Raw genomic sequence first — 72,089 nt, forward strand, 5'->3', positions numbered from 1 at the left:
GTGAGCTGTAGCTCACGAAAGCTTATGCTCAAATAAATTGGTTTGTCTCTAAGGTGCCACTAGTGCTCCTTTTCTTTTTAAGTAGCATTACAGAAAGTAGAGTGGGAAAAGTTATCTTTGTCTATCCCCTGCCAATGCAGGATTGCTCCCTCGATATAGTTCTTTACCTAGCCCCAACTGTTATTAACTCAGTCTTCCACCACCTCATTTGGGACATTATTCCACAATCTAATAAATCTCACCCAACTGACTAAAGTTTTCTTTATTCATTTATATCCTAGCTTTTCCCCCTGACAAATTCCTCTCTGTATACAGTGTACTCTTGAAACACTTGTAGTGAGCAGACTTGTGGAGAATGATGATAACTTCCTTTGTCATTGCTTGGAGCCAGGATACACATATCAAAAGTAGTCTAACTGGCCCACATCAATAAGTCATATGTTTACTGGACTTTTCCAAATGGCCCTCAGTTCACTGGCATCTTTATTTTACTGGACTGTAGTTTTATCAATGCCATATATGAAGAAAGTTCCATCTCCCTGATCCACGATGTAAGGCTTCTACATACATCTTAGGTATCTATCTTACGTACTTATATGCCCCCCCCATTACCATAGTATCTCAGCACCTCTCAAACCTTAACATATTTATTCTCACAATATCCTTCTAAGGTAGAGAAGGGCTATGATCCCCATTTTACAAAGGGGGAACTGAGGCACAGAGACACTAAGGCTTGTCTATATAGTGGGCTAATGCACTCTACGAAGGTGCGAGTTCTAAAGCACACTCAGGTGGTGTGCATTAGTTGGCCCACGCCGACTCTGCTGGTGGTCTTTAACATAGTACTGTTACTAAAACAACACACCAGGGAACCTTTAGTGCATGTCAGGGCTGGGCTGTAGGTAGCCTGTGTGCACTGGTCAGCTGCTAAGTTGCTGGCAGAAGGCAAATAGCAGGATCACGAGCAAGCTGGGTCTGAATGCCAGGAAGTCAGGGTCAGGCACCAAATTATGGGTAGCAAGCAGATTGTAGAGTCAGGGTCGAGCTGGGTGGAAGGTCATGGTCAAGCACCAAGTGGCAGTGAACAGCAGAGTTGGGGTCAAGCCAGGTTAGGATATCAGAGAGTCAGGATCAGATGCCAGGTTATAGACAGCAAGCAAATGGCAGAGTCAAGGACAAATCAGGGTCAGAAGCAAGGGTCTAGGGTCTACAGCAAGCAGGATCTGGAGCAGAAGCAAGCAGGCAGTCTGCATTGTTGCTCAGGCAGCTCACCATGTGGCTTCCTGATTTAAATACTAGTATCAGCCAGTGAGTGGGCTGTGCAGGGCCACCATTCAGGCGCTGCTTGGCAGTACATCCTGCAGAGCCTAACTCCACAAGGTCCTCCAGTGGAAACCCAGCCTAACCTTCCAGTGGTGATACGGATGCATCGGCAGCCCAGAATTTTCAAGGTTCTGGTCCCACAGGTTCTGACACCACCACCAACTGAACAAGGAATACACAATACATTAGTGTGCTTTAGAAATTATTCCCCCCTAAAGCCCATTACCTTACCACGTATATAAGCCTGTAGTTATTTAGGATCCAAAGCTCCATTATTAAAAATGATTTAGGCATTTATGAGACCTAAGCTCCTAAATCATTTTTGCAAATTGGACTTAGGAAGGATATAGTGGAGCATAGAATTAGCCCTTGGCCTCCTAAGTCCCAGACTAGCACCCTAAGCAGAGAGCCATCCTTCCTCATTCAGCCTCAAATTGCACTGCCTTTCTTTCCATTTCCTTTTCATTGCCAAAATGGACAGTCACAGTCACTCTTTTTGCTGGATTGTCAAACTGTGGACTTCTCACTCTTGACACTTTCCCTTTACCAACATATGCTAACAGAATTTTACCAGGTAGAATATAGTTATGACTGTTCTATCGCGTTTTGTGCCTTTTCATTCAGAGCAAGTCAGCAGTATTATCCCAGTCAGATGACTTGGCCACAACTTTTGTCATTTGACTAAAATATATCTTTTTCAGCAGATAATCTCTTCAGCCAGCCTGTGGTCCTCATGCTATTTATCTCTTTCTTCATAGGACTCTCGCATGTTGGAAAGAGAAAATGCCCTCTGAGGGGCCTGAAAACACATGGAATACTTTCTCATTGTTAAAAAAGCCATTTCAATTTGCATTCACAGCTGTGGTCTTCCTAGAACCTCTGCTCCCAGTCATGTAGTATCTCAATATGGGTTCATTCCCTTTCACTTGCATTGCAAGAAAACAAGGAGGCAGAAATGTCCATTCAGTCAATATGGTGCCACACTGGACAAATCTGACTGCACATAGAGTAATGTTCTCGTCCCATCTTTTCCCTCTGTACTTCCCATTGTGTTTTCTCTCCCTTTTGTGTTCCCCATTTTGGTTCTTTTTTCCCTTCTCTTCTTCAATCTGTTCTTTCTCCCTCAGCGTTTCTATCATCTGTCCCTGGACTTAAAAATGCCACACTGAGAACTTCCCTGTAGTCTCCCAGTGCTGCCGGACAAGAGCCATGATGGGCAGCGAGTTGATTCAGGCGTCTGTCTGTCAGTTCTGTGAGGCAGGGTCAGTCAGATTCCAGCTGTTTGGATATTACTTAGGGCTAGATCCTCAGCTCATGGACATCAGCATCACTCCATTGACTGCCATGAAGCTATGCCATTTTACAGCAGTTAAGAATCTGGCCCTTAATTTTAGCACTTTCCATTCTGCAGTCTTCAGAGTGGGCCCAGATGAGTAGATCATGTTTGGGAAGGCAGGTGTTTCATTTTGTCAGGCAATGCTGCACTGAACACAGTATCTGTGCTAAATATACAGGCCAAGTTCTTGACAAATCCATGTTGGATATTACTTATGACCTGTTATCCTCTAGGTGCTTACAAATTGATTGTTTAATAATTTGTTCCAGTATCTTGATCAGGTACTGAAGTTAGGCTGACTGGTCTATAATTCCCTGGGTCCTCTTTCTTTCCCTTTTTAAAGATAGGTACTATGTTTGCCCTTCTCCAGCGTTCTAACACTGCCCCATCCTCTATGATTTCTCAAAGATAATGGTTCAGAGATTGCTTCTTTAAATACCCTAGGACATTATGACATATGTCAGCCACATTGCTAAAGGCACTACAGGAAGGTGTTAACATACTATGCTGAGGAGAGTGATATAAATACCTATATAGAATAGATATTCATAAAAGCTTTTGATGGTGAACTTGTTATTTTTTGACCAAAAAAAAAAGTATGTGAAAAATTTAAACCAGATCTGATGATTATCATAGACATGCACATGGAGTGGCGAGCTAAAGTTGTTGGGGTTCCTATACTATGCATTGCCATTCTTTCCTACAGCTTTTCTTTGGTTTGTGGGGTTGGTATTTTTAAACTTAACCTTCCTGGTTTTCCAATCATTTTTAATGGTTTCCATCCCCTGGCAAAGTCAAGGGATGTGCAAACTTAATTATGTCTTCATGAAAAGCTATATAGTGCTCCACTCAAGGCAACATATATCTGGGTGAATGGTGGCCCTTGCACAATCATATTCCTTGCACTTAAATGAATACCAAGACTCCTCCAAGATACAGTCTCTGGGAAGTGCTAGAGGCAGGGGTAGGCCATGTCCTTGGCTCCTCCCTGCACCAGCCTTCTGGGATTGCCAGCCACAGATGGGAGCGCATATTGCATCCTCGGGGTGTATATTAGGAGTTGTACTTCTCTGGAATACTGAGCCACTCTGGGAGGCCTTGGTACCTGCCTGAAACGTAATGCCTCCAAACAGGTGGTGTAGCTTTGCCAGTGTGTAAAACACACCCCAGTGTGTAAAAACGCAATCCTACGTCAACTGATAAATCTCAAGCACGCCTTATGTTTTGAGTGTATCAGACTCTCTTGTTTAAACTTATTGAGACCCCTCATCTCAGTTTCTTCTCTTTCTGGCAGTGACCTGTGCTGAACCTCCTGGGAAACTTGTTTCCTTTCTTTCCAACCTGAATCATGATATTTTCGAGGATAAATGTTTCTGGGAATTATGTGCATGCATCAGCTGCAGAACTATCCCCTTATAAAGTGCACAGATTCTAGGATGGCAAAGCCATGATTCTATAGGCTTGTAATAGATCTTTTTTCTCTAACCATGAAGCAAATAGCTAAGTAATTTTCAAAAATAAGGATTAGAGATTCACATTCATAAAACTAGCACCAGCAGATGCGCTAGCTAGTATACATTTTAAAAGCCTATCAAGCTTTGTGCTTCTTGGCATGACCTGGTCACCAACTGAGCACAAGAAGAAATTTCCCCCTGTGGTATAGTATTGCACATTAATATCGGTTATGGGTTTTTTCTGTTCCTCTGAAGCATCTGGCACTGGTCACTGTGTAAGATATATAAGGCAGGATGCTGGAATAGATGGACTATTGGTCTGTTCCATTAGAGCAGTTCTTATTTTCCTATGAGCCTTACATGGACTTTTTAATCCTCATGTTTTTATAGTGCACAACAGACCTGGGCAGTAAAGTCATACATTTCCTGAATTTATCTTCATTGGATTGCCTTTTGCATCTAGGGCCATAAAATTGCTTATCCACTGAATGTATGTCAGATGTCTTGAGGCACTGGAGGGGTTAATGTAATGTGTAGCCAACATAAGATACATTTAATTATCTCTGAAATTGCTTCTGCGAAACAGCCACATAACTGTCACAACTCAATTTACTACAGATCCTGAAAATAACAACAGGTTTCAGAGTAGCAGCCGTGTCCGATGAAGTGAGCTGTAGCTCACAAAAGCTTATGCTCTAATAAATTTGTTGGTCTCTCAGGTGCCACAAGTACTCCTTTTCTTTTGAAAATAACAAATGTCATTTGTTTCGAATCAACATAATGTTGGGTCAGACTGACTCACATTCCCCCAGTTTGCTTGGAACTTAATCTAAATCTGAACTGTCTGTCTCCAGTCAGATCCACTTGGCACATTTTCATATGTGATATCAAACATAAGTCTCTTGGAAAATATTTCAAAGTCACAAAATTATGATACTCATTTTTACCCTATAAGGTGGCATTGGCCTTTTAAGAGGGAAGAGCCCAGTGCATCTGTGACTCATCAGTTACCTCTGAACTGGGTTTTAAAGGAAGATACTTGGTCTATATAAAAAGGGGGAGGAGATCAGGTGAGTCAGACATCTGGAAGAGGCTTGCTGAATTAGAGCTGCCTGAGAGCACTAACTGAAAGATTCAAGGAGGGACAGGTGAGAACTAGCAGAGCCAAGAGGGTTCTGGGGGAAGTCTGAAGACAAGACAGCATCAAGAAGGGTTTGTTGGCTGACTTCTCTAAGCCATCAAAGCAGGGCCAGAGGACTGAAGGCCAGAGAGCAACAAAGGGAGTTGCCTGCTGATGTCTAAGATGGAGAGCCGAAACCAAAGCTGGAGAGGGTTGTAGGCAGGGGAGCAGCAGAGAGGCCAATCTGTTGAACTCTCCATACCAGAGAGCTGGACCCAGAAGAACAATTAATGGACCAGGAGGAGTAAGGGATGTTCCCCTGGTGAGGATGCTCCCAGAAGAGAGGTGTGTGGGTTCCTGATAGGAAGCGAGGCTTTGCTCTCCCGCTGGAAGGGGAGTGCCTGTCCTGGCAGAGAGTCAGAGAAGGACTGACAAGAAGCCTAGGTGCAGCAGAAGATGCTGGAGTGGGGTATGTAGGGTGTCATATATTGGGATTTTAAAGACTATGTATGCATTGGGATGTGAGAAGGGCTATGTTTTGGACTTCTGTGCATTGTTTAAACTATGTTTTGGTAATAATGGGGTCTATATTAGCTATTACCACTCAAGAGAGAGATCTTGGAGTCATTGTGGATAGTTCTCGAAAAACATTGGCTCAATGTGCAGCGGTAGTCAAAAAAGCTAACAGAATGTTAGGAACCATTAGAAAAGGAATAGATAATAAGACAGAAAATGTTGTAATACACCCACACTTTGAATACTGCATGCAGTTCTGGTCAGCCCATCTCAAATAATATAAATTAGAAATAGAAAAGGTACAAAGAAGGACAACAAAAATGATTAAGAGTATAGAACAGATTCCATATGAGGAGAAATTAAAAAGACTGGGAGTGTTCTGCTTAGAAAAGAGACAACTAAGGGGGAATATGACAGAGGCTATAAAATCATGACTGGTGTGGAGAAAGTGAATAAAGACGTGTTATTTACCCCTTCACAAAACACACGAACCAGAGGTCACCCAATGAAATTATTAGGCAACAGGTTTAAAACAAACAAAAGGAAGTATTTCTTCACACAATTCACAGTCAACCTGTGGAACTTGTTGCCAGAGAATGTTGTGAAGGCCAAAAGTATAATAGGATTCAAAAAATAATTAGATAAATTAATGGAGGATAAGTCCATCAATGGCTATTAGCTAAGACGATCAGGAATACAACTCCATATTCTGGATGTCCATAGCCTCTGGCTGCCAGAAGTTGGGAGTGGATGATAGGGAATGGATCACATGGTATTTGCTTGTTCGGTTCATTCCCCCTGAAGCATCTGGCATTGGCCACTGTCAGAAGACAGAATACTGGGCTAGATGGACCATTGGTCTGACCCAGTATGACCATTTTTATGTGTTAATGAGCCATGCTGATGGACTAGAGGATAAGTTTTCATAGAGTTACTGGGGACTTTGAAGGGGGGAAACAGAGGCAGATACACAGGTTGTGCTGCCGTCTGCCATGGGACAGCATGCCAGGCCTGGGTTCCTTATCACAGATGGTGGAGACTGTGGGTGAGTGATCAGCCCCTGGGAAGAGGGGATTTGCAAGTGACTGGAAGAGGGAAAATGAGGCTAAGGTCTGCTTTCAGGGCCACCTTGAAACCACAAGGGGACACCCTGGAGGCAGCCACCATTTGACACTCGCTACATACCAATGAGATTTAACATTTGCATTACGGTGTTCTGACTTGGGCTGATAATACAGGTGTTCTCACATTAGTCTTCAGTAGAACAATCTAACTCAAACTTCATCCCGATCAAACTTTAGTCCTTAAAGTTTTATACCGCATGTTTGAAAGGGCAGTCAGATTAATGATTTTGCATGGACGAACACTAATGTCTGTGACAGCATCTCATTTTGTCCTGGACTGCAGTACAATATGTTACACATACTCTGTAAAAACTGACAAGCTTTTTTCAGTGTTTTGACTTCCATTTAATTAAACCTAGGTTTGATTTATGAGCTATCATTCCAGCCATGGATCATCACAGATTCTCGCTTTGAGGCACGCCAACCTATTCAGCAGAGAGGTCAGCTTGTTACAGAAACTCTTGTTTTAAAAAATATATTGTGCAGGACTGTGAGAAGTTGCAATCGGCTCAGGTGAAGGGAAGGGAAAAGTGGATCTCATCTCTCCCTAGTGGCTTCTTCAGTCAGTTTGAAAGAGTTTAATGTTTTCCCAGTCAAAAGCTGAAGTGCCTCTTCTGGGTGACTGTGGATGAGCTCTAGCCAGCCATTTTCTGAGGGAAAATTAGGAAAACCATAAAGAATTCCTGACAGCAAGACTTTGGAAAGGGGTCACACATACAATGGAGGGCTTGAACAGCTGATGGATATGGGAGGTCTCTACTGGATAATAGATGAAGATATTTCTCTCCTCAGCAAATTCTCCTTTCACCATGATTGGTAATAAATCTTCAAATTGTGCAGGGTATTTTTCCTGGCTTGACTAACTTGCAAGTCTCTGAGGTGCTTCTTTTTAAAGGTTATGAAGGAAAAATACATTTTAAATGTTTAGTTAGAGAAAGTGAGGCCTATTCCCCTACTTATTGAACTTCCTAATTAAGCAGGTATGTTTCTAGTACACTACCAGGTCCTTTAATCTGAACAGCGCATATATTGGGATGTCTCCTGAGCAGCTGGCTTGTGGAAGGTCTCTCTAAAAACGTTCCCATCTTGTTGGTGAGATATGCACTCTTTCATTTTTGATAGTGAAACTTCTGAAGTTGCCAACAAAGGGAGATTGCAGCTCTCATAAATCTTAACAAGGTTGCCATGCACATAATAGAATCTATAGCTTTAAAAAGCAGTTACCACTATAATAATAAGAATGCCAGTAATATGAGACTTCAGTGTGCCGGATACTAGTGTGTCCTCTCTCCTGGTGTGATTGCATGCACATAGGAACATAAGAACAGCCATATTGGATCAAACCAAAGGCCCACCTCACCCAGTATCCTGACTTCAGAGGGAATGAACAGAACAGGTAATCATCAAGTGATCCATCCCCTGCGCCCATTCCCAGCTTCTGGCAAACAGAGGCTAAGGACACCATCCCTGGCCATTCTGGCTAATAGCCATTGATGGACCTATCCTCCATGAACTTATCTAGTTCTTTTTTGAACCCTGTTATAGTCTTGGCCTTCACAACATCCTCCGGCAAAGAGTTCCACAGGTTGACCGTGTGTTGTGTGAAGAAATACTTCCTTTTGTTTGTTTTAAACCTGTTGCCTATTAATTTCATTTGGTGACCCCTTGTTCACGTGTTATGAGAAGGAGTAAATAACACTTCCTTATTTACTTTCTCCATACCATTCATGATTTTATAGACCTCTATCATATCCCCCCTTAGTCATCTCTTTTCCAAGCTGAAAAGTCCCAATCTTATTAATCTCTCCTCATATAGAATCTATTCCATACCCCTAATAATTTGTGTTTCCCTTTTCTGTATCTTTTCCAGTTCCAATACATCTTTTTTGAGAGAGAGTGACTACATCTGCATGCACTATTCAAGATGTGGATGAACCAGGGACTTATATAGAGGCAATATGATATTTTGTGTCTTATTATCTATCCCTTTCCTAATGATTCCCAACAATTAGGCATGCACATGTATGTGTAATTTCACTTGGATACATGTAATTATGAATGAATCAGACAGATATTGTTAAAAAATTATTAAACTATATTACGAAATATCAACTTCTGCCCATAAACTTTTGCATGATTAATGAATCATTCAACTGATATAAAAACAAAGAAAAGAAAACTTGAGTTGCCTTTTCCAATTACTGCTTTTGAATTGAACAAAAATATTTCTGCAAAAGGCACAATGTGCTTTTGGTAATTAAAAATTAGTTTAAGATTAAAAATACAATCCTAGAATATTTGCTGAAGTTTTTGCAGCTGGCATGAAAAACCTATAATCTAGAGATTTTTAAAAAGCATTTAATGTCATAACTCATTCTACAGCACAAATAGAGCATCCTATCTGCAAAAGCTACCCATGTTAAAGCTAACAGAGAGATCTATATACAGAGTATATAGTTTATTGTTGTCTGAATATGGACTGCATCTTACCACTTAAAGCAGGATCAGATCTTCATGTCTACTAGAGTCCTGAATCAAACATAGGAAGAGAGATTTTCTAGGTGTAAGAAAGAAGTTTTTTGCTGACCATATTCACTGATCTCCTTTTTTAGCAGATCTTACACCATGTGCAGTTTTGTTCAGATCAAAAAACAAGAAACTTACCTTTCATTCAGTCTCACTCCCTAAACAGAGGCCTAAGTCCTCTCATCAGACTGGCATGGCAGTAAGGAAGAATCTGTACCATGTTTCCAAGCTCTACACAAGGATATACCATGCCCGAATGACACATCCCCACTGGGACATATACATTTCCAAAAGGGGAAAGTGGCTTGGTCCCAAAGAGGCATTTTCACTACTATAAATTTGGCTTCTAAAGATCTGACAGTTGTGGAAATGATGCTGGGAGGCAAAAGTTATTGCAGGAACAAGGGCCAAATCTTTGGACAAAAGTGCTGTGGAGCTCCACAGTAGCCGAGAAGCATGCAATTTTTGTTTCCCTCCCTGGGGGTTCACTGCAGCCTCCTTGGTGAAGAAGAGATGGTACATAAGCAGGTCCACCCCCTCTGCCTCTAGTCTTCCCCTACTTTCTGGAGCACAAGTTGTAATAGATGTATCCAAATCCAATTTCTGAACCACAGCAGTCCCCCTGGGTCAGTGACCACAGAGGATGGAGTGTGATTTGTCCCCAGGTAAATAGAATAAGCAATTCACAGTCATTTCCAAGCAGATGAATGGAAACAGAAAATGTTTTTGAGATTGGGCAGGAAATCTCACACAAGAGCCTCCTCTTGTGATTTCCAAGCCAAAGAGATGTGTATACATTTTGTAAGTTCGGCTATTTATTCATTTTTTGATGCTTACTCATAATGAACCTCTGAACTTCTTGAGATTCAACTGCTTCTAGTTCCAGGTTTGGGGCAGGAATTCTTTGCTTTTTAAATCAGAGAGTTGTGGGTGACTCCAAAAGTGGATTATGGAGCCTTTAGTCTCTGACACCAATTCAAATCCTGCCAAGGATTGACCAAAAGTCATGGCAAACATGGCATATGTGAAATGAATTGGTGGCTTCAGTCCATTTTCCTGATGTATAATTCTCTGCTACATAAAACTCCATGAAAACTGTGAAGAAGAATACCAATTAGTGACACCTTCAGTAGAGAGACCAAGGAATGACAGGGAATGGAGACTGAGCTATCCTCTTACCCTAATGGTGGTCCCTCCACATCAGGGTTTAAGCACATTTGGCAGGGTAGCGTGGGAATACCAGCACTCCCCCTTCCTGCGCTGTACTTGTTCTAAGTGGACCAAACTTTGAGGAATATGAAAAAGCTGCAAATCAAATTGAATTCAACTGGATTTCAGTGGATTTGTCTGTGGACAAAGGACTTGAGTCACCATCCACAGACTTTCGTGAGTGCTAAATTCATTCTTTTGAAATGAAAGGATGATATACCCCAACATTCCTTTTCTTCTTTGGCCCCCGTTGGAGCACAATTCCTCTAAAACAGCAGCTCAGATTGTTTCTCTTGCAGGCTGTATGCCAAAGTCTGCTCTGACAGACGAGCACGCTAAGGTATACTATTTAATATTCTATCCCAAACAGCTGCTAAGGTAAATAACAATACAAAAAATGTGAGCTTTGCCATCTCTTTTTCATGATGCGTCATAAATGTCGTATGAAATTTTTTTGCTGGTGCACATATTATTTTGTGCTGACAGGTAAACCATTATATATGCAACCTCTAGTCCCGAAGCCCTTATTAATGGCATCAAAATATTCTAAATGCAATATGTTCTCATTATAGAGCTAAAAATGTTATTAGCTTTCCTGTCTGCTCTCTATAACTAACTTACCAAATATTTTGCAAGTGCCTGTAGTAATTACAGCACAGCATTTCCTTTCATAACATAATTATGATTCCCAAATGTGCTAGCCATTATTTATTCAACAGCTTAAAATAATTTGACCAGAATATTAAAAAGGTACTCTATGAAAGATTTGCTGCCTTTACTAGATATCAAAGGCACAGGCTTAGGTGTAATCTACTTCAGCTATATGCACTTTTCACAATAATCCAGTAACCATATGTCAAAAAAGTAGTTATCAGTGAAAGCCAAATGCCTGTTTTCTTCTCCTCTTTATGACGAGATTACATTAACCAAAACCCTAAAAGATTTCAGAGGACCAGAATCTCATATACCAAAAGAGATTGGGTCAGGAGGTAAAGGGACATCATTTTTGTGTCATATTGAGGATTTAAAAGGCAGATCTAATGTCGGATTTCTCTACACAAATAGAAGGATACAGTGGCATCATAACGTAAAATGCATTAAGCTGTCAAAATGAAGCGCCTGTCTTCAATCATGCAAAGTCCCTTAGGACCATAATGTTAAATAATGCATCAAGAAACTTCCTGTCCAAAAAAAAAAAAAAGAAAGAAAGAAAAGTTACCTTTGGAAAAGAGAGAAAAAGTAATTGATTATTAAAATATAAGCTACTGGAAAGATGTCAAATGAAATAAATAAGCCTTTCACTTTTTTACTGTGACAGGGGAGACAGAGGCTGCATACAAGGTCCTTGGTGAGGACTCTGCTAGAGGCTAAGAAGTCATGAAAACCAGTATCTTGGACCAGTTGAGGGTCTTGGAGGAAAGACACTGGCAGCAGTTTTAATGAGACTTTTTAAAAAAAATCCCCACTAGGTCTGAGGCAATGCCCTTAATTTGGTGCTTGATGGGTTGTCATCTCATTAACTCAAACCCAAGACCCCAATAATAGGGAACTAAAGGACTTTATAATATTTGAGCTGTACATATAAAGCCTATTGGGGAGGATGCAAACACAGGTATGCTGGTCCCAGACATCCAGGCTGTGTGGCAGCCAGAGGACTATCTGGGCTGTCAGAGCAATGACCATGGCCACAGTTACATCCTGAACCTGAAGGACAATCTGTTAAAAAGCAGAGAACCGATGTGGCAAATAATGAAGGGAACTGGATACGTCACAAGGGAAGCCATAAAGACACTCTCCTAAACTAGAAATGGAACCATCACTCCTGTTTTTCATAGGGGGCAATTTGGGCCCATGAAGAAATTTTGTCCCCGTATAAAGTGTGACTATGGGGAGATCTGTGGGCTAGGACAGAGAGTCCCGAGTTCACAAACCATGTACTGTAGCCATGCAATTAGGAGAGAAAACAATGTCTGAGCTAAAGCATTATGGGTCTGTCCGGAGAGAGCTTATTCAAAGCTCCACTACCACCGACAGCAGAATCTGTCCAGGCTCCCTATGTCCCTGGAGCTATATTGCTCAGCTATAACCCTCCTGTGAGCAAGGGGCCATGTGAGCTAATGCTGAGGATTTGTCCGACTCATTACCCAGAACTGTATGGTATAAGGTGCCACAATACCATGGGGAATGACTAGGAGCACTTTCCGGCCTTCCTGGGCTCTACAGAATGCCAAGGGGCACCTTGGACCAATTCTATGCATCTTTTGGAACTGGGCTCCACCTGGACTGCACTGAGGAACAGAAAGGTGAGCATGCTTGTGGGTGTTGCTCTGGAGAAGGAAGGAATGCAACAGGATGTTGGGGCTCAACCCAACCTGTAATCAAGTGTTTGCATAACTGTAGCATAAAGCTGTTAAACTCATTATTAATGTTAGCGGAGATACGAGTGGTGGCGGGTAGAAGAAACAAGGGAGCTAGGACAGAAAGGGCTAGAAGAAAACACTAGAGACAGCCAAGATCAGGGAGGAAGCTTAGGGTAAGCTTTATGTTGCACTATTATTTGAGTTACCAGTGACGCCAAACCCCAGAAAAGTGAGAGTCTGGACACTAATGATCTGTGTGTTCTATTGAGGAGAGGCATTTAGCTAAATGATTCCATTTAAAATCAATCAGAAATATGCAGCTAAATTCACCTGCACTACTTTCAAAATGTATCTCCCGATAGAGAGCGAGAGAAGGGAAAAGTCTGTCTATTACCAAGAGGTGCTCCAATGAAAACTGTTCTATTCTGCTACTGACCATGGATTTTTATTTGATGTGTTTGCACTTTTGAATATAGGGTTTCCAGTCTAATATTTATGAGAACAAACAGACTGAAACCCTGCAAGTGAATCAAGTTAGATAAAGGGATGAAGGTTTATTTGGTGAAACAGCAATTATTATGTTGGTTAGGGCCAGACGTCCCACTTTTAAAGGGACAGTCTCCTATTTAAGCCCTCCTGCAGGTGTCCCAACTTTCTCTTAAAAACTGGCAAATTGTCCCATATTTTCTGTCTACTCTGTATCCCCTCCAGCGGGGCACGTCCCACTCCCAGCACTGTGCGGAGAACCAGCCCCTGGCCAGAGCACTCAGATCACCAATAGCCTGGCCTGGAGGAGCTGGCTAGGAGGAGCCAAGCCCGGCATGTGCCAAAGCCCCACATAGTGCTGGCACAGAGAAGACTCTCCGCCCCCTCAACTAAGCTCTGGAGTGGTAGGGGACAGAGAAGAAGCAATTTCCAGCCTGTTCTCACCCCAGCAATGCAGGCTCCACAGCAGCCCCCGGACAAAGACTTAACATCCTCTTCACACGCCCCACCCTGGGTCCTGCCCCCAGGGAGTGCGGGGCTGCTCTGTCCCCTAGGCACCCTCCTGTGCTGAGCCACCTCCCTGGCTGGTTCACTGAAGCCCCTGCAGTCAGGTTACCTGGGCCCTGGTGCACAACGCATCCTTATAGCTTAATCCCTTCCTGTCCACGCTGTAGCCAGGGGACAGGAGGTGGCTGGGTTATGTCCATGGCCAGCAGCAGCCTGGAGGTGTTAGCTGCCTTTCGACACTGTGCGGGCAGGAAAGGACCATCTGCTTCCAGCCCCAGGGGAGAGGGGTGCAGGGGTGGGGGTGGGGAGGAGATGAGTTCTGCAAAGACACAGGCCAGGTCATCCCTCCCACTTCCCCCCACAGCTGGAAGCAGCTCCCGTCCCTTCCCTCCCACACAGTGCCAAAAGGCTGCTGCTGGCCACATTGTGGTGTGAATCCTGGAAGAAATCTGGCAAGGGGGAGAGGGGCAGGTGACCTTGTGTGCCCCACAACATGTTGCCTTGGAAAGACATAGTGCCAGGTACCAGGAGAGGCGGGTTCATGGAGGGCGGAGAGCACCGGCCAGGGGAGGGTCGGGTTGGTCGGTCACCCCCCTGTGTAAAAGAGGTGTACTGGAGTGTGTGTGTGTGTCACCCCTCCCCGTGTGAGCCCTAAAGCCTTAAAGATAAGAAGGTAAATAAAAAGAATCCAACTGTGCAGGATTTATTTTTAACCGGAGTTCAGTCAACTGTATGTTAATTGGAAGGTTTGTACTGCATAGTTCTGATGGATTGCCGTTGAACTCACTTGAATACGAGTAATTTTACCAGGTGTCCCATATTCGGCATAGGGAAATATGGTCCCCCTCATGGTGGTGAAAACAAGGCTCGAATTGTGACTGAGCTTTTCTGGTCTGAATCATAAAACTTCAGCTGAATCAGGTTTATCAAAAGTTAAGCTGATGAAAATAAAGGGTTGGTGCTCTGACTATTTGTTATTTAGAGTCATAAAAATATGTGCCCATTGCCTGAGCACAGACTGCTTAATCAGTTGTCCATTCAGCCATTTACATAGTCCAGTCTTTACACTGGACTATTTACACAGCCATGCGTAGAAATGTACATACAAAATGATGGGGGTCTAAATTAGCTGTAACTACTCAAGATAGAGATTCTGGAGTCATTGTGGACAGCTTTTTAGACTGCCGCTGCACACTGAGCAGACCTTTTCAGAGAACTAACAGAATGTGAGGAACCATTAGGAAAGCAATAGCGAATAAGACGTTGCATATCATAATGCCACTATATAAATCCATGGTACACCCACACCTTGAACGCTGCATGCAGTTCTGGTCGCCCCATCTCAAAAAACAATATTAGAAATGGCAAAGGTACAGAAAATTATTAAGGCTACGGAACAGCTTCCATGTGAGGAGAGATTAAAGGAATGAGACTCTTGAGCTTGGAAAAGAGACAAGTGAGGGTGGATATACTAGAGATCTATAAAAGTGAGGAAGCGAATAAGGAAGTTTTGATTGCGCCTTCATATAAGACAAGAATCAGGGATCACCCAATGAAATTAATAAGCAGCAGGTTGTAACAAACAATAAAAAGGAAGTACTTCTTCACACAATGTATAGTCAACCCATGGAACTCATTGCCAGGAGATGCTGTGAAGGCCAAGACTATAATTGGGTTCAAAAATAATTATATATGTTCATGAAGGACAGGTCCATCAATGGCTATTAGCCAACCCCATGCTCTGGGTGTCCCTAAGCCTCTGACTGCCAGATGCTGGGACCGGATGAATTGCTCATTAAATTGCCCTATTCTGTTCATTCCCTTTGAAGCATCTGGCATTGACTACCATCAGAAGACAGGATACTGGGTTAAATGGACCATTGGTCTGACCGAGTATGCCCTTCTTGTGTTCTTCTAGAAAACCAATTACTAATTCCACCCTCCAGTATTCAATAGGCCAGTCCGTGCAGTATTTTCTTTCTCCTTTCTTTCTAAATGTAATATCCATGAGCAGTGTCAATTGTCAGTACTCAGATCTTAAATTCTCTATTTCTTAAGAGATCAGATATAGCACAGCCTGGCCCTGTCCAGCTTCTCCACACGACTGTGCAATGTTCTTCAACCGTAACCAGAAAGAGAGCTGTAGAGTTGACCCTATGCCCATTCAACCGCTGACTTCTTCACCAAAATGTTCAGGCAGACAGTGGCACTACTGCAGGGAGGGCACAGGAGGCACTGTCCCACGAAGAAAACAAAGAAACTCAAAGTGAGAATTTATCTTCATCCCAGTGAGCTAAGTTGGGTTGCCCATAGGGGACTCCAAAGCAGAAGCATCAGAACTTCAAAGGGTCACCTGCACCCCATTGAACAGCTTCAGCAGCCAACCAAAGGGCCCTTTCAGATGTGTCCTGAACTGATGAGTGCACAGGCAGTGAAGAAGCAAGCAGTAAGAGAAAGGGCTCATTTACACAGCCAGTTCAAAGGCTGCACATTTACACAGCTAGTAAGTGAGCGATTACAGTATCACACCTAAAATTTTGACTGAGAACTACCACTACAACAAGGTTCTCAACTATTACTAGTAGTGAAAAGATTTTGTCTGTAGACTCCTCTCCATGAAGAACTAGACTGAGTCCCCTGAGCCATTTCACACAGGCCATAGAACCACCACTGGATGATGATGACTGCCAGGTCTCCTCTGCAACAAGAAGTTTTTCTTAAAACTTGCCACCAGTGCAAGACGGGTGATTGGAGCAATGGTTGGAGGACTTGTGCAGACAGGGGGAAATATCTACTGTAGTCACTGCTCTAAACAGTAACCACCAGGGCTGAGCTCAGGACACTGAGCTGGAGCGGGGAGGGGGTGAAACGCTCTACATTTCATAACCATCCTCATAGCCCTTCGCCTGTTACAGCTTTGAAACATGATGGGGGTGTTTGCTTGGTGGCATAGCAAAGCTGAACAAATCTGCAGGGAATGAACCAGCAGGGTTCCAAGTCTATTAATGAAACATAACTATAGATTCTTGGTATTTCTGAACTGATCTCACGATGGTATGCAGTGTAAAGGCAAAAACAGACATAACAGAAATCATTTTAAGAGGCAACCATTGCATGCTAAATACATATTAAGCTTGCAAGTTTTCCATATGCACTATAACCTCATTTAGCTTGCAGCCCACATCTGAGCTAAGATGATAACATAGGGAAAATGATAACGCTTATTTTTTTATCAAATTGGAACTGCATAGCATGAATAACTTAACCATCACTTTTTTTTATTTTACAGCTTCCTTCATAGAAAAAAAGCAGTAAGTCCTGTTCAAGAGGCAATTTGAGATTATGTATTTCAGACTTCTGTTATCCTCTTAGTAGCTAACTATGAGCTGAAATTAAATTACACTACTTGGTCAGTTGGACATCATAAAGCCTAAAATCTGTGCATGTATTTTCATCTACTTGCTTACCAAATCATATAGCAATATGTGATCACATTAGCATTTTTCTCATATTTAGATTTTAATTACATTTATATGAAATTTGTGGTGAGTGATGAATTACAAATTGTCAAAGCCGATCTGATATCCTATAAATATACATAGGGTTCATTTGTGCCTCTAAGGCTCTGGCCTCTGTTGGGAGCAGAGGGAGATTCATTTGTTCAGCAGGCAATCTGGATGCATTGTTCTGCAGCAAGGCTCAATACCTCCTACAGTTGCCTAGGGCATACGGGAGAACACTCGCTGCTACACTTTCCTAGCTGCTCAGTGCAAGATCTGTGGTCAATAAGCCCTTCACCCTCCACTATCATATCGCTGATGAGTCACATGATTGCTTCTGTGCCACAGAAACCTCACAGTGTGACACCATAGCGTTAGCTCACATCATCACCTGTGAAGGACACAAAGGGAGCCTCCGTCTCCTCTGCCACAGAGGATGTGAAGTCATGTCTGCATTTTCCTAGCCCATAAATCACTTCATAAACCCAGGATGCCTTCATTCAATCCCAGAACATGCCGTTCTCACTGCAAACAAGTATTCTCTTATTTTCCAGAGAAGATCATTCCATGGCTGAAACAGTCTCATACGACAACAAGAAGAGGAGGACCTGAAATCTAACACCATCCATTCCATGTGGTAGCATTTTACTCCTGCATGCTACACGTATAAATGACCACACAAGATTTAAGGCAGTGGAGAATCAGGCCCAGAGTCTGGTGATTTGTACACTGAAAATCTCCTGGGTGTCAGAGGGCAATGGTGAGCTCAGTGCTACTGCTCTGGAGAGTAGTGCCAGCAATAGGAAGAGCAAACCTTTAAAGGCTGTTCTAAGGCAGAAGGAGAGGTGATCTTAAAATGTTCAGATGAATTTTGGCTAAGAACCTGGACTTCAAGCTTCTGGAGGTTTTTCTCATCACTGGGATCCACCTGGAAAGAATATAAAACAACTCCTCTTCATACAGGAAAAATATGTATGTCACAGCCACGTCAATCAGTTTATAACTTGTGTAACATTGAGAGATAATTATCAAGAAATAGCGACATAGCAGTTTCAGACTTCAGCTTATTTCAAGGTCAGGGTCCTATTGATCAATAATGTTTGTGAAATCAAGACAGGTTTTAAAGGGCCCGTATCAGTTCTGTCAGCAACATTAACTCTTTGTGTAGTTTATTTTCCAAAGAAAATCATTCTTTGTGGCATATTATGTGTCTTTTTGTCAGGTAGTTAACTATACTGGTGCTAGTTAATTATGATCTGAACTTTATACTGACAGATCTGGCAACAGACTGATGATATTCCATAAGTCAGATTTGCCTGGCCATTCTGAAAGAAATATGATTTGTCTTGAGTTGACAGCTGTCTTCATCAAGGTGCCAACTGCTGACATGGAAAATAAGGACTTGGGCATTTTAAAAAAAAAAAAAACTTACTTGAATATGCTTTTCAGGCAGCAGTAAAGAATTTAGAGTTCCCATTCCTCAAGGCCACAATTTAACGTGGCAACAAAAACTGGAAGAAAGACAGATGATTCTTACAAATCCTAACCATCAACAATTTGTTCTTTCCTAATACAATATTTGTATGAACTTATAAACCCCATGATTATGGTATCCAGGAGCTATAATGCCATAGATACTTCACAAAACAAGTAGCACAAAAACACGGTGAAAAGCAATTATAGAAAAATGTCTATGCAGCAGAGATTAGCAATAGAATTTTGAGCAGCATTACCTGGTTGTCATTGGGGTTGTTTTTTTAAATGAAAGCTAGAGCCATACAGATTAGAGAATAATGTCACAGAAGGGGCTGATAAAATTGAAAAGATCCATCAGATTAATCACAGGGTTTAAAGGACCGTGTCCATTTATAAGAAACAAAAGCTTTGAGCCACAAGGTATTGAAACTGACATATTTCTTTTTTTGTTTTTTACTGTCAACCTTGTAAATGAAATTCATTGGAAATTTCATAAAGCCTAATAGGACTTTGCATCAAACATTTTAATGACATCTAATTGAAAAATTGTCAGCCATTCATGCAAGCAACATGATCCAGGCCCAGTGTTCCAACATATTCATTAACATCAATATTCCTCCTTACCCTTTGTAGCATGCATATCACTTTTTGATTAAAGTATGTGTACAGGAAAAGTCTAGTCCTAGGAGAGAAGTTGTGCTATTTGAAATACTGCATCAATATTTATCATAGTTTTTGAAAAAGGATTTTTTTAATCTTAACACACCTGTCTTTGTGAAATAAGATTAAATACATATATAAATAAAAGATCTAAGGGACTGAATTTTGTGTACCCACAATTCCCATTGACTCAATGAGAGTGAATGGGAAAGACCTGAGGGATTGGGCCCACAATACCTTAATTCAAAGAAATTCAATTAAATGCATTCCCATGACCTTGTGCTGTTCACTGATTACTCACTTTTAAAGGTGCTTACAAGAGATCTGCTTTATTTCATACCTGGTTCCAATTGCCTGTGTTTTACAGCAAGAGCTTCAGTGCAGAAGGCCCAGACTTTCTGTCTGGAAAGCTCAGCCCTTAAAGTCACAATCCTTAATACAGGTTTCAGAGTAGCAGCCGTGTTAGGCTGTATTCGCAAAAAGAAAAGCAGTACTTTTGGCACCTTAGAGACTAACCAATTTATTTGAGCATGAGCTTTCGTGAGCTACAGCTCACTTCATCGAGCTCACGAAAGCTCATGCTCAAATCAATTGGTTAGTCTCTAAGGTGCCACCAGTCCTCCTTTTCTTTTTGCGAATACAGACTAACACGGCTGTTCCTCTGAAACCTGTAAAGAAGGAAGGAAACTCCTATGTTCTCTACCATTTTTTGCCAATGGGATTTGGCAGTAAATTTGTGCTTAAAAAAATTCCGGTATGTGTCTCATAAAGGGGTCTGACTGTGTAGACTGGGAGGTGGATAAGGTGATGTTGCTCTCCCAGTATCTACCCACATTTTGTGTCATCAAAATGAAATACTGTTCATAACAGATTGTGTAGTTATTCACTGGTCAATCATACCTTTCCTTTCTTATGTGAAAGGGTTGTAATGTGCATTGTCATTCAGAGTCAATATTCAATTAAAGTGTGTGGGGCAACTGACACCACTGTCAGAGCTATTGTTTCAGATTGTCTTCAGACAGCTTTGCTCTGGTGCACATTCAGGTCATACTCTGAAAGGATTCTTTACAACCAGAAGATCTAGACACTTAGGACTTGTCTACATGAACAATTAGACCATGGCAAGCTGGGGTGTGACTCTGCCCCTCACTAGTCTGCCGCAGTCCAACTGCCCACATGGACCCTGCTGATATGTGTTAACTGTTCATTTGAGCAAGTCACATTTCAAAGAGGATAAGATCAAAGTGTTCCAACGAGCTAACACCAGTGAGCAAGTACGCAGGGACAGTTAGACGACAGCAGTGTGAGGTAGACTCACACCCTAGCTTGCTATGATCTAGTTGTTCATGCAGACAAGCCCTTAGACCAGATCTACACTACAGACTTTTGTCAGGATAGCGATGTCAGTCAGGGGTAAGAAGAGGTGTGATCCCAGAGTGACATACTGTGCCAGCAAAAGCCCCTGGAGTAAATGTGATTATACCAGTAGAGCTGCCCTTTTTCAGGTATAGCGTATTTCATTCTGGGGTGCTGTATAATCTATATGGAAAAGGCAGTTTTGCCAGTACAAGCTGTGGCCACGCTAGGAGCACTTTGCTAGTGTAGTATACCAGTACAGCTATATCATCAAAGCACTCCTTTTGTAGATGTGGTCTTAGCTTTTTGCCCTAAAACCAGTCTGAGCCCAAAACCTCACGCTGCCCCAACCTAGGTGTACAAGTTGGTCACACTCCTTACCCTAATCCACTATCATTAACTGGCTCCACCCCGATACTGACCCTAGTGGGAAAAAAGGTTATGGTACTCTTTCAGACTTCTCACACAACCGAAGCTTTGCCCATCTCTTTTCCCAAAGTAAGATGGCATTCACAGTAGATTGTGCAGTTTTTACAATGTATATCCCACTGATATATTTCTTTTGTTTGCTCACCGATCAGCAATGAAATAGTTATCAATGTGCCCTTTGTCAGGTGCCATTATTAGGCCTCAGAATTAACTACTGAGATGAATGGGAGTAGTTCAGAGCTATTGTTTCGGGCATTCTGCAGATTAATGGATACATCAGTGCATTGGGTTACATTTCATTCTATCTTGAAGGATATCTTCATGTAACCCTTCTGCCAGGCCAAGTTGATAGCAGCAAGGGCCGGATTCAGTACACAGGGGTTCCCTCTCATCAAAGCAAATGCAAAACTGGCTCAAGTCCCCACCCAGTGACCTGGGAAAATCTTACACACCCCCTGGGCGCCTCAAAGAGGCAATACTTCCCCTCTCGCGAGCACAGAGTCTCAGAGAATCTTTAATAACATGAGGTAAATGACATCAGCATTAAATTGGGGAAACACCACAACTTGTGTTCATTAACCAAACCATGAGCAAAGATCCACCCCAGCAAATTGGGCCACATCCTTTCCCTCGGGTTCTTGAGTCCCAGAACCCAAACGTCTCTTGAGTCCAGCAATCCACAAATCACCCAAAGTCCAAAAAGTCCAGCCCCAGAGTTCAAAAGTTCATCTGCATAGTGTTACTTCCCAGTCTGGCTAAAATGTGCCTGTGTGTGGGGGAAAGAGGTAAGGGGCACCTTACGTGTCCTGAAGCTGACTGCCCCACAGGGCTCTGCTCCGCTCCGCCGTCTCACGAACGGCTCCGCTCCACCACAACCGGCTCCGCTCTGCACAGTTTGCCATCTCACGAACACTCCACTCCACCGTCTCACGAACAGCTCTGCTCTGCACAGCTCGCCTCGCCGTCTCACGAACACTCCACCGTCTCACGAACAGCTCCGCTCTGCACAGCTCACCTCGCCGTCTCACGAACACTCCACTGTCTCACGAACGGCTCCGCTCTGCACAGCTCACGAACACTCCGCCAGCCTATCCACGAACAGCACCACTGCACTCTACATCTTCCAGCTCCCCACTACTTGACACAGTGCTCAGTGATTCCAGCTCTCAGTGATTTCAGCTCATAGAAGTGGGAGCCTTAGTGCTGGTGCACCATAAGGCCAAAGTGAATTCAGCACAGTACCTGTAGCAAGACTCTTAATAGACCCAAAATTAGCTCTGACATTCCACAGTGGAGGGGGAGGGGGAGGGGGAGAGAGGTGCAATTGGTATTTCAGGCCCTCACAAAGGGGTCCACACCACCAGGTACTAATACCTGTCTCAAGCCTCTCTCAATTCACAGAGTTTTGGAACACATGTCCCTTGCCTAGCGAGTGCTACTTAGTTGATGGTGAGTCCCTCCATCATAACAAAAGGCCAAGTACAGTTCCAAGCACAGTTCCCATAATCAGGGTAATAACAATTTATTCTTCCCGCCCCAATAACAGAGACACTGGGGATCCCACAACAGCCAAAGTGACCATTTGGGCAGTTATGGCCTCATTCTAGGCGGGGTGGGTGTGCCTATGCAAATGAGATCAGCCCCTGAAGTTCTTTTCCACAACTTGCCACACCTCACCACCAGATGTCAGGGTGGAGCTCATCCTGACTTTGCTTACATCCACAACCATAGCAATTAGAGACTTAATTGGTTTAAATGAAAGTTTAGGTCCAAGGGTACAAGATGACAGCCACAACAGAAAAGTAGCAGCTCCCCAATGCACCACAAATCAGATAACCAACACAGATTTCCAGCATGCCCACCCCTTGTCTGACCAAAGAGCAAGAGAAAGATTGTGAATCAGTCCAGGTCTGTCTGTTCCCATGCAAGGAACATAACACTTATATTGGAGAACCTCACCATTATAATAGTCTGGAAATCTCCGTTCACCTGCCATCAGTAACCCACTGAATGAAGTGGGCACCTTGAATCTAACACCATTCAGCAATCAATTTAGGGAAAGTCTAAGACTATGCAAATAAACAGGCAAAATTTTCTGTCCCTGGAAAGAGAGAGAGAGAAACATGGAGACCCCTTCCCCCTGCAGGCAAAGAGAAAGGTTATTAACAGCACAGTCCAGTGTGGATAAGTTCACACTGAATCTAGCAGCTCCTAACATTAACACAAATACTCACAATAACCCCCCAGGGAAAATGACATGATCTAATGAAGACTGACAGCTTTGAAGTTTGAGGCTAACTTGAGCTTTTAGGGTACCCTCCCAGAACAAGCCATAACAAAATTCTCCATTGCAGCAAAACTTAGAAGGAGTTAGTGGAGCATGTCAAGAGGCAGACACTGTTATTCAACCTACAAAAGCCAACTGCATGCACCATCAAGGCAGTCTTTTTTTTTTTCTAAGGGAAAAACATCTACACTAAAAACAGTGGTAGAAGTGGGCTCACGCTATGAGGTCAGAAGAGTAGATGTTTGCACAGAAAGCATAGCTTCTATAAGTGCTATTGTTGCTTTTGCCTCATCTTCCCTCTCTGCATAATAACTCCAGCCTGCAAAGATGAAATCATATGCCCAATATTCTCTGTGCTGCTTATACTTGTGCCCAAGATTTTCAAAAATAGGAGGATGACTTTAAAAGTCATTTAGGTGCCTAACTATGGATTTAGGCTGCAATTTTCTGCCTTGAATTTATCAGTGGGATATGGGCATCTAACTCCTTGGGGTCTTATGAAAATCCCAGCCTTAGGCTCCTAATTTTAGGCTTCTATTTTTGAAAATATTCATCTGTATTTTTAGTAGTATTCTGAATTTGAGTGAGTGAAGATTCAGTGCCAATCACTCTTTTTAAAAAAAAAAAAAAAAAGACAATCCCCCAAGCACACACAAGTGATAAAAGGCTTAAGTCACAGTGTAAACATTTTCATTCATTCCACATTGATTCTCTTTAGCCATATATCAGTTCAAGGTGAGCCTGCCTGTGACAGGATCCAATGATTTTGCTAGAGGACATATGCCAGAGATGAGACGCTGAGATGAAAAACCGTGTTTAGTGAATGTTAGAGCCTTGTTTGGATCTCCCCTTGGATCATGGATAAAATGTGAATCCTTTGTGCCTCCACACAATCTGCCACCTTGGAAAGTGTCGTCATTTAAAGAAAAAGATAAAATTCCTTCAGAATAACAAGTGCTTTGAAATGGAGGAAAAGGAGAACTGGTGTGGGCGAGCATCTGATTTGGGGTTCAATTCAGAAGCAGCTTGCTAAAGAGAAGATGCACATTGTGTACCTTCTCACGGAGCCTTCAGTTCCATTCTCTCTTGTTTTGGGATCCTGTGAATAGAGGTCACAATAAATACATCGGTGGGGGTGGGGTGAAGGTGAGAGCGAGGAAGGGAACAAGAATGGCGGGAAATGTGGGAAGAAGCAGACAAAGGGGGGAAAAAGAAGACAAAAGCATAGGAAAGTTGAGGGCGAGTAATGGTTGGAAAATTCAGCCCTCAAACATGCACAGATTCGCTGTCTTCACCCCGCCCTTCCAACCCCATGACTCCTAGAGGAGCGAAGTAGTCTCTGTAAGCCCAGACAAGCCAGACTGGGTTTTATCCAGAGCAGGAGGGATTCTCATATAAGGCATATGCTGGAAATTCCTCCAGATTAAGGGGACATGATATTCCCCTCTGACCTCAGAGCCTAATTCCTGTGGTACAACTACAAGAAGGGCCTTCCATCAGAATGGGGAAGTATGTAGAGATGCTCACTCCCTGCCTTTAAACAACCCAGTATATACGCACTCGATCTGGGACCCCTCTATTTACAGAAGCAGAGGGCATCAATAGGGCCCACTTGCTTATTCAGATAAACAGGTTCGCACCCCAGAGTTTAGCTGCAGGATTGTGTAGGAGTACTGCAAAAATGTCCCACTCCCCTGGTGGCTCAGTAACGTATTCAGGTAGTGTGGGACCTTAAGCTACAGCTCCCTTTTAACAGGACATGGTCAAGTTAAACACCCATACATACAGAGTAACTGATTTTAAGGGTAGGCAGGACAATTATGATCATTTAATCTGACCTGCATGCCACAGGCCAGAGAATTTCACCAAGTGATTCCTATGCCATATCAAGCACATAATTTATGGATGAGCTAGATCACATCTCTTAAAAAGACATCCAATCTCAATTTATACTTAAACCCACACAATATATACTTAAACCCACACCATTTTTTCCACTGAATAATACCCAAAATGGATTTAAAAAGTTTTGCCATTCCTAAATTAATTTAGACAAATGAAGGCATGGAGTTGGAAAAGAATTCCAAAAACTGCAAAGTAGATAATCCTTTCTTAACTAATCATTAAAATCAAATTTACATTTTATCATTAATGTTGATAGTTTCTTTTTTGCATTTCCCTCATCTTAGAAAAAAAAACTAGTTAGTTTCACCTGCTGGTGAAAAGCTAGTACAATACAAGGCTTGCAAACATTGCCGGGGAACATTTAAATCCAACCAAGACTCTAGTCTTATTGGATTTTTCAAAAAATATTCATAAAATAATTTTTATTGCTCTTGGCTTTTAACCCTGAGTTTGGAGCTGAAATTGACCAGACAGTGTCCCTTTAGTATAAATTGTATGGGTGATATAAAGAAGGAGATTGATAAAACTATCAGAAAGATGCATTGGCCTGCACTGCAATAGCAACAATTCAGCAGAGTGAATGTGCTTTTTCAGACCCATCCCTGACAATGCAATTTTCTCACAGTAATGTCAGCCTGACTATTTAACTCTCCCACTGACATTTAGCCAATCCTGTAAGGATGTTGCCAACAGCTAAATGAACAGGCTTCTCTTGTTCACTGTACATTAATCAGTCAATCAATTAAAGTTTATAGGAAAGAATGTTAAACAAGGCAAACTAAGTCCATTTTTTTATCATTATATGATATCGCTGGCCTTATTACAACACAGCTATTGTTTAAAAGCATTAAGAAATGTCAGATTATGATTTTTAAAAAAATAATTGATTACAAAACAGTGCCAAAATGACCATGGCTGTGTGATTTTTTTTTAAATTTTCTGTATATCTGTCATCCCCACTCTGCAGTTACGAAATAGAAAGTGCATCCCATAACAACAAGCATTCCCCAATAATTTAATCACACACAAAAAACCTTTTGTATCTGAATCAAATACAGACACATACACTTGAAATTCCTAAAATGTTACAGTTTTCTCCACTGCACATCCATGTGAGCCCTTATTTCTGGCTGTTTGTTTCAATTGTAGAACATGCTTAATGGAAAGCAATGTTATTTTATTATAAAGAAAATATTTCTTCTTGCAAATAGTAGAAGAAGAGTGATCAGTACAATTCAGGCCATTCATGACTTTTTCAGCATATGTTACTTACATCAGATTTCACCATAGACCAATTATTGGTTTTATAATTACTTTGGTTTGCATGCCTCAATACATTGATATACGAAACAGATTGCAGTGATTGGATTGGATTGATGTTTTTCCCCACAGTGGTATTCTAATTTATTATAGTGCTGCTGATTTGGGTAACACTTTGTTCTGTACAGAGAGTGAACATCACCCCAAGCTGTTGTCTATGCTCAGCAACAGCACAATCTGCTACTTCTTTGCAGCGTATTGAAGGATTCTCACTGCTTTCAAGGATCACAGGAATATGGAATTACAAACTATACCCAAATATAAATTAATCACAACAGTAAATAATGACATAAAATGATCACTTAAGTACCATACTTACAGTGTAACTAATCTGTGGGCATGTAGCATCTTCACTGCTGTCATATTGGGGCAATGGCAGGAATGGAATTAACATCCTCCACCTCCAAAAGTACAGGCACTTTCCCCACTAGAGGTAAAGTAGAACTCCCTTAGTTCTAGTATGGCCTAAGTAATGCATATGAGCAATTTGGAGCCTTTCCACTACTGTTCATGGTAAAAACACACTAATCAATTCATCACATTGAATTCAGTTGGATTCATGAGTTCTGATGGCAGATGGATATTATTATTAATGTTAAAGAATACTGTCAAGATAATATTTTCTTAAATATTTCCTTACATGTGTCATTAATACCACCTCAGATTATTAACATTAAAATATTTTACAAACTAAATTCACTTTTCACTGTTTATGATATTTGTTTATTTTTTGCAATTAATTTAGTTTGGTCAACAAAAAGACTGCTCAGTTTCTTCCTGATTCTCATGCATTCAAACAGTGATATTGTCTCTGGGTTTTCCATACTAAAAGGATATGTTTAAATTAACAAAGAACTGTATTCACTGACAATTTTTAAAATCATAATAACATTTAGTAGTAATCCATGGCTTATTTCTAAAATGTTGAGTTCCTCAATATGGTTAGTGCAATTAAAGGGTTACATTTTCAGCTGGTGTAATTCTGCATAGCTCCATTGAAGAAAATTAAGAAAGTGGAGTTATGCCGATTTACATCATCTGAAGATGTAGCCCTTCAGGTGCATTAACCATACTGAGGAACTCAACATTTAATCGTAATCCCAATTTCTAAAGTGTTGTTATGATTTTAAAAATCAGCTGAGGATCTAGTTCCCATAAAACGTATACACCCTGTGCATAGAAGATAGATTTTTCTGTTCAATAGTGATAAATAAAAGACTGGCAATCACTGAGACTACACAGTTCCTAGCATTCAGCTAGAAGACATTTCCCGCACCTGGGATTGACTGGAAAATTGCTAGCACCCAACAGATGGCCAAATTTTGGATTACCAGTTAGACAAAGTAAGGAACAATGTCCTTTAGTCCTATCTGAAAGGAAGACACTTTCAAATTTCTGTTGAATAGAGTCCACAGTAATTAAAATCTTCTGCAACAGAACAACAAGATATGGAAATTAACAAAAAGAATCAGCTGTGTCAATCCAATGTGGAGTTCTCAAAGAGAATTGACATTCAAAGATTTGAGTTTTTACTTAAATATTTATTCAATTTTTAGGTCTCGCAGTCAATTAAATTCTACTTGTCTTAAATCTAGAAGTGAATAACTTCATTTAATTAGAAAGGATTGTCTACTTCCAGTTTTTGGAATTCTTTTCCAACTCCATGTCTTCATTTGTCTAAATTAATTTAGGAGGACAAAATATTTTCATCCAGAACAGAAAATCTCAGAGTAAATGTCTGTATAGGGCAAATCTTTCCCTGGCACCAAACATTTAATTTCATCAGAGCAAGAACAATAAGCAATCTGATCTCGCTGTGAAGCTTTGAGGCTGAAGAAAGTGTTACTAACAGTAACAAAGGTGTTCCTGACTTGTCAGTGAATGTCAAATAATGTCTAATTTGTAGGTAAGAACTAGAGGCTAGATTCCTCCATCTTTACTCATATCGAGTAATAATTTACTCTGCAAATGATTGACATAGGACTACTTAATGAGAAGGGTACTTCTCAGTGTAAGAAAAGATTGCAGAATCTGTCCCTAAACAATATGGCAAATTTCAGGAACCTCTGAACTCATCGTGGCCCAAATATTTAACAAAAATAACAAAAGCTCCTATAAGTGGGTCCCGCAGCATTTCAATGCTATTTCACTGATTCAGCAAGGTCCTTAAGTATGTGCAGAGATTTATGCACATGAGTAGTCCCATTTTGCTGAGTGGGACTAGTCACATACTGAAAAGTTGGGTTTCTTCCTGAACTGGGTCCTAAATTTCTATTTTCAAAGTTATTAAACTTGTATCATTTCAAGATGAACTTCCAAACCTATTTATCTTCCTACCCCTTCATACACAAACTAGAGATTTACTGAACAAAATTCCACTTACACTGGCATAGAGCTGTGGAACATCAGCATGATCTCCACAGTGACTCCATGACTTTTAGCTGTGGAGCGGCCATTTCATTTTTATTTAATAAAAGTGCTGTATAAATAGGTCAGTTTCCTGCAGAGGATTCTGGAACCTTTTGGTATTTCAATGGCCTGAAAACCTTATGGATATTTTCAGCTGATCACTAAACTTTTCCTATGATATTTCAAAACAAGTTGTGCTTGATTTTTTTCCAGCCATCCATCTGCTTCTGCATGTCCCTCTGAAGAGCAACCCACCCGGCCACAAAACACTTTCTATCAACTTAAACTCACTTTTCTTTTTCTAATAATGGGAGAGGAGTCATTTATTTATTTATTTATTTGTTGTTCTCTTTGCAAAACCACACCGACGTCCACTGTCTACAGGCATTATCTCTGGTGCACAATCTCAGATACATGGCAAAAGTATTGCATCACTAATGATAAAAAACACGAATGTTCTCAAGACTATTCATGTTCTACACTTAAGCAGGTAGTAATCATATTTTAAGTTTCCACTAAAGAAGCAAAGCCATATAATTTGCTAAATGTATACTAAACACAATAGTATCTAAGTGTGGAAGTCAGTGTTTTAATATAATTGCCCATTTAGATTAAAAGGCTCTTATAAAAATCTTTTTTCTGTGAAAGCTGAAAAACAGTCATAATTACAGAGCAGTAACACATGACAGATAATGTTCCAATTTTAGAAAATTAGCTCTTTCTTGGGTTTCCATTGAAACTCTCTTTGTCTGACTATAGTATCAGACTGAGGGTATTGTTTGTCTATTCAGGACAGAGAGGCACTGTGCTCAAGTAGAATTGTTGTATTAGTTAGCATTTGCTATTCAAACGGCAATACAGACCAATAAAACAGCCTTCTTTGTTCAACTAGGCGGGTCTGCTCCAAGCCAATTGAGCTCCGTGGCAGTCTAGTGGGCTTTGGATCAGGCCTCTGATGATTCATATTCAGCCTGATACTGTTCCCACTGAAGTCAATAGCAAAGCTTTCACTGAGGCACATCGGAGAAAAATAAGGCTCATTAAGCTCATGTCCCACTATCATAAGACAAAGTGCTGTTTCTGTAGCATAGTTTTACAGACACATCGACATAATCCCCCTAGAACAAGCATCAGACCCTGTATTGTTTCAAAGTTATTTCTTCAAATGGCTTATTTTTTGCATTCAATTCAATACCAAAACTTAACATTCATGCGTTTCCTTCACACAAATAATTTCACACTGTAGTCCAAAAAATGTATTATATATTTTGTTGGGTTTAAACTGGAAGATATTCAGTGTTAGTGCTTTCTAATGCATACAGACACACAAATCATGCTGTATAGCTTTTCAAGAAAAAATAATAGTTGCATACCAGGAACTTAAGATTTAATTTCTGATATCATCAAAAAGTTTCTTTGGTACAATTAGAAAAATCCTTCCTTTGAACAGAATCTAGTTCAATGAATAACTAAACGAACAGTGAGTAGTAAATGTAACAAAAACAACAACACATATAGCTAAATAGTTTAAAGTCAAGCAGAGATTTCTTACAAAATTACATCTCAGTGAAAATAGCCACTTAATAAGCCAACAATAGCTTTGAGTGCAGCAATTTCTATAAAGGGTTTGGTTATTTTTTTTTTTTTGCTATATTATATGTTACAAGTCATTTCACTTTTCTTATTTTATGGATCATCTATTGCTAATTCAAAAGGACAGTTTTGATTGATGGAATGACTGTTGTGATGCTAAGGAGAAAAGACCTAAAGAATAGAAACCTGGATGTCTCAGAATATTAGTGATAGAATCTGGAGCCTTTCATCTCTTTGTTGCCAGTTCAGATTTGATCCAGTTCAGTAATGAATAGTGACCAGAAGCTGTTACTATCTGTTCAGTAGCCTATTGAAATAAGATGGTGTCCTCAGTTTGGTTCCATAGGATGTGTCCATATCACAATTGCTGGCAGTCTTGTTAGAGAAGCTCAGGATGGAAGGGCTCAATTCTGCAAGGTTTTGAGGACTCCTGTGAGGCGCCAAGCAACTTTGTCTCCCACTCAGTGGGAGATGAGGGCCCTTAGCAACTCACAGGAAGACACTCTAGGAGCAAGTCCTCAGTAGGCCTGGAACCTAGCTGGCCTCTTGCTCCTAGATGTGTCCCTCCAGTTTAGAGTTGAAGCACGCTGACAGCATAGTGAGGAATGTTACACTGCGCCTGCTCGTACTTTAGCTGTTCTATAGCTGGAGAGAGGTTATCATTCTCCAGGGCTCCCACACCTTCCCAATGAAATTTTTAAAAAGGTTACAAATAGGGTTGGGGTTTTTGCTTCTTGAACAATTAATAATCCATCTTATTACATTTTTATTCCAAAATCCTATAAACAAGCAGGCAAATGTATGGTGTCTCATTCCTAAAACCCCTCTGGACTTAATTACGTACACGTAATTGGGGGCAGGGGAGAATAAATGAATTAAGAAAAATACAGCTTGTCCTCTTGAATCTCACTAGTAATTAACTTTAACATGCATCTTGCTTTAAAAATATTGTTATCCCTGACACAAGCCAAATAAGGTGAAGTTTATCTAAGGGTCTAAGCCTTCTAAACTGCATAAGTAACAGTGTAGTGAAGTGTATATAATCATAAATCAGAGAGCTGTATAACCAGGGAACAGAGAAAAAGGGTGGGCCAATGGTTAGGGAACTCACAAGATCTGGATTCAGTTCCCTGCTCCAGCAGAGACATCTATTGTGAGCTTGGGCAAGTCCCGTTGTATTTCTGTGCCTCAGTTCCCCATCTGTAAATGAGGAATAATAGCACTTCCCTACCTCGCAGGAACAGCGTGATGATAAATACATTAAAGACTGTGAGGCATTCAGATACTTCAGTAATGAGCCAAGTATAAGCACCTTAGATCAATAGTTTTTACCAGTTTGATTGCTATGCTGTGACAGCAGCATTCATCAGAAATGGACATTCCCTACATAAGTTCAGACTGTGCTGTGGCAAAACATTATCATTTTTTCCCTTGTAAACCAATATAATTTACATTTCACAGGCTAAAAATCAGTCAGAAGTATCTCTTTGTCCCATCTCAGTTGTGGTTTGTCTCAGCCCTTACCTTCATACTTTTCTTGTTACCAGAAATATTGCTGTAAACCAACATGTGCTCCCCTCTGTAGCTGTTTAGAGGGAATGCGTAATAAAACTGTCAAGTACAGTGGTCTAGTTTAACATATTTTCCTGGTGTCCTGCTGGGCTAGATAGGTTTCTGACCCAGAAATTCTGCTGTCAGGTTCTTAAGTGACATTTCATGATTGGCTACAACTGCACCCCACAATACTGATCTGCTGCCAGAAATGTAAGCAATTGCCTTCCTATCTGACTCAACAACAGAGTGGAAAGGTACATGAGAGCTAACAGGAAATGCCTGATACAGCTTAGGCTGACAGATGGAGATAGCTGTGACTCATTAGGGAACCTCTGGTTCCATATTTGCCACAGCAACCTTAGGAGATACATATCTAGCACAAGTACTGACATGCTGACACTGCTATTTTGCACCTTAAATTGCGGCATGCAGAAACAAGATTCTGCTATTGCCACTGAATGGTTAACTGATACGAGGTTTTGCTTTTAGCCAGTTTAAACGGCAACAGATAAAACCAGAGAACATGTTCACTAATGTCTAAACATCCTGGTGTGACAAAAGAAACCCAATTTATGCTATCTGGACCACCCACTAATACTGATAAGGATCTAATGACATTTAACAACTAATTCAATTTCCTATTTGGCTTTTGACCATTGCTTTAGTTTATTTAGTTGCTTTTTAAATGACTGCTGAGTGAGCGAAACTCTTTTTACATGTCTCACCAAGAATTCTGCTCCTCTTGTCAATTCCTATAGGCAGGACACATAATTTAAACTACAGCACAGGAGCTGGGTGAGATAAAAACTGCAAAGCAGTCCCATTGCCATGCTATTTGAGTGCATGCTGGGGTTCTGGTTTAGGTACCACTGTAATTCCTGACCAGTGAGTCACACTGGATACAATTCTCAGCTGGTGCATTATCAGCAGAATTCAATTAACTGTAATGGAGCTACACCATTTAAACTAGCTAAGGATCTAGCCCAGTATCTAGCAAATTTGTATTCCAAATCAATGCCCTTGCTCAGCAACTGGGGAAGGGGGAGGCTGTTTCCAAAATGTGCACCATGCCCTAAAAAATGTACTTTGGAATAAAGAATCTTGAACTGTAAAGTTATGTCAGTCGTTTCTGAAACATGCAATGTCTATGCCTTCAGTGTTCATATCTACTACATCTGCATACTGTCCTAACATCTTCGTGTATGTGCTGTAGGAAGTATTTAAGCTGTTATTTTTAATAGGCTTATTCCTAGATGAACTCCTCATTTGGACACTTGTGAGAACTCTGAAGTGGTTTAACATAGAAGCAACTTATAAGGCACAGAAAACCATCAATGCTAGTAGTTATGAAATTTTCCAAATCAACAGTGGAGAAACAAAGTCAATGATATAAAAATATTAGCTCAAACAGAATGACAGATCCTCACACAGATACCAATTGCTTTCAAAATATACCTTGTCAGGACTAAAATGAGCCAAGAAGGATTCAAAAATTTTTTTTAACTGCTTCACTCTACAATATAATCAGATTAAGGGACTACTGTATGATTCCTTACAACTTAATCCATATTGGACATTTCTTTCATTACACAGAAACTGCCATAGCAGATCACACTATAGGTCCATCTGTTCCAATATCCAGCCAGGCCCATATGTGATACTTCTCTGGGATGCTTCTGACATGTCTTCCTTAATGCACCTAACCAATTTGACAATGCAATACATTGTGTGAATGGATAAAAATTCCTTCCTGACTCCACTTCAGGCAATAAGCTTATGAAGTACGGAATTTAATTACTGACAAGCAATATTATACCTTCTGATTCAAAGGAACCAAGCCTAATTATGTGGAAGAAGGAGCTCTGGCTCCATGAAGCACTTCCCACTGTATTGGGATCTAGCCAGACTCTGTTGCTGGAGCTCCATAGGTTTGAGTCTCTTCTGGTTTTGGAGAGCAATGGGACAAAGTAAGGGGGGCAAGTTAGCGGGAGTCAGTAAACATTTTTGTAGTATGTGCCCCAGCTACGGCTATGGATATCTGACATCTGAGTGGCTGCTTCAATAAACACTATTTATTTATTTATTTATTGTGGTAGCACCTGGGAGCCCCAGTCGTGGACCAGGGTCTTTTTGTGCTAGGCACTGCACAAACACAAAACAAAAAGACAGTCCCTGCCCCCAAAAGTTTATAATCACTCTCCTCCCTTTTCTTAATCTATTTAAACAATGAACAATACACTTCTTTTCCACTCTGTTTTTAATTCCCCTTTTTCCCGGATTCTGTAGAGAAGAAAGGGAAGTTAAGTCTGTCTCAGGAGCAGTGTCTCTTTAAGAGCTGGCCAAGATGGGAACCTTCTCCAGGGTATAAATCAGAATGTATGAGCAGGAGCTCAGTCGGGTAGAGGGGAGTGTGTGGAGTAGCTGTCAATGTTGTGTCAGGTGATGCATGTGGCTGAAAGTACATCCTGCATTTTGGAAGGTGTGGATCTGGACTGCTGGGAGCAGAACAGGCTGTGGTGGGTGGAAGCTTACAGCAGGCTCTCACTGCTGTGTTGTGTAATGTTTTACAAACTCTCTGTGCCTTAATAAGAACACAGGAAGAACTGATCAGCCTAAATTACAGGCACCAATCTCTGTCGATGTACCCTGTGGGTTTGATTTATTTTTCACTTTAGAGTATTTGTTTTAATTTCACTGCAGAACCATTTCCATGCCGAGGTTCCTCTTCAAAGAATCTGCGTGGTGAAAGAGCCAGTGCATTGGCACAGGGCTTCCATGCAGATGGCCCTTCTGAGTCCGGTGGGGTCTGAACTCCTGTTACTTTCACAGGGGAGAGGAGCAGAGAACTCTGCCACATACCCTCAGAAAGAACTCAAAGGAAATGGCATGATTATAACTTGACATGTTTTTTTCTCCCCCTTTCACAAACCCAACTTTCACAAATTTTCTCTTGGGATGTAATGACTGCGCATGAAAGAGGATTTCATGATTTGGCCCCAGATGCACAGAAAAAGTTTTGTACAGACCCAAAAGCTAAGATATATTTCATACCAAAGCCAGACTTGTAATTAGTTCTAGCAGAAATAAAGTCCAGGGACTTAATAATTCAGTATCAGTCAAACTGATTTATCTTTTTAAAATATACTAAGAGATCATCTGATGATTACTTACCTCCAAAATACAGATGTGCATGTAGCATATTTTTAACTGAGTAAATTATTTTTTTACTTTGTCCTGAAAATCGATAGTCCTCAATTACCTGGTCTTCTGTGAGATTAAGTAGAACATAAATCTGACCTGGCTGCGCAAACATTCATTTTTAATATCCTATTGTAATGCATATATTATATGTGACAGTAATCACAGCATTCTAATATTCCCCTGTCCTGGCTTACGCTTTAAATGCAAATGTCAACTTTTCAAGTGTTTATATCTTAGACACTATAAGAATGAGGCATCTGGAAACAGATTTTCTCAGAAAGCTTGTGTCCGCATCTGGACTGTATAGAATGTCATGAAAATCCACTCAGCTGTTTATATTTAATACATAAAAGTAAGGAAATGTGCTTGCTGTCTGGGATTTCTTTTTTGTGTTGTCCAAGAAACTCCCTTGGCGATCACTGAATTTAAAACATTACTTGATAATGTAAAGAATGATATGTATGGCAAAGCATAACTCTGAATCCCTTACATTTTAAAAAATACAGTATATTTCAAAGAGTGTGAAATAGTGCAGTAACACTATTGAAAACTGTAATGTTTTGTGTCAGTAGTGTAGAACACTATAGTATTTGTAATACATCTGTGTGTTTGCAGTTCTAAGGAGTCATAATGGATCAGCATAGTTTTTTACTTAAATTTAAAGTTACTTTGGATGAATTTAGACTGTGTTGAGAAGTTTCATGTTTATTTAGGTGACATTATTATTGTTGTTGTTTGACTGTCAACATTATTTTAAATAGAAATGGGTCCAAATCAAAACCCTGGATGAAAAGAATCTTAAATTCTGGAATAGTGCAGAGCTGAATCCAAATCCAAATTCTATCTCTAGTTTTAAATAATTGAAGCCTTCTTTAACTGTCTGGATTGCTTGACATAGAATAGGATGGAGGATGAAGTTAAAGAAGTATGGGCTGGATGAATGCACTATAAATGGGTAGAAAGTTGGCTAGATTGTCGGGCTCAACGGGTAGTGATCAATGGCTCTATGTCTAGTTGGCAGCCGGTGTCAAGTGGAGTGCCCCAGGGGTCGGTCCTGGAGCCGGTTTTGTTCAATATCTTCATAAATGATCTGGAGGATGGTGTGGATTGCACTCTCAGCAAATTTGCAGATGATACTAAACTGGGAGGAATGGTAGATACGCTGGAGGGCAGGGATAGGATACAGAGGGACCTAGACAAATTGGAGGATTGGGCCAAAAGAAATCTGATGAGGTTCAATAAGGATAAGTGCAGGGTCCTGCACATAGGACGGAAGAACCCAATGCACAGCTACAGACTAGGGACTGAATGGCTAGGCAGCAGTTCTGCGGAAAAGGACCTAGGGGTGACAGTGGACGAGAAGCTGGATATGAGTCAGCAGTGTGCCCTTGTTGCCAAGGCCAATGGCATTTTGGGATGCATAAGTAGGGGCATAGCGAGCAGATCGAGGGACGTGATCGTCCCCCTCTATTCGACATTGGTGAGGCCTCATCTGGAGTACTGTGTCCAGTTTTGGGCCCCACGCTACAAGAAGGATGTGGATAAATTGGAGAGAGTCCAGCGAAGGGCAACAAAAATGATTAGGGGTCTGGAACACATGACTTATGAGGAGAGGCTGAGGGAACTGGGATTGTTTAGTCTGCAGAAGAGAAGAATGAGGGGGGATTTGATAGCTGCTTTCAACTACCTGAGAGGTGGTTCCAGAGAGGATGGTTCTAGACTATTCTCAGTGGTAGAAGAGGACAGGACAAGGAGTAATGGTCTCAAGTTGCAGTGGGGGAGGTTTAGGTTGGATATTAGGAAAAACTTTTTTCACTAGGAGGGTGGTGAAACACTGGAATGCGTTACCTAGGGAGGTGGTAGAATCTCCTTCCTTAGAAGTTTTTAAGGTCAGGCTTGACAAAGCCCTGGCTGGGATGATTTAATTGGGGATTGGTCCTGCTTTGAGCAGGGGGTTGGACTAGATGACCTCCTGAGGTCCCTTCCAACCCTGATATTCTATGATTCTATGATTTTACTGAAAGGTAGATCTATAGTGCTCCTACAGTATAATATCTAAGCAAATTATCTTGACGGATACATTTAGTTACCAGTAGACACAAAATAATGGACAAACATAGACCAAATATTTCTGACTTTTTGGTCAAAGAAAATGGATAATGTTTTTACCTTTATAAAGCAAATGGATCTGAAAGTGCTTTGCAAACTTTACAGTCTTTGTAAAATATTAGAGAAAAGGTAGCACGATATATTTTCACTGATATGATGGGGTGGGAAAATGAGAAATGAGATGATAGAGGAGAGGATCTTAACACCAGATAAAAAAGAAATTCGGCACTTAGATACCAAGGTGATAGGCGCTGTAGAAAGACCTTAGATAGATGACAGGTTTCAGAGGAACAGCCGTGTTAGTCTGTATTCGCAAAAAGAAAAGGAGTACTTGTGGCACCTTAGAGACTAACCAATTTATTTGAGCATAAGCTTTCGTGAGCTACAGCTCACTTCATCTGATGAAGTGAGCTGTAGCTCACGAAAGCTCATGCTCAAATAAATTGGTTAGTCTCTAAGGTGCCACAAGTACTCCTTTTCTTCTTAGATAGATGGGGATACTCTCTTGAATGGGGCAGGAGAGAGGAAGCATGAGATGAAGTTTTAAAGGGTTAACATCTTTTGGATGTATATAAAGATGGAGAAGAATGTTATGCACGTGGTATGAACTAAATTTAAGGTCAAAGGGAAGGTGGCTGGACATCAGAGTGGCTGAGAGAGGAGACAATTAGATTATACAAGAAACACACTGTATAATTATGCAGCTTGGTAAATCCTCACACTCAGGGCATGTCTTCCCAGAGATGGACCCATCCCATAAAGATTCAGAATACTTCTCTAGCAAGCACTGTTATTTCATAATATTGCTGAGGTACATCAATTAGATTCTGTCAGCATTCTCATTAATAAGCCCTATATTTCCAATGACGTGTAACTCCAGTGTAAGAACTCCAAGTGGGTTGGTACTTGGCATCTTAGTAGTTCTCAAACTGGGAGGGCATATTTTTATGCATTTATTACCATTATTTAGTTCCCTTGTCAACTCGTAAATGTGAGTTTATTAAAAAAACCAACAGCGTGGGTTCAAAATCTATACCAGGAACTATTTGGAAACTTGTTTTTCAACAGTCAGTCTTCAGCTTAAACCAATTTAACAACCCACATTTTTAGCATTTTGTGTTAGAGATTATGGTTTTGCTTTTAAGGATTTATGGAGCTTTTAAGGATGTACTAAGGGAAGAAGGTTTGCGGTAACTGCAAACAAGTTAGGCCGCTTGGAAGAACAATATAGAAGGAGCTTCCAAGAATAATGTATGTATTTTCTGTATAGAAAATAGCTGCTTTAAAATAAATTATTATTGCAAATGTGAACCCAGAGAAATATGGAAAAAATACAATTAAGGCACAAATCTCCCCTATCTGGGCAAAACTAAGCCCAATTAGATGACATGAGGGGCTTTTTGAAATGAGGATTTTTAACCCAATGGAAGCTAACAGATCCTGCCATAACTTCAGAATGGGTTTCAGACCATCCTTGCACCAGTCCATCTCCATGTAACAGTGTAATGTTTACAGCAAACAATCCCTGTAAGATGCTCATCTGGCAATTATGTATGCATAAGCAGCTTTCTTAGTCTTTTGGTAAGCCATTCTCCTTTACAACCTATTTTACTGCCTTTCTCCAGAACTGACATAAGAACAGATATATAACTCTTCAGTTCTGCAGTGCCCAGCATTAGATGTGTTTTAAAGGAAGTCTTATGCCTTTTAGAGGAAGTCTAGGCTCTTATGCCTATATGTGTCACAGTTTCTTCAGTCCTTCTTTCTCCTCTCTTATTGCTCAGTCTCCTCTCCATGAGACTCCTACTTCTCTTTCCTCTTAGATTCTCTTATTTGAAAAAGAACATCTTTATTGCCATAACTCCTAGCCCCATTATTGCAGCTGCAGAGGGCTCACCCTAAGCAAAGATGTCCAGATGTGATTTCCTATGGTTCCTATGTCCCTACAACAGACTCCGGCAATGCTTTATGCTTATCAGGCTCTTCGTTGTTCTAGAAGAAGGTTACATAAAATAGTTATACACATGCTAAACAAGTAGAAGGTGCCAAGTAAAGTACCTTAACATTCATGTAAAAATTAATTCATAGTATCTGGGTCAGTATGTAACTATGGAAGTATCTTAGAAACCCTGTGCAGTATTTTCACTTAGCATATAAATTATATGCAATTTCTATAAAAGAAATCATAGGTCAAATTTTCAGAAGTTCATGCATCCACAGGACACAACATACAACAGCTTATGCACAGCATATCAGGATATTTGGCTGCCAGCACTGCGCACACACAAATGTGTGTGACTGAAAATGTGACCCTTTTAGCTAACTTCTTCTAGAAGAGACCAGCGGGTACATCTAACCCATTGTTCTTTTGCCTGCCTATTCACTGGCCATCTGACACACATGAGTATTTTGTTTAAGAATTGCATCTCATTCATTATGCTAGTAAATATACTGTAAAGCGCCTTATAAAATGTTAGAGGGCAAACTTATTCCTAGCTATATTTCCCTTTGTTTTGTCATACTGCAGTAAAAGAAAAACGAATGGTCTCTGTATAATCGTTCTAATGTCCTGAATGGAGACAAACACATTTGTTAGCACTTAAAGAAAGATCAGGAATAGAAAACACAAAGGATGACAAAATATCTATATTCTGTTTTTAATTATCTCCACAAAATGTTGCATGCCATAGTCAAACCATACAAAAACAACCCAGAGACTATGGGCTGAGAAGGTTCTGACATTTTAGTCAGTAATTACTATGCATCTCGAAAGCTCGATATACCAGAGCCATAGAGAATAAATCTTATGGATCAATAAACTGAGAGTTCAAAACCAGGTTTCTGGTTCTTGGAAGGGAAAAAAAAACTAGTTTAAAGAAATTTATTCACGGCATTTATTCTAAAATTCCTAACTTCTTTGGAGTGCAAATAGCTATGCTTCAAAGAGCATGAAAAAGCTTGGTATACCTCATGGGAAACGGAATATTGCTAGAGCCCATGTAAACAGGAGTTACACTGAAAAGGATATCTTGCCTATTGGCTTACCACCCAATAGCACTCAGAGAGCCCATCATCCAGGGAGAGAAAGATTCTTGTACAGAGCTGAAGAGTGGCATGGAGTGAATCCTCTCTCTCCTGCTACATATTCTGAATAAGATAAAGCCACAGCACCACCATAAAATGAACCAGTTCCTTTATTCCAGAATTCCACTGCCCAGTGTAGAAGTGCTGGCCAAGCTGCGTGGTTAACATTATCTGGCAGTATTAATGCGTTAAATCAGATCCAGTTATTCAAATGTAAATCTCAGATGCAGAATCTTGCTTTCAGTGCAAACTATACATGTATACAGAGTGGAGAATAGTGCTGCCAAGATGAAGGGCTTGTTAGGGTTTCTGCACTGTTCAGACTTATGCCCCTAGATCTGTTACATGACTTCCAACATTAGCTAAAATATGTAGATATTGACTCCCTCTACTCAAGAAAATTAGCTGTGTCAGTTTACAAGAAGCAATATTGCAAATGGTTTTATTGTATTGGTCGGTGCCAAACAATTTGAATAGGACAATGTTTTTAAAACAGTTTCTGCAAAATATTTTTGAGACCAACCATAAGAAATGCTCTCTCCATTCATACCGCCTGGCACTGACTTGCCAGATCAATTTTCAGATCAGTTTTTAAAAACTGTTTCAGAAATAGAGTGATTTTCTTAAAGATTGAGGCCCAGATTTTCAAAAGTAACTATGGCCCCATCTGCACTAGGAGCACTTTACCAGTACAGCAATCCCAGTATACTATAATGGCAAAGCATTCCCAGTGTGGAAGTAGCTGTACTGGCTATTCACAGGTATAATAAAACCATGAATGAAACAAGCTATCCCGGTAAAAGTGCAGACTTATTGGTATAGGGGGATGCACACTGGGGCCTTTTCCTGGCACAGCTTTGTCAGTCAGGGATCACACCTCATCACACCCTGACTAACGTAGTATAACAGCTGAGGTGTGGAGTGCAGATCTGACCTATGTCCCAATACTCGCTAGTCCTTCACTTCATTAATACAATTAGGAATGAACATAAGTTTATCTGAAATAGTAACAATAAAATTCTACTTTTAACATTTCCACAGTCCCTAAATCATTAATTTTAGTGAATGAATATAGGCCTTTATATAGGCCCCAGTGAAATCCTGCCCATCTCACAGCAGTTCCTGCTTCATTGTGTGAATGTAAATGAATAACAATCTGATTTCCATTACTGTATATTGATGCAAGGACACAGAGCACTGTAAATTACATAAATACATTATGCCGGAATTGCTAAATAAATTATCCTTTTGAAAGGAAACCTAGATGTATGATCTGCAACAATATGAAGCCCTTCAAAAATGCTGCCTCTTGCAACTTGTTTTTCATTTTCAAAGACCAGTCAGTCCCTGACCCACAAATTTCAATCCCCATCATTTTATCATTCCAGTGGGGAATGGCATGTTAGCTGTCTGGTAAAGTGTTTGCTCAAAATGGGATTAATTAGGAATTGACTCCTCTTTTATTATTGAGTCTCTTACTTCTTATTTTTTCCATTAAGCAAATTTAATTTTGACTGGCCAAAGCCTCAGTATCTGCCATTCTTTTACAACATTACAGTTTAATGGCCAAAATGTTCAGACTAAAGTAAAGCACCTAAAGCCAAATTTAGCCACCCATATAAAAGGGCTAAGTGGGTCTCTTTTTTCCCTGACTTTATTTCTTTTCTCCACCCAAGATGCTGTTGCCTCCAGTATTAATTAATGCCACTTGTAGTCTCAGTTAATAGGGTTACTTGAAATCAACATAAGGTGCTCTCTACAAGGTAGATGAGTACCTACATTCTGATCCAGAAGCAGTAGCATTAGACCAGAGAGCCTCTCTGACTGGGCATGTTCGTAGAGTCTTTCAAAAGAATTCCTCCGCTCTTGAAATTTATTCTTTCTTACAAGACATTCTTTCACTAGCCCTGGGCAAGCTATTTGACATTGGTCTGAACTAAGTAAGGGCTGCAAAAGCAATTACAGTGGAATTTGCTTTTAATTAACCTCTCTTTCTCATAGTGATCAGTTAGCTACCATAAAATGATTAGTATCTTATTTCCAAACCTGTCATTCATTGTTCTGCTATTTGGTTATTCGCATCAAATGGTTTCACCCATTCCGCCACCAAGAACTTGAGTACTAATTGCCTTGCCATACAGACTTTCTGGCCGATGTATAAGGATTGGGACCCAGGACTCTCATTAATGTTAACAGATCTTTAAGTTAAATTTTTACCAATATGTCAAGCAATGAAATGCAGATGATTACTTTGCTGTCTAATTGGTCACTTATGTCATAGCAGTGTTATAACTGTAGTCATGTCAGCTTCCATCTGCTTTCTCCAGGTTCTGTGATAGCAGCTAAAAACACTTCTGGCCATCAAGAGTGAGATATTTGCATACAATTCAAATGTGGGTAACCATTTTTTTTAAATCAGTTCCTCTTAGTATATAAATGTAAGTCGGTCCACCATAAGGCAGTTAGATATGCAATTTAATATACAACTATATTCACACACAATGAACCAAAAGACTAACATTTAAAATCACTTCATTACAATATCACTTTTGTAGTTAGCAAGAGAATGAATGCATTTTGAATAACCATTTTCTTTCCCTTTCCCTTAATTTCTTTTTATATTGATTTCAGCATGAAAAGAGGAACTAGTAAATCAGACAGTCATTTCAGTCTATGAAAGGTCCAGCAAATCATGCAACTTTTATATCTCTATGTTTTTGAACATAAGCTTAAGAGCCTAAAAACTGAGTGCATGTGCTATTAATTTGAAAACAGGCAGTTCACATAACTGTTTAAGGACCTCAAAAGCAGACTCAGACATGCAGACCCAGGTGCACTGCATGAGAGAACTACAGACATCACTACTATGTTCAAAACACAAGGAGATAATGTGCAAAAACAAATGTCAAGATTTTGAACTAATGTAGACTGTTACTAGAAATGTAAGCATTTGGTTTACATTAAGTCCATTTTAAGGCATGCTTATATAACTAGAGAAGACAGAAACAAAGGCATAGAATTAATGTGCCTATTTTACATAAATATGAAATGGAAAACCATATTTTAATGTACACTATAGTTATCAGTATTGCTGGCTCCTTGAGTGTGGCTCAAATGTACTCTCTGCATATGGAATATTTAAAAAATAGCTTCCTGCTTGATGGTAGCATTGTAAGCTGGAGCTTCAGATGTAATAAATAGTGTGGCTTAAAACAGTTTTAAACACTGCAGGGCAAAGCCATGTCTGTTGTAAGCTGCATAATTCCATTGACTTCAATAGAGCTGTGACCAAGTAACTCAGGTCTGATCTTGGCCTTTTGTCTCATTTACTTATTGTTCAGAATAGGAAAGAAAACTTAATGAAGAAAGGACATCAAGAAAAGTGATTTCCATGGTCTCTTAATGATCTGTAATAATAAGGTTCTTATTTCCACAGCTCATTGCTCTGATACATTGTCCTTTCTGGGTAACAGCCAGTTCCTGGTTATAAGGATCAGCCAGGAACTAGCATGGCAGTTTGTTAAATGCATTGAGAACAAGTTCCTCTATGGAAGGTCCATTTTGTTTGATGATCTTATTCATTTTAAAGAAGGTTGAGCAGTTTTTGTTCTATTCTTAATTGGCTCAGCAAAGTGGAGATGTTGCTGAGCAAAATGTCATTAGCTAGAGATATCTGGCCAGATCTTTTAAAATCACAGTCAATACTGTCTAGCCTGTTAAAAGGATAAAATCTCTGAGTTATTGGCACAGCAACCAGAACCCAAACAACAAAAGCACACATGATGATATATGTGATTGAAATGTGCTTATGCATGGGACAAAGCAAGATCTTGCATGTTAGCTCAGCGGCTTGCTCCTACTAAAACAAAACAAAAAAAAACCCATTTTTGAAGGGTTAAGCTTAAATTCAAAGCCCCTTGAAAATCCAAACACATTCTATCAAGCAGCTTCATGAGGAGACAGCTGATGCCCCTAGAAGACAGCTTCGGTAAAACCACCAATGAAATGTAATCAAGAGAACATTTACAAACTACGGTGTTTTGGAAAGCAGATGGAAATGGAATGCTAACATTTAAAAGACATTCCGCTCCTGGAGGTTTAAGGGACTAAACGAGTGAGTCACAGTGCTGTTTTGTTGCAACACATCATACATACATACATAAGCATGTGCTGTCATCACTAGAAAATCCAAACTGTCTTGTGCTTTCAAGTTTTCAGTCAAAGATTTCACAAAGTTCCATCAGCCACATAGTGATCAGAAATGGAAGGCTCTGCATTGCATAAAAGAATATCAACTTCCTAAAGACCATTTGGATGCTGAAGGGTGAGAATGTTAGGACCCAGCTACTGGAATTTCTCGCTAAAGGCTTATGCCCCTCAAACTAGGACCTGAAACTGCAAAATGTGTGGTGGGAACAGAAGCTTGGGTAGAATCTCATTGAAATCCTGAAGACATATTAATGTTACAAGCAATAAAGAGAAGAGATTTTTAAAAATAGAATGACTATGCTAAGGAAGATTAGAGAGGTATCAAAATAAAGAACTCAATAATAGTGGGAAATTTCAATTATCCCCATATTGACTGGGTACATATCACCACAGGATGAAGTGCAAAGACAAAATTTCTCAATACTTTAAATGACTGCTTCTTGGAGCAGCTGATACAGAAAACCACAAGGGTAGAGGCAACTCCTAATCTAGTCCTGAGTGGAGTGCAGGATCTGGTCCAAGAGGTAACTATAACAGGACCGCTTGGAAATAGTGACCATAATATAATAACATTTAACATTCCTGTGGTGGGAAGAACACCTCAGCAGCCCAACACTGTGGCATTTAATTTCAGAAAGGGGAACTATGCAAAAATGAGGAGGTTAGTAAACAGAAATTAAAAGGTACAGTGACAAGAGTGAAATCCCTGCAAGCTGCATGGACACTTTTCAAAGACACCATAATAGAGGCTCAACTTAAATGTAGACCCCAAATTAAAAAACACAGTAAAAGAACTAAAAAAGAGCCACCGTGGCTTAACAACCATGTAAAAGAAGCAGTGAGAGATAAAAAGGCATCTATTAAAAAGAGGAAGTCAAATCCTAGTGAGGTAAATAGAAAGGAGCATAAACACTGCCAAATTAAATGTAAAAATGTAATAAGAAAGCCAAAAAGGAGTTTGAAAAACAGCTAGCCAAAAGCTCACAAGGTAATAACAAAATGTTTTTTAAGTACATCAGAAGCAGGAAGCCTGCTAAACAACCAGTGGAGCTCCTGGACGATCAAGATACAAAAGGAGCACTTAAAGACGATCAAGTCATCGCAGAGAAACTAAATAAATTCTTTGCTTCAGTCTTCACGGCTGAGGATGTTAGGGAGATTCCCAAACCTGAGCCATCTTTTGTAGGTGACATATCTGAGGAATTGTCACAGATTGAAGTGTCACTAGAGGAGGTTTTAGAATTAATTGAGAAACTTAACAGTAAACAAGTCACCAGGACCAGATTGCATTCACCAAAGAGTTCTGAAAGAACTCAAATGTGAAATTGTGGAACTATTAACTATGGTTTGTAACCTGTCCTTTAAATCAGCTACCATACCCAATGACTGGAAGATAGCTAATGTAACGCCAATATTTAAGAAGGACTCTAAAGGTGATCCTGGCAATTACAGACCAGTAAGTCTAACATCAGTACCAGGCAAACTAGTTGAAACAATAGTATAGAATAAAATTGTCAGACACATAGAAGAACATAAATTGTTGCGCAAAAGTCAACATGGCTTCTGTAAAGGGAGATCATGTCTTACTAATCTATTAGAGTTCTTTGAGGGGGTCAACAAACATGTGGACAAGGGGGATCCAGTGGACATAGTGTACTTAGATTTCCAGAAAGCCTTTGACAAGGTCCCTCACCAAAGGCTCTTACGTAAATTAAGTTGTCATGGGATAAGAGGGAAGATCCTTTCATGGATTGAGAACTGGTTAAAAGACAGGGAACAAAGGGTATGAATAAATGGTAAATTTTCAGAATGGAGAGGGGTAACTAGTGGTGTTCCCCAAGGGTCAGTCCTAGGACCAGTCCTATTCATTTATGCATAAATGATCTGGAGAAAGGGGTAAACAGTGAGGTGGTAAAGTTTGCAGATGATACTAAACTGCTCAAGATAGTTAAGACCAAAGCAGACTGTGAAGAACTTCAAAAAGATCCCACAAAACTAAGTGATTGGGCAACACAATGGCAAATGAAATTTCATGTGGATAAATGTAAAGTAATGCACATTGGAAAAAATAACCCCAACTATACATACAATATGATGGGGGCTAATTTAACTACAACTAATCAGGAGAAAGATCTTGGAGTCATTGTGGAGAGTTCTCTGAAGACGTCCACGCAGTGTGCAGCAGCAGTCAAAAAAGCAAAAACGGGAAGTTCGGAATCATTAAAAAAGGGATAGAGAATAAGATCTATCTTATTGCCCTTATATAAATCCATGGTATGCCCACATCTTGAATACTGCGTACAGATGTGGTTCCCTCATCTCAAAAAAGATATACTGTTACCCTGGGTTCTTTCAACCCAAAGCTCTTGGTAACTTTTATTCTGTGCGAGGTGGTGTCAGGAAACAAATCAGGGGAGATACGGCCGTCCGACCGATAGATGGCTGGCACAAACAGGGCAACACAAGTGTGCTTTCACTTAAAGCTAAACTTTACTTAGTCTCAAGCACCTATACACACATCCGCAACAGGTTAGTAAAACACCCCCAACCCTTGATAATTACCAAAGCTGAGTGTGGCTCTCGAGTGGCACAGTGGGCTGCCGGTGGGAAACACAAGATGCATCCAGAGAGAGAGTCCAGTCCTGAAGAATCCCCCTACCTCAAACTTTAGCCCCTTATTTATACATGAGTAATAGAATGACATGTCCCTTAAAGAAAACTTGTTAAGCAAGCAGTTCCAATGGGCAAGCAAGAGGCTCCTTCTGATTATCGATTAACCAGGTGTGGATTTTTCCAGAGTTTGCAGCCTTGAGGCTCCAATAGACATTCCTGGGGCACATCCTGCTCTTCTAAGATGCATGTATCAGCAACTTCAACACAATTCTTATCAGGAAGGATGCGGGGTCAAGCTGCCCTCTCTGTAGCACTCAAGAACCCCCCTCCCCTCCTGCCTTGGTTAAGCTAAGCCTGCTGACTTGGTTAATTTACAGCCTGCTGACTTGGCTGCTTTTAGCAATAAGCCATAGTGATTTCAGGCACTTTACTGGTTTGCCAAAGTCTCCCCTTACAATACTGGCATTAGAAAAGGTTCAGAAAAGGGCAACTAAAATGATTAGGGGTTTGGAATGGGTCCCATATGAGGAGAGATTAAAGAGGCTAGGACTTTTCAGCTTGGAAAAGAGGAGACAAAGGGGGGATATGATAGAGGTATATAAAATCATGAGTGGTGTGGAGAAAGTGAATAAGGAAAAGTTATTTACTTGTTCCCATAATATAAAAACTAGGGGCCACCAAATGAAATTAATGGGCAGCAGGTTTAAAAAAAATAAAAGGAAGTTCTTCTTCACTCAGTGCACTGTCAACCTGTGGAACTCCTTGCCTGAGGAGGTTGTGAAGGCTAGGACTATAACAGGGTTTAAAAGAGAACTGGATAAATTCATGGAGGTTAAGTCCATTAATGGCTATTAGCCAGGATGGGTAAGGAATGGTGTCCCTAGCCTCTGTTTGTCAGAGGGTGGAGATGGATGGCAGAAGAGAGATCACTTGATCATTACCTGTTAGGTTCACTCCCTCTGGGGCACCTGGCATTGGCCACTGTCAGTAGACAGGATACTGGGCTGGATGGACCTTTGGTGTGACCCAGTGTGGCCATTCTTGTGTTCTTATATACTATTAATTACCAAAGCCCAGAAGGGATGATGGGTTAGAGAAAGAAAACTAGAAATAATTTGGGAACTTGTCCAGAGAGAACGAGGAGGGAGTTGCTTAGAAGCCTGGTCAAAAGTATCAATAAAGCATTGCATCTGGATGCAGTATGGTTTGGAATATCTTGAGAATCAACTATATCTCATATGTTGTATCAGTGCCATCTGAAGAAGATAGCCCTGAAGAATTTTTATGATAATTTTTTTCTACTAGATTGGTAACATTTATCTCATCCTTTATAATAAAAATATGTATAAGGGATATCAAATCTCTTGTTCTACAGAACGATGGACTAGTTCATCAGCTGCTGTTAATTGGCAGAGCTGTGCTGAAGTCCCTGAAACTATGCCAGTTCTCACTGGTGATCTGGCCCACTTTACTTGATAGACTAATACATTTTACCCAAAATCATAAGGATAAATATTTCTCTCTCTCCATCTCACTGTATGAGTTTTTAATTCCCTGTATGATTCTAATATCTTCCATTGTTGTATGCAGTATTGTTTTATCCATGTTGGTCCCTGTATATTAGAGCGAAAAGGTGGGTGAGACAATATCTTCAGGCCTGAAGAAGAGCTTTTTGAAGCCTGAAAGTTTCTCTCTCTCACCAACAGAAGCTGGTCCAATAAAAGATACCTCACCCACCTTTTCTCTCTGAATCTAAGTCAAATAAGTGTGTTTTATATTTTGTTCTAAAGACTGTGAGTTCTTTCTGGACATAAGTCAACCACTAACTGCCTGAAGTTAGGAAGAAACTTCTTTATATGCATGCTACTGCATTATTGTCCATTTTATGTTTCTTGCACCTTTCATTGCATCATCTAGTACTGGCTAGTTTGAGAAACAAGATGCTGAACTAGATGGACCATTGATCCTATCTAGTATGAAAAGGTCTATGTTTCTATATTCTTGTGGGACATATTTTTTAAAGCCACTGTCACATCACCTGCCCTAGACCCAATTTAGGGAAACATTTTGCTCTCCATTTCATGGCTGTAAATCTGGAATAGCTCTATTGAAGTCACTAAAGTTACCATAGCTTTACAGTTATAACCGAGATCATAATCTGACCCTAAACTGGATTTAGGGCAGTGATAGCATAGCTAATGATATTACTCCAACTTTACAACTTTATATCTAAGATCAGAATCAAGCAGAAATAAATGGCAAGTATTTTAAACTAGCTATGAGGCAGGTAATATTTTCAGCAAATATATTTAGAGATATAGGATACATCTACACAACAACTAGATACCCGCAGCTGGCCCATGCCAGCTGACTTGGGCTTGCAGGGCTCAGGCTGTGGAGCTGTTTCATTACTGTTTAGACTTCCAGGCTTGGGCTGGAGCCTGAGCTCTGGGACCCTCCCACCTCATAGGGTCCTTAAGCCCAGGCTGCAGCTTGAGCCCAGATGTCTATACAGCAGTGAAACTGCCCTGCAACCTGAGTCAGCTGGGCCGGGCCAGTCGCAGGGGTCTAGTTGCCGGGTAGACATACCCTAAGATCTGTACACTGCTTGAAGAAAGAAAGTTTGGCTAATAAAACTCATAAGATCTTTTCATTTCCAGGAATGTGACTAAAGCTAGAATGTTCTTTCAGGCCTCAATTCAAATAACCACTGGAGTAGATGCCTAACTTTAAGCATGTGAGTAGCTCCATTGGCTTTAATGGGACTACTTACATGCTTACAATTAGGCATATATTTTAAGAACCCTGGTGAATCTGAGCCCCAATTATGGTGGTGGGGTTTTTTTAATGTGATGCTTGCTTTTTACATTTTCCTGGTTTATTTGTTGTCTTTGAAACTGTTAAAGTGGAGGTAAACGGTCCACTGTATAGAATCCTCACTTTGGCATTCATTTGAAAACATATATATATTTGACTTTGTTGGACAAGTTAAATACAAGTCTCCAAGCTGGGACTGTTGCCATCTCTCAAGGAAAACACATTAGGGAGAACTCATCACAAGTACAGATCTCTGTGGGAAAGATGTATAGAGATCATCCGGGTAGTCAGACATTGGACACCTGGTATTCCAGACACACTGGACATTTGACCTTGTTCACAAACACTTCTTAACATTTGCTCTTCCTTTTTTGTCTGTTCAGTCTTATTTCTTTAAAGCATAAAAGTTAAATTTGTCCAGGAAAGCCCTCTAGGATTTGTTAATGGAAATATTATTCTTTTTCTATTGAGAGCTAGGTAATATATCAAAGCCTTTCTCTCCTCTTGGCTATGTTGTTAAGGATTTTTTCCATTTTTTTCTCTTGTAAACAAAATACTTTGTCAACTGAGAATGTGGTTATAAAAATATAATTAAAAAGAGTTTGGGACATTATATTTCAAGGACTTTCACATTGGGCTAAACTTGGAGAAGGAAACCAAAAAGAAGTTACTTAGCCAGTATTTTTCTACACATCCTTTGATTGTATGGAAAATATCTGGGGTTTTGTAATAGGGTGTCAGCTGCTGTCTCAGTACTCCAATTCCCGCCAGTTTATATTAACTGAGCTCTGACTGAAAGACAGACAGTTGGCAGGGAAGGCCAATTAACTGCATGGAGGTACACCTGAGAGGCTAATTAGGTGGAAGCATCCCCAGCAGCTAGGACTATACAAGCAAACAGGAAGGAAGTGCTGGTAGGAGAGTAAGGAGCCTGAAAGAAAGCAGAAATAGGCAGGATTGGCTGCTACTGCTGTTGTTTCCCTTCTTCTTCCCCAAAAGCAAGTGGGGAAGCTGGCTACTGATTGTAAATATAATATATAATAAAGTACAGTGGTAGTTAAGAAGACCTGGAGTGGTTGTGGTCAGTGACTAAGATTGGAGAGCACTCTCAGCGGACCACCACATGACAGGTTTAGACACGGATCAGGGCCTTCAGAAGTCCCCTCTCAGATTGTCTTCTGCTAGCAGCCACAGTGCAATCATGATCATTTGATTATAAACCTTTTCTACATTTATGAAAATGATGTCAGATGCTCAGATTTACGACTTCCCTGCAGGATAATACAGGAAAGGAAGAGGGGTTTTGGGGACGTTTTTCTTCATATGAGCAGAATGTAATTAGAAAATATTCTAAGAAAAAAATCTGAAGTATATACTAAAAGCTAAATGGATTTCTATATTTGGACTGACACATTTGAAAGTCCTCCCAGCATTAAAGTCTCTTTTTAGATATGTTATTGTACTGAGCACTTTGATACAAGAACCAAAATCATCAGTGAAAGACTTTATTCATTTTTAAAACAACCTTTGCTTGCATCTTAGGAAGGATATTTGGGGTTCAGATATGTACCAGTCCACAGCTGGAAGCTGTTTTTTTCACATTTTGCTGACAGGCGTGCTGTGCAACTGTATAAAACTTGAATTACAATCAGACAAGCTAAGGCCTCAGGAGATGTCAGATGAATTCCTACTTGAAAATTGAATTTGGCAGGAGAGCTAAAATTGGACCAGCTGCAGACATTAAGAACACCTAGCTTTTGGGCAACCAAAGTCAGTCTCACAGTCAGCAGAGCAATATAGGACTCTGATGACCGGAAAGTGAGGGGTACAATAAATTACCTCCATCACAACATCTTCTGTTGCCAGTAAGGGTTAAATTATTTAATGACAGGATAGAACGGAAAGCAAAAAATAGTAAACCCAGGAGACTTCATTAGTCCTAGGTAGGGAAGCGTCTCTTAGAATCCCAAGGGCAAGTACAGTTAGTCCCACTAGTGACTAGGCACTGTCTGGTGGGATGTTATATGAAGTCAACAGGTTATAATTTGCAACATTGAGTACCAAGACTAAGTGAGGGTTGAAAATAACATTTACCAGATAGGAAACTTCACCTTGTTAACCTAAATTACTAGATGAGAGAGGATATCAGTACTGTTAGCAGGATATGTTCCATTGCAACACCAGTTCCTTATACACTGGAGGTAGCATATAGAGAGAGAGGGTCACTGAGAATCTTATTCAAATTGTTTCAGTTTTCCTCCTCATAGGCCCTTTCAGTGGGATGATATGATCAGCTCTTCAGTCCTCACACAGGGAAAACTTCCATGATGATAGAGAGACAAGGTGGGTGAGGTAATATCTTTTATTGGACCAATTTCTGTTGGTGACAGAGACAAGCTTTCAAGCCACCCAGAGTTCTTCTTCAGGTCTGAAAGCTTGTCCCTCTCTCATTAAACAGAAATTGGTCCGATAAAAGATTTGCCTCTGCCACTTTCTCTCCGATATCCTGGGATACAACTACACTGCATCCATAGGTGATAGATAAGAAGATGAAATGGACCACATTTACTTTCAGATGTTCTTGGAGCTATGGATAGAAGTTGGAGGTTAGAATTTGGCCCACACTTTGAGAAAAACCCCAAGAACAGAAGACTTGATTTACTCTCACTTGGTCATTACCCTGTTACCGGGATCTTGCGAGAACACTTTGGCTGCCGTTTTGGGTGGTCAGTGTGGGACTCTCCAAAGCGTAGAGCCCTATACATAAGTATAGAGCCCTGTGCTAAGGCAAATTCTGTTGTGGCCTGATCTAGTACCAACTGAAATCAGTGAGGCCTGGATCCACAAAGAGACTTGGACATTGTGATGCTTAGCATGACAAGGTCTAACTCTTGGATGCCTAAAAAAATCACAGGAACAGCAGTGAGATCCACAAAGCCTGAGTGAGGTGTCTAGACTCCCTGTACAATGACTCCCTATACCAACCACAAAAAACAGCATGCTAGGCAGGGAACTTCCTACACTAAGTAATGGGGGATGCTGAGAACAGGGCTGTATCATAAGCTCTGCCCCTGTTACAGAGTTAGGCACCTAAGTCCAGGCTGCAGGGCTATTTCTCCTTGCTCTCCACATCCAGGAACCTCTCCCAGAATCAGGCAGCTAACTCATTTTTTGTGAGATTGAGTTAAGTGCCTGCCTTACTCCACACTAACCTACCAGAGATGGGGGAACTCATAACCTTTCATCTATTAGCCCTGTGGGTAGAGCATTTCCCTAGGAGGTGGGAAAGCCAGGTTCAATTCCCCCCTCTGCCTGAGTGGAAAACAAGAATTTGAACAGACATCTCCTACCTCTCAGGCAAGTACTAGAACCACTGAGCTGTGGGATAGACACATGGGGGGCTTCCTCAGTCTCACCTGTTGAAGTTGTTCCAATTTGGATAAGTAATTAAAAAGTCAGGGGAGCAGGGAAACTGGACCCTGGGTCTCCCACCTCCCAGATGGATGCCCTAACCACTAGGCTATAGAGTTGTTCTCTTAAGTCAGATCGTTATTTAAGCCAAAGTGGAACCGCTTTAACGGGAATGAGGGAATCCCCTATCAGAATATCCCATAGCTCAGTCTTTTGAGCACTCTCCTAGGAGGCGAGACGCTTAGTCCTCACCCCCTGCCCATGTCCCAGCTGACTGTTCTAACCACTTTGAGTTCAAAGTTATAAGGTGGATGGTGATACCTCCTCCTCTGGTTGGATTTTGAATGGGGCCCAGTCTGGTAGGCAGCTTCTGAGCAAACCCACTGCATTAGGCCCAGCAGGAAAGATAGGGGGGCTACCACGTACCTTTCCCCAGTTTGTGGATTGCTCTGAGGCTTAGGTAGGAGATCAACATCCAGCATGAAGAGTGAGGCAGCAGGGCACATACCCAGAGGTGGAAACATAGGTGCCTAAGGAACTTTTACTCTGAAAACTTAGATGCTGAATGAATTTAGGCACCTACAGGGTTAGGCAGCAGCTGACTGGGATTTTTGTGGATCATAGTGGAGTATAAAACAGGTGGATCTGGACCTAGGTTTCTCTCCATAAACTTCACTGAGCACAGGATCAGGCCCTTGGTGAATAAAGTCAGACACAATAATAAAAAGAAACACTGGAGAAGGCTTAGGATGTATCTTGTGTTCTTATTATGCAAAAGTATTTTAATGGATTCCCTCCTGCGCTGATCCAACTGTCTGTGTCTCTGTTATCACTGTATCATTTTTTGCTAGACATGCGGTGGTAGTTTTCCATAATAGCAATACCTTCAACAGATGCACATTTAATGTTCATTTGTAAAAACAAAAATTTCAAAGACCCCTTTTGGATTCAGTGGGCTTTTGTACCAGCCTCTGAGCAAAGTTTACAAGAGCTGTATACAGTAGTTTACAGCAGTTGCTACAGCTGCTCTGTGATTTTTTGCACATTCCTTTCCTATTGCTTAGACAAAACTGTAGTCCTTGTATTTTTGGTATGTGTTTTTGAAAGATATTTTGTTGTTTGAGCAGGCTTTGTATTATAGAGTCCAAAAAAAATTATGCCTCATACCTCAAGGTATCCTGTCTTTTGGATTTTGTACATTTGATTCACCGGGGCTGGATACAAAACAGAACTGAATAAAATGTCTAGTTTTAAAACAGTGAGAAGTTTTCTATTGATATATTTCCTAGTTGCTTAAAGCCAAACAAATCTTAAAGACTATTGTACTTAATGCCCTAAAACCATTAATATAAAATATTTTGATTGCTTTCCTAGTTTGTATTTGATCTGAGCCCTGGGGAAAAATACAGAACTCTGGATAAAGAGACAAAAATAATCTGATTTTATAAAAATTGCAACAGTTTTCATATTTTTCCATAGTTTCCTAGTCAGACCATAAATGGGTTTTCGGATATGTGAACTGGGAGATTTCCTGAAGAGTAAATTATTTAAACCTAAAGATTCACTACAACACATTCACAATGTTTCCCTAATAGAGTTTGGGTCATTAGATAAGAGGTCTAGTCTCTGTGACCCAGAAACAAAATGTAATACTACAAAGGTATAGGCCTAATTTGTTAGCACACAGCTAGAGAGGAAATCCATTTTTTTTCAGAATTCCACATCAACTTAAAAAAAATCAAAGCAGGATTAAAAGGAAATAATTGAAGGATGTATAAAATAATAACCTAAAATAGATTTTACCAAACACATTATGGCATGCAAAAGTTTTCACTGGAACTGTGGCCTGTTTACTGAGCCTCTGCACATGAATTATTGAATTACAGGAGTGTGTTATGTAATAAAGCACATCCGCTCAAAATGTATAACATAGGGAAGGCTGGATTTAATCTCTGTGGGAGAATTTTGGACAGTTCTTTTACAACATAGACTGTGGAACAAAATCTAGTAGTGGGAAATTTGTAGCTTTATCTTTCTTGAATATTGGATAAATGATAACTAGAATCAGGTGGGATTCTCTTGGTAGCTGCTGTGTCATATTAATAAAGAAGAGTTTATGTTAAAATATGAGCCAATGAAAAGGGTTTGGGGCTACATTCAGCAGTTTAATTTCAGCAGCTGGAAGCAGGTTACCTGGGGATTATATCTAATTATGCCGCTGTGACAGGAAGTAGTCATTCATTTTAAAAAGTGTGTGTTATAATCAAAGGAACAGATACAGCTTCCAAAACAAGGTGATGGGAGCAAATTCACTGCAAAGCCTCAGGTGTATGGCTTGATAAGGACTTGTTGGAGATGTTCAGATCATGATATAATATAGGTGGGAGAGGTGAGAATGTTTAAACCCCTGCAGGTTGGTCAGGCAATTTGCTTACTTTGCCTGCCTTAGAACAAGTGGGAAGTTAATGAGGATGCTACTATACCTGGAAATGTTTCTCCCAAAGTGTCACATTGAACAATGCCAGTTTAAGTAATTTCCAGTAAGTAACCCTCTGGAAAGCCGAACTGTGGGGATGATATTAAAAATTAGTTCCTTCTCCCTCCACCCAAAACCAAAATACCTGTTTGCAAGTAGTATATTTAGGAGTATCCAAAGCTAGCTAGCTGGCTCAAGTGTTTTCAGTTCAAACCACATTATGTCTTAGTTTAGAAAATCAAACTGCTATTCTCATTTTTGTACAGCAAGGTTCAACAGATTCATTCAAGAAATGTGCTAAGACCAAAACCCTGGATCTAAACTGCTGATGCAGATACATTGGGCCTGATTTTCCTCTCACACTGGTTTTACATCAGTGTTACGCTCTTGACTGATTTACATCAGTGTAAATGAGATAATCAGGCCAATAATTTCCAAAGCTGTCAGAACCAAAATACAGATCTCCAAACTTAGACATTCAAATTCCAGTTGAATCTAAACTTCCCAATTGTGTTCAGGTTGATGCTCAGTTTCTGACCATTAGGGAGATTTAAACTGTGATGCAATGTTGTCATTAAAGTCTCATCCTGTTTTCATGCACAAGACTCTTCAGAGTAAAGGTACGCTTGTTCAAAAGAGGTATCAAGTATAATGTGGAATAAAGTGTTACATGATACTAAACTTCTCCCGTGGTTTTAGTTTGCTCATCTGTAATTTCTTGGCAGATGTCCATAATACTGACAGTAAATTGGGAATAGCACATGAAAAGGGTGTACATCTTAACTTCTCTTTCAAATCTGCAGAAACTTGCAAAGGAAAAAGATGTGGCCAAAATGTTAACAGAAGCAAGAGGCTGCTGTTCCTTGGAAATAAGGTTCATTACTGAATTTGCATACTATATTTAATTGTAAAAATGCCCGCCAGATGCTAGTATCCAATATACACATAAGTTCTTGCACATCATAAACACTAAGATATACCCGGTAAACCAGACGCTGCCCTCAGATACATACACAAAACTGCCACTGATGTCAATGGAAGTTGTGTACTGTAATAACTAGAGTTGGTCAAAAAATTTCAATTGAAACTTCTTTATTTGAAAATGGTTATTGACTACCAGGAAATTTTCATGGAAAAATTTCTGGTTTTAATAAAAAAAATTCAAGTTTTTGTCAAAAAAAGAAAACATGCAAATCAGTTCTAGTAATAATCCTGTAGGGGGAGCTAGAGGGCAACTTGTTATCAGGAGGATTATGGTAATAGTTTCTGGACATTCTGAAGGGACTATGCTAGCACTGTGAGCAGCAAATCCTGTGAGGCCATAAATTCCCCACCCGTAGCTCATGGACCTAGTTTTGGAATTATCCCTGTTAATGTTTCTAACTAGAATAAAGTTATTCCTCTATTTTACCTTAAATCTCTGATTCACTCTGTGTCAGGTTCTGCAACCCTCACTTAGTGATTAGTGGTTACTTACGTGAGTGGTCGCACTGACTCACTCCATGAGTTAACACCATTCAACAAGTGTAAGGGTTGTAAAATCCCCCCCATGCGCAGGCTTATGCCTCAGATCTTCAGAGCTCTATCTAAGAGCAGAAACTGGACCACTGTGTATATTTTTTTTTCTCTTTATAGTGGTACACAAAAAGTGCTCATCTTTCAAAATCAAGCTTTGCACCAATAGACACTGGTACTATTTGGCTAACTACAGCTCAGTCAAGAGGCTTACATTTGTTAGTTGATTGACTGAGGTACACCTACACAGCAAAAGCTGTGCATAGGCAAGCCCTACATGAGCTATCTGCTCAGCTTTTGCTGTGTAAGCCTACCATTAGTCTTATACTGCTAAATATATTCATCTAGAAACACCTTCTAAAAGGCATCAAAGAAAACAACATGTATATTATGATAACCTTAGATAACTCTATAAATCAGCATGAGGATATGTCATGCTAAATTTAAAATGAAGAGCTAATTCTATCATCTTTTTAAGCAACCGTTTAAAATTACCTTAAATGGAATATGAGTGAGGGGACCATTACAGCTACAACAACACTGCAAACTGTAAATGGAACAGATAATTAAAAATCCATGAGATGAAGAATTTCAAAATTTACTGATGTGTGATATAAACTTGGCAAGAAATTAACAGTTCATCTCCAAGATTATTCAGCTGATGGGAAAAATGAATTGTCATGACTCTTGGACAATCAGAACACTATTTTAAAACAAAACAACAAAACACCTTAAAATCAATGCAGGATATACCAGACTGATTTAGGAACGTAATTTTGCAGAAAATGACTACTAAAAATTCCATTAGTTCTATGCTGGAATAGAACTCATATTTGTAGGGTGTTTTACATCTTACTTACTTCATAAAGCTTAATTAAAGTCAGTCATGTGTCACTGGTGGCAGCAAAATACATCATCCTATAGGAAAGATTTTTGTTTGGAAACTGGAGAATATTAATTTGTCCTCAGATGTGGTGATGAAGTTTAGGTACCTCTTAGCATGCAGAGTGCTTTACCTCGGATGAAACATATTCATATCATTGTTGGCCACGTCACAGCCTTATTTTAATAAACTGTATGGAGGTACATTCTTGTCTCACAAAAGCAAATGAAACTTTCATTAATTACGAAGGGAGTTGCATGTATGTATGTGATGGCAGAATCTTACCTGTAGTTTTTTAGGTATGTACCTGTTAAAATACTGATGTATATAGTCAAACAAGTACAGAGAACCATTATGTAACTTCTCACAATTATGTAAACACTTGACATGCTAGCATTGAGCAACTTAAGTAAGCTTTTCTGTCAATGTTTAAATCACTTTTGGGTGCTCCTATAATTATGTTCTAAGCCTTTTAGCCTATTTTAACCTACTTAAAATATGGTAGTGCAAATGTAGATATATAGACTATACCAGGCAACATAAGAAAAACCTCTCTACAAGGTCTTGTATGAGTTTTTGTACATTTCTAATGTATATTACAGATCAGGATACCAAAATTTAAACTACGACACCACACAGCAAGTGGGATCTCATATCCCAGAACCGATATGAGTTTTCCCTAATGTATTACCTTCACTCAAACACAGCTTTGTAATAAATGGTCCAATGCTAAATCTCAAGGGTGTTCAAAAGCCCTCAGAATTCTTGCTTCTTATCTCTGTTAGAATGCTCTCTAATCTAGGTATGGCACTTTCAGATATCCTATAAATAACTTATGTACTATGCTGAAGACCTCTTGTGGATTGTTTTCTTTTTAAATATATTGCCTGCACAGTACATTCAGATTTATTTAAATACAATTTTAACACATTGCACTGTAGCAGAAATACCTTCTTGATTTCCCCTAAGAATCCAATGCTGCAGCCAGAAATACCGGAGTCAAAGAGTGTCTCTTATTTAGATGTGGAAATATATGCTTCTGATTAGGCATTCAAATCCAGTAATTCTACAGTGTGCTCTTGAGGAGAGATAGGAAAATACTCAATGCTTCTAAAACAGTTCTCCAGTGCTATGAGACTAATCGTATTTTTCATCAGGAGTTACTAGCGCATTAAGTATCTCCATCTTGCTACACTCTCAAAGGACAAACTATGGTTGTGATGCAAAACTAGCTGAAGTCAAGAAAAAAATTCTCATTAACTCAGTGTGCTCTGTATCATATCCCACATGATTTTTGGCAGCACTGAAGCAAAAAGCAGTCACCCGCCTTGTTCGGACACTGCAGGCCCCAAAGCATACAAAGTTGATCAGAATAGTTTGATCCATTTTGAGCTGTCTGTCCCTTTCATAAAATTTAGATCATGTAAACTCTGAAAACAGGATAATTCAAGGGCATGAGTCAGACAGATGGATCAGATACAGCAGCCATAGCAACAGGCACATTAAGCAAGTGTTTGCATTAGATACAAGGCCAAACATTTTGTGCTACAATAGATATACTGGGGAGGGGGGAGAGAATCCTTTAGAAACCTGCACCTGAACGTTCAATAGCAACTGAAATTCTATCTACAAGTGCATAAGGCATTACAGAAAAGACTCTGCGGCACAATAATTCTATTGCTGCTATTGTGCAGACATGACATAATTTACCTCAGTGCAGAGGCGGCCATTCGCATTAAGTTCCACTTAAGCCCGTAGTGCAGAGCTGAAGTGGTGCATAGGGCCTTGTATGGGCACTAGGCACAGGTTTGAATTTTACCCAGAGAGTGCATGAAGAGGAAGTCACTTTCCATTCACTTTGGTAGATGTCATTTATATAACTACTCTACAGCATTCTGACATCTCTGGAAATGAAAAATATGCTTATGCAAACACCTGTGAGAGGTTTGAGGAGCATAAAACAGATCAGCTTAGAAACTGAAAATATGTACTTATTTACTTAGATGTAATCAATAGGGTAAAAAAAAAAAAAAAAAGGCCCACCTAGATGAAAAGTTCTTGGCATTCTGACAGTCAAGCCTGGGAGTTTTAAAGAAGCATATGGAGTTCAGTGTCCAAACACCACTGAAATGCAGTGTGATTTGGGTGCCTAACTCCCTTAGTTTAAATAGTCTTACAACAACATAATAATGACCATTTAACGCCATTTGAAAATTTCATCCCAGCAGCCACTTTTCACAGTCATGAACAGTAACAAATGACCTTAGCCAGACAGTAAATCAAAGCAATAGAAAAGCCCTTTTCCACATACATCTCCCCTCCCACCTTTGGGAACATACCCTTAACCTTCCCCCAAAATCGTGTCATATACTTATATTGCTTCATATGATGCCATAAAATTATACTTATCCATCTAGAGTCTTATATTGGTGCCCAACACCATAGTGTCTTACATAATGACAGGTTTCAGAGGAACAGCCGTGTTAGTCTGTATTCGCAAAAAGAAAAGGAGTACTTGTGGCACCTTAGAGACTAACCAATTTATTTGAGCATGAGCTTTCGTGAGCTACTGAGCTGTAGCTCACGAAAGCTCATGCTCAAATAAATTGGTTAGTCTCTAAGGTGCCACAAGTACTCCTTTTCTTTTTGCATAGTGTCTTAGGCTCCATTCCAGCAAAGCAATGAGACTAAGGGAAATAAAGGAAAGACTTCAATGGGATTATTCACATGCTTAAAATTAAGCGTGTTCTTAAATATTTTGCTGGTCAAACCTCAGTGCCTAGGTTCAGAGTAGTTGCATTGTATATGAGTACAAATTATTTCAAATATCCTGAGTACAGTTCTGTTAATTATTATGAACATTTTAATGGCAAATTTAGTCCTTTTTCCCTGTTTGCACCAGCATTACTATTATTGTTACTATTTACTATTTGTATTGTGGTAGCACCAAAGGCCCCAGTCAGGATCCAGGCTCCATTCTTAACAGCAGTGTGACTATTTACACCTCTTTTATATTGGTGTCATCATTATCCACAAACAACCCAGTTGAGAAGTTGGGTACTTCAAACACAACTACCTGACTCTAGCTTGTGACTCATTTTGTTGTAACTCCTGTATCTGAAGTTTCTCTGAATTTCTGAGTTCAAATCCAGGTCTCTCAAAACTTGTCTACTCCTTACAAGATGAATTTATAGATCTTGACAGAGTTGGCTTTTCTCACTGCAAAGGAAGGAAGTTACTTTAAGCTTAAAAAAGCAGAACCATCTGGCAGTGCACAGCTGTGGCAATATTATGCATCTCATTATTTATAGAGATACCTGTATGGAGAATGATTCTGTGCTGTAGCATTCTAAAACTTCCTATGGTGGAATAAGGGTTTTATTCTTCTCACAGGTGGCATGGGGAGGGGAATGTGTATAAACCTCTGTGGTTTTTTGTTTCAACCTGAAGCAGCAATGAGTTTTGTTTTGGCTATTAGTCTATATATTGGGGGCAGGCCTTCAACAAACCTCTAGCATCCCCAAACCATTCCAGTCATACAACCATAACAGTGGGCCAAATCCTGTTTCTAGTGAAATCAATAGCAAAAAACTATAACGGGGACTAGGATTTATCCATGTAGTCCTCCAATATAATAAGATGACTGAAAGGGCAATAGCTTTCAGCATGAAATGAAATAAACAAATCACTTTAGATTTTAAGAACAGGTCATTTTATTTACATGCCTGCTCCAATTTCCATTGAAAAATCAAGAGAAAAGCCCCATTGCCTTCAGTGAGAGTTGGATCAGGCCCTGTCTGAGGGTAATCGTGGTAATATAGCTATTCACCATTGTCTTTTAGAGTTATAAGTTGAGGGCCAAAGGATCCCACATGCCAAAAGTTTGAATTCCCCTATCAATATATAAATGACAGTAAAGAATTTTGTACTGGACTGATGCACAAAACAAATCCCAAGTACCCTCTAAAGCACAATGAACCTGACCCGTGACTGATGTAACTCTACCATAGTTTAAATGATAAAGTAAAATTAAACCTCAAAACTTACATTCAAATTTGAATTGCAAATATGTCCATAAAGATCAAGATCTCTGTACCCTACAAGAAAAATAAGTACATCTTATCTTCCTAGGAATCCGTACTGATGCTGCAACTCTCTGACTGCATCATCATTTTGCTCAAGGAAGTAACGATTGCTGGATGCTGACTTACATGTACATAAGCAACAAGATTATGTTACTGGACAAATCCAGGTAGAAAGGTGAAAATTATTAAACATTATCAGAAATTTTTCCCACACAAAATTTCAACTTTTCATTGAAAAAATGAAAGTTACATTTTTTGGTTTTCAACAACCAAAAATGAAAATTTTCAGAGGAAAACTACCAAAAATTTAAATATTTTCAGCCAGCAAATAAAAAATTGTTAGTTTTCTGATGAAAAATCAAAAAATGTTAAGGCAAACAAACACTTTCCACAAACATTTTTGTTTGACTGAAAACCCAATTTTCCATCGAAAAAAAGTTTTAAGAGAAAAATATTCTGTCAGCCTTAAGAATGATGCTTCTGAGTAATTAGCCTAGACAGTAATTCAAAGTCAATCTGTTTTTATACATAATAGGAGAAAGACATGTTAGTTTGCTACATATGTTAGCTAAAATCCTTTAGTTTCTGAGCTTAGCATTTGAACGTTTTCACTTAGATTTCGACTCTAAGTTACAGAGATCTTTAATTAAGATTCTATCCCTTGACCAAGGGGCTGCAAATAATACTGTGGAGATAATACATCCCCACTCCCTGCTGCAGCTACTCTTTCCTTCTAATTGTTTTTCCCCATACATAAGACACTTTTATTCATGCATTTTCCCTTTGGTACTTAAGCCAAGTTCGTATTATATTGTATACAACAGGTTTGTATGAAACTGCAGATGTAACAAAGAGGTTATCAATACCAGCCCATCGAGTTGCAGATCGCTCAATGTATTTCTGAAGACAGGAGGAAAGTCAGACTCCTGTATCTTACTTGTCTGTGAAAACACCAAATGGAGTTATAGTCTTTTTTTTTATTTTTTCTTCGTCCAGTATTAGTTGGTTCTCAAAACAGCCAATTCCAGCACCTTGGCAGAACAATACAACAGTAACAGACATTGCAGTTCACCAGATAAATCAATGAGCCTGCAAGAAGAGTTGTCAGTGAAGGCTAAATGAGTTAACATGATATCCCAATAGGAGCTGTTTTTGCTTTAACAGGTTTGCCTGGCTAGCATGCCAAATTTCTTTGTAGCATAAAAAATATAAACCAGTGTACAAACAGAATTTTGAACAGTGGTAGTAAATTTACTAATTGCTACTTACTGCCCTTATAACCCAAGATTAGCAATTTAACTCCTAAAAGAACATTTTCTTTCTGAATCGGATTTTGCCATTAAGTGCCAGTCTGTGCCTCTGTTTCCCATTGTAAAATTAAGACAATAATTCTAGTCCTCCATCTTGAAGCATTTTGATACTTGCTGATAAAAAACACTATGTAAGTGTTAAATATCAGTAGACATATTTTATTATTTATTAGTAACTTTGTATCTATTATGAAGTCTTTTTTAAAAGTAGCCTTTATTAGGCTTTAATAAGTCTCCTGTACAATAAAGACTTGAAGATTCTGGTGTCTCTTATAGATCAAATCTGAAAATGCTGACTTCCAATATCCAAGACTGTAAGACACATTAATGCAATGAAAACAGGTTTTGTTTAATTACTTTATCCAAATAAGGACAAAATTTCACTGACTTGAAAAAAAGGCACAGTAAGATTTCTCTGTGTTAGGAAGCTCTTGGTTTAAGTTTTTAATAGCACATGTCTGAGAGCATAAGTCGTGGGAATGAAAATTCCTTCATCTTGCTAAAATAAAATTTAAATGATCCTTAAAGGTGAAGTTATCTGCCAATGAAGATTGTCTCATGTTGCTAAGGTATGAGCAAGCAGTCCTGAAATAGAGCCATTCACAGAAACCCAGTGAATTCAAAATGACATTTGCAAATTGTTTTGGTTTAGCTAAGAACTCAGTTTCTTTCATAACACCACTAGCTGCACTGGAGGTAGCATTAACTGAGATAGAAATGTTCCCTTGCATTAAAATAGCTTGGAAAGGAAAAATGCACGTATGCCCTTTTTGTTTCTTTATGATGTGTAAAAAAGTCATGAAAGAATTTGGGAAGGGAACCAAACAACCAAGGCTTTCTCCTTGATTTTACATTAGAAATTCAGATCTATCTACCCTGGAAGACTGTAGCAACTGGAGAACTAGTGAAATTATGACATCACAGCTGAGACCGCTAAGAAAGGAAGGGATTTTAGTCAGATGGTTTAAAACTCTGTTTAATTAAACTCCAACGCCTGTTAAACAGTTGAAAGAAAGAATGTTAGTAAAAAATTTTGACACTCCAGTCCCTTCAGTTAATGTGTTACAGCTGACAATACACATCTGAGAGAACTCCAAGGGATCTTTTAGAGACAATCGGGCAAGTTTACACATGACATGCTTGATATAGTTAGGTTAAAAAACAAGCAAAAAAAAACAAAAAACCCCACACCTCCTGGTATCTTCATACCGAACTTTATGATGCCCACTAATGCAAAACTGACCTCATTCACAAAACAGTCCCTTTATTGCTATGCAACTCAGGTCTTTGCACTTTGAGGGCCTGATCCAATTCTCATTATAGTCAATAGAAATATTTCCTTTGACTCCAGTGGGCAAAGAATGAGACCCTATTCCCATGAAAGTATGCAGAAAAATACCTTAATTTCATGCCTTGGCTATTGCATCTGTTTTGACATCATTTTACCATGCTAAGTATCATTGTAGCAGCCAATGTGCACACCAGATGGAACTTTCTGCTCTGACACTACATAATACCTGTCACCAATCCAATAGTTTAAAGGAATTAAATTACTCCATCTGCTCTTCCAGCTTGCAATGAGACTGTGCTTCCAGTAACTTTGGAATTTTATTTTATTTTTTTAATAAATGAACGAAGTTTCTTGATAAATTCAAGTCCAAAGATGACTCATCATAATCTCTGCTGACAAATTTCTGTCAATATTTAGTGACATATCTAGAGATCTACAGTGTTTAAAGTATCTGTTTTTATGGGGAAGCTGCTTTCAGTGAGCATCTGGAAAAGTGTAACACTTTTTATCACAGTCTTCAATACATTTCTACACTATCTACATAATGCATATGCGAACAACACTGGAAAACTAAAACACTAACATCAGAGACTGGAAAATTATGGAGATTGGTCTGGATTTTAGTTCTGCAAAATCTTGTAAATTGAGTTTTGACATTTCAGAATCAAAATGGGAGGAGTTCATATGGGGTTCATGGGGCCCATTTTACCCAAACCCCAAAGTTCAGGAGATGAATATTGCTATGACCCATTTCCATTTCAAATGCAGATGAGCTAAAATGGGAGTTGGTTTGTTTTGCAAAAGTTTATTAGGCAGATTGTAGGAACTGCCTGTATTCACTTTTCTTGAAAAGCACATAAAGAGGGACTTTTCAGTCAAGCCTCTATCAGTTCATCAGCAAAATTGCACATGCACATAAACTTGCAGTTTGTTTGCAGGTATTGGCATGTGCAAAGTGCAATATTACTAATACCCACATGTGCTCTTTAAATAATCAACCCCTGTGCATGTATTAATATGCCAATGTTTTTTGTGCATGCAAACCCTCTCACTAACATATGCACAGGAGTTAGATTATTTAAAGTGTGCATGAAGCCACTCTCATTCAGCCCACACAGAGATGGTTGTCTCTGCAAAGTGAAGTGTTAATATGAGCTCCTTTTGGTTAATGCTCCTAATATGATCTTTTGGTTAATGAGCTCCTCCAAAAATTAAAACTGATTTGGCCACAAGAACAGTGAGCAGTCCCTAGTAACCCTCTGAACAGCATCCTACTAGTAAATTTACAAAAAAGAAAAGGGGTACTTGTGGCACCTTAGAGACTAACCCATTTATTTGAGCATAAGCTTTCGTGAGCTACATCTCACTTCATCGTATGCATCCGATGAAGTGAGCTGTACCTCACGAAAGCTTATGCTCAAATAAATGGGTTAGTCTCTCAAGGTGCCACAAGTACTCCTTTTCTTTTTGCGAATACAGACTAACACGGCTGTTACTCTGAAACCTAGTAAATTTAGGAATTTACACATATCTACTCATAGTTACTTATTCTTAAAGTAAAATGACTATGTTTCAGGGGCTTGCTTCCCTTTAATATGAAGGGGAGTTTTATCAATGAAAGGAAAACCAGGCCCAAGTGTAAGCAATCTGAGAGTTGTTTTTTCCAAGGTGTTTCCCTTAGTGTAGTTACCTTTTTAAAATTTACAGAATGACTAAGTGTTTCACATTCAGCATCCCATTTCAGGTTGCTGGCATTAAATGAGGACTGGCTCATGTAATCCTAGAGGGATGATTTTTTTATTTTATTGTCTGTTAAATGCTAGTATCTCGTTATGTTAAATCAGCACCCCCATCTATGAAAAGGTCATTTACAAATTGATATCTTTCTGAACAGGTGGAAGTCAGTAGCAAAGGAACCCATAGTTTGGTTTATATTCTTTATCTGCCCTATGAGCAGTAGCTGTGCAGAATGGCTGTTGCAAGATAGAGGGGCGTGCTCAACGTCAGGGACAAGCTGGGGCATGGCCCCACCCAATAATTGTTGAGGGACGCAGAACTCCTCCAGCCCAGGGGCCCCAGGGAGGGGCGCAGAATTCCTCCTGCTCCTGGGCTGTGGCGGGGAGAGCAAACTTCAAGCCTCAGGGCTGTAGTGGGGACAGTGAACTTCTACAGCCCCGGCCAGCCACAGGGGAGGGGAGCTCTCTCCTCTTGCTCCTGGGCAGTGATGAGGGGAGTTCTACGCCCATCGCCTGGGCCCTGGGGCTGAAGGAGTTTGCTCTTGCCCACAGAGGAGTTCTGCATCCCCCAGCAGTGCCCCTCCCCCCAAAGTAGTACAATTTAAACTTCTATGCATGCCCTGGCAGGATAAAAGCTCTACCGTATACAAAATGGGAGAGCTGACATTCATACTGACCCACAGGGATAAGAGTTACAGATTACTCAACATACTGTCAGAACCAAGTTTATGGCCCAGAGTCAAGAATAGGGTAAAAGAACTTGGCTGTCTTGGAATGCACCAACAACAAAGAGGAGGAGGAATACCTTTTGCAACTCAAAGCTTTCCAAGGTGTTACAGATTTGTGGCATGAAAAGACATCGATTTATCTAATAAAACATTCTAATAAATTGGAAGGAAGCATCTAGTGAGTGTGAAGGACACAAAGGAGAGAAAGGATTAAAAGTGATTCATTTATCTTTGAATCTGGAAATGCACTGGAAGTTTTGATTTAGGAATTGGATTGATATGGGGAAATCATGACCAAAAAAGGGTTACAGCTTAAGTCTGTCAGTTAGCTAAGCACCACCCAAGGCCCACTAAATTTGTGTGCCAACATTTATGGAAGTCATTAGGAGGAGTGTTTTTTTCACAATATCGTGTTTGAATAAAACCATGGCCTCTTCATACAACATGCAGTCAACCTGTGGAACTCTTTGCCAGAGGATGTTGTGAAGGCCAAGACTATACCAGGGTTCAAAAAAGAACTAGATAAATTAATGGAGGATAGGTCCATCAATGGCTATTAGCCAGGATGGGCAGGGATGGTGTCCCTAACCTCTGTTTGCCACTTGATGATTACCTGTTCTGTTCATTCCCTCAGAAGCACCTGGCATTAGCTACTGTTGGAAGACAGGATACTGGACTAGATGGACTGTTGGATGGCTGTTCTTATGTTCTCCACATTGTTGTAAGAATGAAGTTGGGAGTGACAGGGAACAGGTTGGAAGCATGGTGTTGTCAAAGGAAGCAGCCTGTTCTTAAACTAGAAATCCTAACTTTTGACTCAGATTTGCAGAAAAGGCTTCCATTTTGCGCCCATGTGTAATTACGGAGCAAATATTAGTCTTAGACAACCATCTTTTTGTTTGTGCTCACAAATCAGGCAATTGAACATCTAGGCCTAGGTCTTCAGCCACAAACGTGTCTGTTTAAATTGCTCCAAATCAGATAACTGCGAATTTCCGCAATGTAGGGAAATCTTCAGGTGGCCAAAAAGCTAGGATAGCCATGCCTAACTACTCCAGGCAGCCCAAGGACTGGAAGGGTGTAAAAGTAGCATATACTCACCTTCCACACCCAGCCAGGCCTTGTACCAATTGCAGCTCGGCCAGACTTGAAGATCAGGTCCCTGATTATTAATATTTACACCAGTAATTGGTTGTGGCCATAGGAAAATGGGTACAGTTATTTACGAGTGTAAAAAAGTAGTGGCCAGATTTAGGCCTTTTATATGTCTCACAGTCATAATCACAGATCTGTTTAGCTCTGCAAAGATAGGCTTTTTATTTTATGGATGTCCTTAAATGCCTGGGTTTTCCTCAAATTCATTGCTATCAGCTACATTAGTATTTAACATACATTAATCAAACAGGTTTTATAAAGCAATATTTCTTAATGCATTATTTATAATGCATCAATTAAAAAAAAGATAGTTTTTCCCCTCATAAATTATTATAAATTGTGGTGTAACATGCTGTAGCAACATGTACAATATAAACAACGTTATGCATTTCAGTTTACAAGGGGCTTTGAAACAACTTACTAAAACATTGTCCATTAGGTATTTAAAAGTATTATAACCACTTCAGTTTGGGCTGTCAAATCACCCTGTTATAGGTATTTGAGCAGGGAAAGATATTTCTATTAACCACTTAATAACTGTTGTTTAATGCTATTTTGATTTGAATGTAATTTAAAATTACTTCTGCATTGCTGAGAAGAAGAAATTTGCTCTAAAACCGCATAACAAATTGTGCTCTTAGAGTGTTCTAATTTATACAGAGATAAAAAAACATTAAATCTATCTTAGGGTTTTATAATGCCTCTAATCACCATAGTATCTTTTTCCTGTAAAGTCTATAGCACTAGTGGATTTCATGGAGTCTCTGGGTGCTTCTCATTTTTGGGTAAAAATTATGCTTGAGATAGGATAAACTTTGGGGGTGGGTAATATTTATGTGCTTTTTTAAGAAGAAGGAAAATAACTATTTATTTAGCTAATTTTAACCATTATAAACAATGGACCACGTTTTTCTTTCATTTAACTGATGCAACCATGTGATAGCTCATCATGTTCAAGTATCCTTTGTGGAGATGCAGAGCTATTCTGCTCACTCATCCTGGTGTCAGGAGGACCCTGCATAAGGATATATAACTACTCTGGTGACTCACTCTGGTAGCCAGTAGTTTCAACCCAGGAATACAGAAGGTTGAAAGTCTCCCTGAGGCAAGAAGCAACTGGGAAATAGTGGGTTCTTAAAGGGAGAAATCCGAGGATGAAGCAGATCAAGAGGAAGCTCTGGCTGAGGTTTATTTGTTCTCATGTCCATTAACTACAAAGGAGAGGGGATACATTGGACAATACCCAATGTGTGTGTACTGTGTTAGGAGCACTGTCAGCACACCACTTGCTATACACCCCTGGGAATGCAGATAACAAGGACCTGATCCTGCTGTGACTGAAATCAATAGCAAAACACCTAGAGGGAAAATTGAACTCCAGGATAGACACTGATATTAGTCAATGCACATTGTAAAGACTTTGACACAAATGCACAAATAAAACAGCAGATTAGGTTGGCATGGCTCACAAAATCATAACTCTCCTCACCCTGTAATTACTACCTTTTAATTAAAGTCTGTTGAATGAAAAGAAAGGGAAAGTCTACTAGGAAAGGAAAATCTATATATAAGAACTATCCCAAATCTCTGTGAATAAGCAAAGATATTCCTTTTTAGATGTGCTTCCACTTCATTAAAAGAAACACGATTACATTCTCCACATCTGAAGTGTACATTTCTGTAATTACTTATCTCCCTCTCCACCTTGCCTCATCTGCAGGTTTAACCCTTCATATAACACATGAACCAGGGGTCACCCAAATAAATTAATAGGCAGCGGATTTAAAAACAAACAAAAGGAAGTGCTTCTTCACACAACACATAGTTAACTTGTGAAACTTGTTGCCAGGAGATGTTGTGAAAGTCAAAAGTATAACTGTGTTCAAAATAGAATTAGATATATTCATGGAGGATAGGTCCATAAATGTATTAGACAAGATAGTCAGGGATGCAACCCCATGCTCTGGGTGCCCCTAAACCTCCGACTGCCAGACGCTGGGACCGAATGATGGGATGGATCCCCAGGCAAATTGCTTGTTCTGTTCACTCCCTCTGATACATCTGGCTTTGGCCACTGCTGGAAGACAAGATACTGCACTAGAGGGACCATTGGTCTGACCCAGTATGGCCGTTCTTAGGTTCTTATGTTCAAACTAAATATTCATTTCCAGCCTTTCAGCAATCTCTGCTCTTTAGCTCTACCCATGTCCTCCAAGAACCCAGTATGTACCTCTCTCTCTCAGTCAACGTTGGCATATTAATCCTGCAGAAGAGGCCATTGATACAGAACATTTATGGTTTTGATCTTTAGGTCTGTGGGTCCACCACAAAAGTCCTCACTTCCTGCTGGTTAGTAGAGATAGGTACAAGTTACACTCCCCTTTTACCAGCATGGCCCCAGGGGATTCACCACATGGGAGAAAATACTGTTGCCACTGCCCACTCAAGTTACATGCATGTGGGGGAGAGGCCAGCATCATTAATTTATGAATGAGTCTCTGTAGGAGCCTATTCACAGGGACTTCTGAGGTGATGGATGAAACATTCTTTTTCTGGATGTCCAGGTCAACCTTCTTTCCTCTTCAGTACAGCCCAGTTTTTTAGGCTAAGCTGCCTTCCTCCAGTCACATCTGCCAGAAGAAAGATGACACCCCATTTCTGTCACCTCAACCTCCTCTCCTTCTGTGGACTGTCTGTGTCTCAGGGACCCTATATGTGGGAAGCCAGAATATTAATCGGGACTGAATTAAGCCCACTTTCTCCCTGTCTGAGTAAGATTTCAGTCCAATAAGCCACTATCAGAAGGTTTAGATTATTTCAGTCAGTTACTAATATTAGCTAGAGACTCTCTCAGTATTCGATTAAAATTTCCTTTTTTCCCCCCCTACGATTTGAAGAGTCATGTCAAACAATTATTGATTTACTGTCAAGAAATCCCAACCGATCATATTAATGGCACTCACACAACCCCCCTCTTTCCAGTCATTCTTCTCTTATATACCTCCCAGCAAAGACA

At 39.9% G+C, this 72,089-nt stretch overlaps 1 long non-coding RNA gene across 1 annotated transcript; it reads right to left on the minus strand.

The window, feature by feature from the left end:
- Positions 1–17,218: 17,218 nt before the first annotated feature.
- LOC125645146 (uncharacterized) lies at positions 17,219–47,702 on the minus strand. The gene is made up of 5 exons (XR_007359213.2): positions 47,616–47,702; positions 27,214–27,321; positions 22,184–24,768; positions 18,894–18,972; positions 17,219–18,389 (listed from the first exon to the last, which is right to left on the minus strand). It is a non-coding gene; the product is annotated as an uncharacterized LOC125645146 (long non-coding RNA).
- Positions 47,703–72,089: the final 24,387 nt, after the last annotated feature.

This window comes from Caretta caretta, chromosome 11, assembly GCF_965140235.1.
Source record: "Caretta caretta isolate rCarCar2 chromosome 11, rCarCar1.hap1, whole genome shotgun sequence".
NCBI classification, from domain to species: domain Eukaryota; kingdom Metazoa; phylum Chordata; order Testudines; family Cheloniidae; genus Caretta; species Caretta caretta.